The sequence below is a fragment of the Mustela erminea genome, chromosome 20, assembly GCF_009829155.1.
Source record: "Mustela erminea isolate mMusErm1 chromosome 20, mMusErm1.Pri, whole genome shotgun sequence".
Classification (NCBI taxonomy): Eukaryota; Metazoa; Chordata; class Mammalia; order Carnivora; family Mustelidae; genus Mustela; species Mustela erminea.
Window position 1 is genome coordinate 23,442,907 of NC_045633.1, and position 61,249 is coordinate 23,504,155.

The following is a 61,249-nucleotide window of genomic DNA, read 5'->3' on the forward strand; positions in this document are numbered from 1 at the left end:
AAATCCTATGACACAGTTTGTGTCTGACTCTCTTTAGCAACAGGAGTCAAAACGCAGGAAATCACGGAGACAGAACACCAGCAAGGGCGTGAGGCAGCCTCGCCTTCTTTTCAGGGCAGTCCGCGGGGTGTGGGGCCTGCAGGGAGGACACAACTGTCACCGGACTGCTAAGAACTGCCTGCCACGCGCATTCTCTGGAAGGGCCTTGCGGGCTCCCAGAGGCTCCCTGATGGCAACGCCGCTGGCGACTAGAGGCAGAAGCAGAGTGGGAAATGCAGCTCTTCCTTGAAAGGATCCCACAAATGGAAAAAACGCCTCTAAATTTGTTTGAGAAAAATAACACTGCTTTTCCTTAAAAGGGACTGCTTAAAAGCAGTTATTGTTCGTGAGCAATAAACTTTAATACTGTAGATTTTAAATAAAAGAAAAATACATACGCACCATATTCTTTGACTCCACTTCTAAGGTAATAAATATCTTCCCCGCGCGCGACCGCGCCGCCACCGCAGGGCAGGAATTCAAAGCCGGTTAGAGAGTGAAGGGGCCCTGAGCCCGGGGACGCGGGGGCGCTCACGCGCGCCTGTGGCTCCACCTAGTGGCGAGGACCGGGCAGTGGCGCACACAGGGGCAGGCCCAGACGCGGAGGACTGACGAAGAGCCCACCCAAGCCACCCACCACGCCGAGGCACAGGGTTTCCGTGCTCTGGGTTAAACGGGACCCGTGGAAAGATCCCGAGAAGTGCCTTTCTGGGGTGCTGATGAGGGCAGTGTACCCTGAGACTATCCTGACAAGGCCCGCTCCCAAGGTGCAGGTCGGCAGTCAGCCCGAGGCCTCCTTGGGGTCCTCCAGGTTCCGCAGGAGCGTCTGCCGCCGTGTCCTGGGGCTACCACAGCCGCACCCTGTACAGCGGGTCCCAGAACGCAAGACTCTCCCACCTGAGCGCACAGCCGGTTCGGCCTGGTGAGGAGGGAGAGCTCGGGAGCTGCAGAAGCAGCGGAGGCCAGAGCTCAGGGACTCAGCACCATAGGACAGTGGCGGCCCCCGGTGTCGGGCAGCTCTCTCGGCCTCCGCCTACGGACCCAGCAGCACAGACGCGACAGATAGTGGCGGGACCAGACTGGATTGGGGTCACCGGGGACACCAGGCTTCGCAGGTGCCAAAAATCACGGCTCCTTTCCCCACCCGGGCCCCATTCTGTCCCCAAGCCGCGCCTCTGCAATCTCCTGCACACCTGCCCTCCCGCCCTCCCTCATCGCGGTCCAGAGCCCCCGTCTGGCCGCTGGGGACAGCACCCGCTGTCCGCGGCAAGTCACGCTGGAACACGAGCTTTGCCTCCGTCCCGCGTCCGTCCAGCCTGTAACTCGCACACGCTTGAGCGGCCGCCGCCAGGCTCCGAGAGCGCAAAGACGCCTTTGCCACGGCAAGTCTGCGGCGTGCTCGGGTCCGTGCGACAGTCCCTCAGCGGGCGGCGTGCTCGGGTCCTCGGGGCAGTCCCTCGGCTGGAAGGCAGGGCTCCCGCTGCCTTCTCCACGGACAGCACAGCACGGAGGGCGCGACCTGAGCGGGCAGACCTGGGGGACGGCAGGGGGAGTCCCTGTGTGCGGGAGACCTGGGGAAGCTCAGAGGAGAGCACTCGGCGGGGGGGGGGGGGGGGGACACCTTGGAGGGAAACCTGGGGGAGGGAACCTGAGTGGAGAGTCGCTTAAGAACTGAAGGGGCTCCCCTCAGCATCTCCCCACCCAGATCTACCCCAGGTCTCTCCCGCTCAGCATCTCCCCACTCAGGCCCCCCCACTCAAGTCTCTTCCTCAGCATCCCCCCAGTCAGGTCCCCCTCAGGTCTCCCCATTCAGCATCTCCCTTCTCAGGTCCCCCCACACTGATGCTGAAGGTAGATGCTTAAGAGAGACCTGCTGGGGGAACTAAGTGGGGAGATGCTGATGGGGAGAAATCTGAAGAGAACTGAGGGGGGGGGGGCTTCAAGGGAGACTTGAGACGGAGGATGCTGAGGGGTAGACCTGGGCGGGGGGACTTGAGTGAGAGACGCTCAGGGGGAGAGACCTGGGGGGGACTGGGGGAGACGTTGAGGGGGAGAGACCTGGGGGGACTGGGGGGAACTTGGATGAGGAGATGGGGGAGGGGGGACCTGAGCGGAGTCCTCGCTCGCCGCTGTTGTGTCTCCTACAACGCTTGGGTTTACACGGGGTCGCACAGCCCGACTCGCTCACCCACGCCGCGGGTGGGAGTGTCCGGGCCCCCTCGAAGGTCATCTTCCAAAACCCAACACAGCCTGCAAAGCACCTCCGGCGGAGGAATCCCACGCCGGGAAGGGAGCTCCGAGAAAATAAACGGAAAGTCGGCGTGCGACACCCCTCCTCCCTCCGCCGCACGACTCCCGCCGCCGCGCCCACGCCGCGCCCACGCCGCCGTGTTCCAGAACACCAACGTCATGCGTGACGTAACGCGAGCCCCCCTCTCTCCGGCTGCCCCGCCCCTTCCGGCGCTTACCCGGAAGTGATCTTCCAAGGCGGAAGTAAGCGGGCGCTTGGAGAGCTGGCGGCGGCTGGCCTCGGCTCAGTGGGTCCGGAGTTTGCGGGGAAGTCGGGACCGCGATCCCGCGCGGCCCCCGGACTGCCTGAAAGCGCCCCCGCACGGCGGGGATGGGGGCCGGCCGGCCTTCCAGGGCAGCCCCGGAGGAGCGGGCCCTTCCCGCCCTCGTCCTCCGGCTTCTGCCCCCCTCTCAGCTCCCGCAGTCCGAGCCGGGGCCGCCCCGTCTTGTCCGGCCTTCGCGCTGAGAACGGTCTTTACACTTGCAGCGGCCTCCAGCCTGGGCAGGAATGTGCCCCCGGTGTGTGCTCCGGTTTGGGCCTGACGCCAGGAAGCCGGGGAGCTGGGGACGAGTCTCCGGTTTGGATAGGAACCCGCCCTGGCGGAGCCTCCCAGTACGTGGTGCAAGCCTTGGCCTTTTTTGTTTGGGCTCCTGCTGAGGGTTTTGCAGCGGATCGCCCGGACGGCGTTACCCCAGGGGCTCTGCCTGGGCCCCCAGCCGCGCTGGAGCGCTGGGTGGGCCCGAGCACGTTCATAAAACAGTGCTACACGTTCCCCGGGCAAGACAGGCCCGGATGCTGGTGTCAGGCAGCCACTGTCACGCCAAAGGCTGTGCCTCCGCCCGCCTTCCACCACGTCCCTGGGGCCGAGGGCTGTCTCGGTCGCGACACCGGTAAATAGCCAGCATCACATCCACCCCGGGTCTGAGGCCTCCTCCCCAGGCAGCTACGTGGGGCCTCGGCCATGGGACCTGCACAGGGGAGTCCTCAGAACAGGCAGCTTCCTGGGTGCCAGGGCTCCCTGCAGATGGGGGGCCGAACAGCATCCTGTGTGTCCCAGAACACCAGGTGCCTGTGCTGGCTCTTCCCCATCCTGGAGAGCCCGTGTCCACCCTGCCACTCTGCATCTGCTGGGAACTTGCCTGTGAGCTGCTACCACCCACGTGCTCCTGGACTCCCAGCCGTGCAGCCTCAGGTGCAGCTGCCCACCTGCCCTGGCCTGTGGACCACCCTTCCCCACACATGGCCCCAGGGCAGCAGACAGCCCATCTGGATTCCAGCCCCAACGCTGCGGGCCGGCTTATCTCTGAACGGCTCCCTGACACATGGCAGCCTGGACACGTGCGGTGTGCACAGCCAGAACATCTCGCAGGAATACAAGGGCAGCCCTCCCTGCCCCGACTCATCTCCCGGATGGGCAGTCTGTGTAGGGCTCCCCTCCCCTCCACACAGCCTCACTCATTCTGCCCCCTCTTACCTCTTCCCATCTGTTTGCCAGCTGGGCCTTGAGGCCCCTCTCCTCTGTGTGCAGGCTGCTGTCCACATGCTGCCCCGGCTGTTAGACATTTTCCTGGCCTTTGGGGGAAGACACAGAATGATATCCCCTGAGATGTCTCCTCTGTTTGCTCTGGTAGGGAGAACTTGTAGACCCTGAAGTTGTTTTTGAAAAGGCCTCCGGCATAAAACTGCCTTCAGCGATGGGCGTGACCTGGGGTACCAAAGGCGCTCCCTGCTGACTTGGCCATCAGACCACTGTCACCATGTGTGGCCACTCCCAGCCCCTGCTCCTGATGCAGTGACAGCGGTCCTGCACCGGCTTCCTCCGGGGAAGCAGCGGAGAATGAGCTGCTCCCCAAACCAGCGAACAAACAGCTCACCGAGCTCTACACTGGGCCTGCCTTGCTCCACCTGGTCAGGGGCCTGGTGTGCGTGTGGTCAGCTGCCAAGCACAGAAGGCAAGGGGCCTTCTGTCCACCCCCAGCCCCGGCTACGTTCCTCATCCACACCACAGCTGTGGGTCCCCCACCCCTGCTGAGTGCAGTGGGGGTCAGCTGGGCAGTCATTGCAGAGTGCTGAGCCGTCAGAGCAACCTGGGCCCCTACGAGCCAGAGGCCCAGACAGCATACATCCACCCTGCTTTGTGGTGTATGTGTCTTTGGGGGTGCAGATCGGTAGACTCACTAGTGATGTGCTGGGACCCCTGAGCTGCATGAGCCTCATCGGCCAGTGACCCACGTGCCTGTGGGTGCCGCCAGACCAGAACCAGCTGTGTGCTGAGCCTGCACAGGTGACAGACCTAGGCCTGCCTGGGTGCAAGCCGCTGCACCTGTCCCTGCACTTGGAGACCACACACACAGGCCGTTGGGAGCCTCCAGTCCCGTCTGGTAGCAGGACGGCTAGGGCACTAAGTGGTATCTGCCCCTGGTTCTGTCTCCCAGCAGAGATGAGACGATGTGAACCTTGTGTGAGGGTCTCAGCGCAGCAGGATCCCTTCGCAAGGACTGGTCCCCTGGGTCTGGCCTTGGCCGCTGGCCCTGGGGGAAGGGGGGCAGCACTGAGCTGTCTCTTCTTCACTCCACAGGTGATGGGGCAAAGTGGCTCATCTTCCTTATCTCAAAGTAAGCATCCCCCTGAAAAGAGGTAGCTCTGCCAGCCAGGCCTGCTGGGGCTGGTAGAAAAGGGGGGCGGTGAACCTGCAGACAGGAGTCTCCGTGAGCCAGTAACAGCGGGCCTCACCTGCGCCCTGCTGCGTATCATGGGACACCCCTCCAGACCTTCACAAGACAGGGACACCTATAACGTCGCACGTTCATGTCTGTTTCGGAAAGCACAGATCCCTTTGGTTGGTGTTCAGGAGCTGCCTGAGGGCACTCTCACCTGGGGGCGGAGAACTTGAGGCCCCAGGCCCGCTGCCCAGGGGACCCTGGCCTTGCTCCCTGGCCACAGGGCTGCTGGAAGCAACCAAGTCCGCCGAAGTGGCCTCTTGGACACCGACTCGAGCTGTCCTGCTGCCGCAGCCACCCGCCAGACCGGGCCTCCCCGGAGTCATGTCTTACGTTTCTTGGACGCGACACCAAAGGGAGCTCCAGTTACCCCTGACTGTCGTTCACAAGCTTTCCAAGATTACGTGAGAGCAATCTTCTTTTTTTCACGAGCTCTGTTTAACAAGGTAAATAAACGGCTTCTTTGCCGATTTTGCTGTCCTAGTATTTGGCTCTGCCAGTCATGGCAGGGGCAGAAACAAGTGGACACGTTCCCGTGGGGCTGTCAGGGCCACGGTCCCCGGGCCTGTCATAAGCCTGCCATGGCGAGCGGACACCCCTGCCCCGCCAGCCCGGGCCCTCAGCACTGACCGCATGTACTCAGGCTTCACCACCTCCAGACGAGGCGGTGGCCCAGGGAGGGTTAGGGGGTCTGACTCTCTTCCCCGGGCAGTCTGAAGCAGAGCCGGTGTCACCTCGGGCCTCACTGTGCCTGTGCGCGGGCTGGCCGTCTGCCCCAGGCTGTCTTGCTCTCTGAGAGTCTGGTCTCAGCAGCAGCCGAGTGGGCCCGTGTCCTCACATGGCGCCGACAGCAGCTGGGGTGGCCCTGGTTGCCAGCATGCCCCAAGGTTCATGAGCCAGTGACAGACACCCCAGCTCTAGCCTCTACCAGGGGAGAACCCACAGCTCAGAGTGGTGTCAGGGATGGCACTAGACTGCGGGTCCCTGTCTGGTGGGAACCTTTCCTCCCCCTCCTCCCTGAGCCCTCTTTGGCGCCCCACCCAGAAGGGATCAGGGCACCGCAACACACACCATTTCTTTACTCCTGCAGAGCAGAGGCCCAGCCCACAGTGCCCATCCACCCGTGAGTCGGAAGCCCGGCTGTTTCTAGGCCACAGGGAGCACGTTGGGTCTCACCAGCAGCCCAGTTAGCGGAGCTAATTTCAGCACAGAGTCTGGTCTCTCTGGAGCCGCTCTGGGTGTCTGCAAGGTGGCAGTCTGCTGGAGGACAAGCTGTCCCTGCTTCCCCTGTCCAGCATCCCAAGAAGCCGAGAATCCTGGCTCGTCGCAGAGAGCAGGCATGCACCAGCGGGCCCACCACACAGAGTGGGGGACTCAGCACGAGGACCACGTCTGAACCTGGAGCCTGGAGAGTCCACACAGTAGCAGACATGGCTGCCGCCCAGAGGCTGGAAAGAGCACAGAGCTGGAGATGTGCAGGACCCCATGCCCCACACCGCTCATGGATGCAGGCCTGGCTCCTGCCGTCCTGCCGACGCGCCCTGCTGCCCCGATGTGCTCAGGTGCCCCTGGGTGTAGAGTGTTCAGACAGCACCCACAAAGCAGGACCCGGAGCAGACCCCCGGCCTTCTCCCACGGGGCCCTCCAGACGCTGTCAAGCCGAAGCTTAGCCCTGGGTGTCCTGTTCTGTGCAGTCTGAAGAGAAGGCATGATGGGGTGGCAGGGTCGAGCCGGCCCAGGTCTCAGCCCAAACCTGTTCCAGTCTGGAGGACCATGATGCCCTCCCCTGGGCTGCCCGCCCACCCGTGTGAGCAGCCCCCCAGGCCACAGGGGTGTGCAGGGCGGAGTGAGACCAGCATGGCCAGCCATCTGCCCTGCAGAGGCTGTGACCCCGGCTCTAAGCCCCCCACGCCCCATAAATCCATAATAAAATTAATCCCTCATTTTTCTGACATGCCCCAGTTCCAGAAGGGCCTCCAGAGGCATCACCGTGTGGCTGCGTGAGGGGCCAGGGAGGCCCAGCTGACCCCCTCTCAAAGAATCACATCAGGGAGGACTCAGGAACCCAAAGAGGCAGGTGGCACCCCATCCTGCCTCCTAGATGAGGACACAGCGACCAGTCACAGGCCGCCAGCCCAGAGGGGGCTACCAGCACTCCTGCGGAAGGCCTAGTCCCGGCCTCTGCAGGGTGGAGGTTGGGAGCGGGGCCTTTCCGGCATTCTGCAGCTGCCGTTGTTGCTTGGGGGCCCCCCCACCCAGCAGGCAGCCCGGTGCCTGCGTCACACAGTGGCCCCAAGAGCAGCACTCCCCGGAGAGCCAGGCAGCAGGACCTGCCAGACACACCTGGGGCATAGGGCTGAGGAGACCAGGATGTGGTCCGTCCTGGAGCGATGGAAGGCAGAGTGAGCGTCTGCTTAGGTCCCAGCATGGGCCAGCTGAGGAGCAGGCAGAGAGGGGACGGGCCTGCAGGGAGGAAGGCCCCCTCCCTCCCCAGAGCCCCCAGTGCTGCTCAGCCTGGCCTCAGGCACCCCTGAGGCAGACACACCCTCCAGAGGCAGCACATTCCCAGCGTACCCCGGGGCCGGCACAGAGTAAGTCTGGCTATTCCCAGCCCAGGGTCAGCGGAAGCATGGACATACACCCAGCCCTCGAGGCAGCTACCCCATCAGCCCACCACCAGCCTGGAAATGGGGGACACAGGCTCCCACCTACGGGTGGCTCAGCTCCAGGGCAGGATCCTGTCAAGGGCCCCATGGCCCATCAGCACACACTGCTGAGGCCCCTGGGAGTACGGTGTCCTGGCCCCATCCCTGTTACACCCACCGGGACTGCAACTCTAGCTTCTCAGGGCACGGACGGCTACGGTACAGTCTAATGGCTCCAAGTCTTCCATGCCAGCCCTCCGTGGGAGACCACTGTCCACGGCCAGAGCTGACTCCTCACTGCCATCCCCGCCTCTCCCACACGCAGGGGCTGAGGAGCTTGCTGGGTAAGGCCAAGTCCCCAGGGTAGACCCAGCCCAGAGGAGGAGGGCAGAGGGGATGGGGGTGGTGCCGGGGCCTGGCCCCAGGTGGCAGTAGTGGGCGGGGCACCTGCCTGGGCTCTGGCTGCCTGTGAGCCCGCTCACTCATTCACTTGGCCCTCACTGTCACTCACCATCACTTGGTTCTTGTCATTTGGCCCTTGCCGGCACCGTCCAAGGTAGGTCCAATGAGCGGGTCCCCGTGCAGAGCAGGAAACCGAGGCGGGGTCTTGTGGGACTTGCCCGGGTCCCACCGGGCTGACCTGGACCATCCTAACCCCCAGATGCCCCTGCCTGTTGGTCTTGGAGCCGAGGGCAGCAGTCCTGCGCCGCCCAACAGGCCGGACCCCGCCGGCAGGGAAGACCCCCTCGGTTTTCCGGCGGGCGGGGCGGGGGCGGGGCGGCCGAAGGGGAGGGAAGCCGCGTCCTGCGCCGTGCGCGCCGCCCGCAGTGCCCGCCGAGCGCCGTGGCCGGGGGCGTCGCGGGGCGCGCGGGACGGGCGGCCGGCTCCGGCGGCGCGGCGCGCAGGTAGGGCAGGCAGGGCAGGCGGTGGGGGCTGCCGGCGAGGCGGCCGCGCCCGCCCCCGCCGCGGAGAGCCCACCACAACGTGACTGTCCCTGCCAGGGGTGGGGATGCTGGACTGGGGGCTTCTGGGAGGGGAGCAACCGCATGCCCCCCATGGGCTGTCTCCCCCCAAAAGGCAGGTTCTGCTCTCCTGTGGCTCTGACCCTTCCAGGACTCCTAGTGTGGCTGCTCTGTCCCCAACCTGCAGGACCCACCCCCCCCCACCCGCCAAGATGGAGATCTTCCAGCGTGGAGTCCCTTCCACAGGCTGGTGCAGACAGGGTCAAACTCCTGCCACCCCCTGCCCACCCTCCCAAGATCCAGAAACCTAGTTCCCTGGCTCTCAGCCTCCCGTGATGGGAGCAGGGCCTGGGGGCCGGTGGGGAACTCCCTGGGCCGCTGGAATGGGCTTTAGTGGGGGAGGCAGGAGGCAGCCCGCTCTGCCAGGCTGGTGCACAGGCAGAAACTGGGCCAGGCGGTTTGTTAGTGTGGGGGGCCAACATGGGGCAACAAAAGGCTGTAGGCACTCCAAGTCCCAGACCAGCTGTGCAGCCAGTGTCCCCATAACCCTGAGCACCTACTCCGCCCCCAATCCCCTTGGCTAGAGATGCAAATTGCAGCCAAATCCTCCAGGCCCCGAGATTAACTTCCCTTGGGTAGGCTTCCCCATGCAAAGCGGAGGGACAGCCCATGGTCCAGGGAGGCCAGGCGCGGCCCCACCCCTCACCTGATAGTCTGGGGTGCCCCTCTGCAACAGGGAGTGGGAAGTGGGCCTTGCAGTTGGAGGATGGGCTTCTGGGAACCCTGTGCTGTGTGCCTGGTCCTGCTCTTGGCGAAACACTGCACCTTCGCTCTCCAAGAAACCAGGCTGTGGACAGGCTGACAGGGGTGGGAGGGGAGGACGCAGCGCTGAGCAAAAACTTTCCTCTGCAGTTAATTAGCCCCATGGGGGAGGGGCGGGCACACGGGGCCTCATCAGTGGGGCCTCAGCTCCAGGCCCAGCACCCTGTGTACCGTGTGGGTGCCTCTGGGGCCCCCAGGATAGGGGTGGTACAGCCCCTGGGGGCCTCCCCAGCAGCAGACTGGGCATCGGTCTGGTGGGGAGGGAGCCGCTGGGGGGTGACTGCAGGCTGGCAGCCCCCTGGCTGTCTCTCCCTCCTGGGCTCTCCAGCCCCAGGCTGGCCACTTCCGAAGCCCCCGACGCCATGGAGGAGTGGGATGTGCCCCAGATGAAGAAAGAGGTGGAGAGTCTCAAGTACCAGCTGGCCTTCAAGAGGGAGATGTCATCCAAGACCATCCCTGAGTAAGTCCCCAGGACCCCCCAGCCCAGGCTGGCTCCAATCTGCATGTCATTTCCCTGCCCTGCGCTCCTTTGCATGAGCCAGAACCACGGCCCTGCACCGAGCCACTGGGCGCACTTCTAAGGAGCCCATCAACCACCTGCTCAGCCTCACCCTCCCCACCTTGCCCACCCACAGGCTCCTCAAGTGGATCGAGGACGGGATCCCCAAGGACCCGTTCCTGAACCCCGACCTCATGAAGAACAACCCATGGGTGGAAAAGGGCAAGTGTGCCATCCTGTGAGGCCCCCGCCCCGCCCCCAGGCTCTTGCTCGTGTAGGGAGGACAACTCAATAAAGGTGTGACTTTTATAAGGACTTTCTGAGAGTGTCCGTGCCTTTGTACATTTCCTAACGGAGAAAATGCAATCCAATAGCATCAAGCATGGTCCCTGGGGCGTCCAGCACGGGTGGAGGTACCCGGCCTGGGTTTCTGGCAGCGGGGGCAGCCCCTGCTACAGCAGGTCCCTGATGTGGACACTGCGCCGCACAGCATTAGAGACACCCTCCTTGAATCGAAACCAGACGTCACTCCTGCCCACCGCCGTGCCTATGTGCCGCTCAGCCGCATCCGTCTCTGGGGCCGCATCTCCTGTGAAGGCCACATGGTTGCTCCCCTGCCTCCCCCTCCTACCCCACCGCCCTCCGGCCCCTCCCACCCCTCCCGAACCCCAAGCACCTGCACTCGGGGTTGCTGCTCTCTTGATGACCACACGACCAAAGAAGTCCCTCTCGGGCTGAAAGGGGCAAGCTGGTCAGGCTCTCAGGAAAGACCTGTGGCGGTCACTCCCTGCCCTGGAGGAGGAGCCAGTGGCCCCAGGCTGTGGAAATAGAGGCCCACCTCCTCTCCCCAGGCCCCCTGAAGCAGACTCACCCAGCTTGTGTCACTCTGGTCCCTCATCACCCACCCAGCAGCTCCCTCCTACCACAACCAGCAGAGCCCCCTCTTGCCCACAGGGGAAGCTGAGGCCACAGGGAACCCTCCAGGCTAAGCAGCAGACAAGAAACAGGCCCCTCGGGGCCAAGAACCGCCCCTACCCCGTACCTTCTCCTCCAGGGCAGCTCTCTCCAGGATGCGCTCTAGCCGCCGCTGCAGCTGCTGCTCCTCACGGCCGCATCCCCCTTTGTCCCCAGCAGCCCCTGGCAGAGCCTTGGCCCCTAAGGGAACCCCGTCTACCTGCAGACCGAAGGTGTGGTGAGGGCTGACCGGGCAGGGCCACTCGGGGGACGCTGTCCCTTCCGACAGCCCCGCCCAGAGCCCAGGGCAGGCTTACCTGGGGGCTGTCCCCAACCCGGGCCAAGGCCTCCGCCCGCCGCATCTTCTCCATTTCGATCTCTCGAGCGATGAGCTGCTTGGCCTGATAGGTGAGAGGTTTGCGGGCAGGCAGCTCAGGAAAGCGACACACCTCCTCCACGTTCCTGCTCTCGGGGTGGGTCAAGAAATGTAGACCATCAGCAGGGACAGGCAGGTGCTTCCTACCACACCGGTCCCAAATGGCATGAAGCAGGAGCTGCAGCGTGGGATTCAGTCCTGGTAATACAATGCCCGTAACCCACAGCAGCAGGGGATTACCCACCCCAAGCCTGTTTCCCCAAGTGCTTGTGGGCATGAGAAGGGAACGGTCCCAGGGCTGCAGAATGAAGAACTGAGACCACAGGGCAGGGCCTAGGCTCAAGCCGGGGCTGAGCACTGAGAACTGTCACCATTACCAACTCCTTGCAAATGGACCAAAGAGGGATGGCAATGGTCCCCTTGTTGGGCAGTGGGGCCCTGGGGAACATCTCAGCCTGGGGCCCTCTGGAAGCAGTGCCTGAGGGACACTGAGGCAGGCAGACCCTCTGCAATCACCCCCCATAAGGGGGACCCCCCCCCACAATCACACCTGCGCAAGCCCCGAGCTGGGACTGAGCCTCTGCCACTGCCCCACTGATGGGAAAGTGTGATTCACACCAGCCAAGATTCCTGGCCTGCCTGCCATAGCACCCAGAGCCCAGCCTGCCCCCGGCAACCCCCCCAAGTGTTGCACTCACGGCTCTAGCCTGTAGACATAATGCCCGTCGGGCAGGCGCTCCTGGCGGTAGGTTAGGCTGTAGGCAAGCATGGTGCCCACGAGGCTGGCCAGCTGCTGCTTCTCACGAGTGCTGTACAACTGCGTGCTCACCTGTGGGCATGGACACTGAGCATGGCCAAGGCCCGCCCCCGGAAGCCGCCACAACCCCACTCTGCACTCCAAACAAGGCACTCACAGGGCGCAACTTGGGCGCAAGGATGTCCAGAATCAGACAGAGGGCATCCAGGATGAGAGCCTGAGGCGCAGCTCGGCTGCGGGTGGCCGGTGCAATGCCCGCCACCAGCGTCTGGATGAGGTTCTGTGTCCGGCTTGTCCGGTTCTGGGCCTGGGGTGGAGAATAAAGTGGGTCTAGGTGATCTAGGATCTCTGGGCCAGACCCTAGGCCCGGGCAGGGTGCGGGAGACACACCTCCTGCTGGCTGCTGGGGAAAGCGATCTTCGGCACATGGCTGGACGCAAAGAGCAGGTGGAAGGCCACCAGCAGGAAGGGCAGGTAGCGCAGCAGCTGGAAGCTCTGGCCGTGGTACGCAGCACAGCTCAGCAGGTCGTCGAAGGCCAGCCAGTCGAGGGCTGCACACACGGTGCCCAGGCTGGAATCCCGCAGCCGCAGGCGCAGGAAGTTCTCAAACAGGCCCTGGGGGTAAGCGGGCGGGTGGGCGGACCGCTGAGCACCCCCAGCTGTGGTCCCCAGCCCACATACAGGCACCCCCCTCCGCCGGGACCCTGCACCTCCCACCTGCCCTGCCAAGTCCAAGGACTCTGGGACAGCAACTAGCCCCAGCCAGTGGGAGGTGAAGGCTGAAGCCCCAAAGGAGGAACCAGGAAGGCCCAGCCTGCCGCCCCCGCTGTTCTGACTAGAGCCCGGAGAGCTGCAGAAGAAGAACCCCTGGCCTATGACTGCCTCAAGGAGCCCAGCCTCCAGGACCCACCCCTCCCTGAAGGAAGCTCTGCGGCCAGGACGGAGGGCACAGATCCCCCACTCTCGCTCCCCATGAGACCCCCATGCTCTCGGGGCGCAGATTCCGGATTTACTCAGATCCACAGCCGCTAATCCAAAGCTTACTCAAGCAGACAGCTTAGACCAGGCTTCACGGGGGCGGGGGTACCCCTGCCACCTGCTCCAGCCCCAACTTCACCCCGCCCGCCCTACCGCACATGTCCATTACCACAGCTCACATCCAGAGTGGGGACTCTCCCGCCCCACTCACGTGTCCCAACCAGCAACTGAAGTGACCCCAGCAGTCAGACGACTGCCCCACTGCGTACCCAGCCCACCTCCCCTCCCTGTCAGCCCATGCCTGCCACCACCCACCCCCCCGCCCCTGCCACCAACGAGTCCCTCCTCCCGGGCCTCTGTCCCTGCTCACCATCACCTCTGAGAGCTTCCCGAGGCCCTGTCTCTGCCACCCCTCGCTCCCATCCCATTTCTCCACGAGCATGACGCTGTCTGAAGCATCGCCTGTCGCAGGGACAGAGGAGCGGCCGGGTGCTAGCAAACTGGCAGAGCAAGATTACCTGGACCACCTTCTCGTGCTCGCCTGCGGAGGCAGCCAAGTGCAGGATGTGGTAGAACCGCTGGGAAGCCGTGGTCAAAGGCACCTCGGCAGCACGGGGCCCCAGACCCAGGTGCTCATCACTGAGCAGGAGCGTGTGTGGGGGCAGGGCCAGGTCCCGACCCCAACGTTGCCTGCAGGGGGGGTCAAGGCTAGAATGCGGCCCCCCACCTCGTCCCCCGCCGTGGTGCCGCGCTCCCTGAAGCGGCCCAGGCATCTGCAACCCGGGAGCACCCAGGGCCTGTGTGGCACCCAGGGTGGTGGTGGAGGCGGCCCTCCCGCTTACCTCTGCACCCTGGGCAGCTGGAACACCTCCTGCCACACGGAGAACAGCCCCTTGTGTTGGTCCTTAAGGCCGACCCGCGTGGTCCACACAGCGTGCACACTCAGCTCCCGCCGGCCCCGCCCATGGAGGAACTGGACACAGGCAGGCTGGTGAGAGGCTGCCCTCCTGGCCGCCCAGAGCAGCCGCCCCCACGCCCCCACCCACCTGCAGTGTGTTGACGCAGGCACGGATGTCGTTGTCTGTCTTCTCACACAGAGCGGCCAGCGCGCCCGGGTCGGCCCTCATGCCCTGCCGCAGGGAGATCTGCAGGGGGCAGGAGAGTGGGCGGCCGCGCCCCAGAAACCCACCCCGAGTCCCCCACTTCCCCAGAACACAGAACGACCACCACATATCCCTGCTTCAAACCATCTCCCCCAACACATCCTGAGGCCACCTGGGGCTTGGGGCCCTGGATACGAGAGAGAATGGCAAGGGAGAAGAAAACGGGGGTCTGAACAGGAGGCACATCCCCCCACTCCGTAGTCCGGCACACGGCCCCCTAGTCACGTGCCCCCACCCCAACCATCACCAACCTCCTGCAGCCGCTGCGCGAGCCTGGAGGACAGTATGGGCGGGAAGTGCAGCAGGAAGGCCTGCTGTCTCAGCTGCCGCAGCGCGGGCACGAACCTGCAGGGCACAGCCGCACGCAGCTCACTGCCTAGGCAGGGGCGTGGCGGGTGTGCCACAGCCCAGCGGGCAGAGGCAGCCAGGGGGGCTGGGTGTGCGCCCTCCCTGGGCTGCTACCCTCCTGCCAGGGGGCCCCCGACACCCCTCCCCCGCCCAAAGCCCCGCCCCACTGCACTCACTGGTCATTGCAGATGCAGATGATAGGCCTCATCAGGAGCCCCCCCTCAGCCCGGCGCCGCCGACCCCCACTCGGGGGAACCGGACCCCCAGACTCTGTGTCCTGTGGGCCCTTGCGGTCCAGAATGTTCAGGAGAACGTTGATGGCAGCCTAAGGGATGCGAAAAGGACGCAGTGAGCCCCAGCCCGTTGCCCACCCACCTCTCCCCCGAACTGGGGCTCCCAGGAAGCCCACCACAGGGGCCCCGTCGATCTCGTCGATGACCAGGCAGTTGGGCTTCCCGCCGGCACCCAGCACTGACTCCATCTGCGTGGCCGCTTCAATGCACATGCGGAAGGCCTCAGGGCTGCGGTCGTCACTGGAACCATGAGGCCGGGGCAAAGCCGTCAGGGCGGCACGGCCTCAGCCAAGACAGCAACCAAGATCCCTGACCAGACGACCTCCCAGGGCGGAACCACCACACCTACATCTCAAGGCAACCCCCCCCAACGAGCCCTGATGCAGCAAGAGCTCCTCTCTACCTCCAACCCACTGGGGCCTCAGGGCCATGTCACCATGGAGGCTGGCCTCCCTGCCACTCACCTGGCGTTCATTTCCACCACGCAATACCCAGCATGCCGTGCGATCACGTGGGCCAGGGTGGTCTTGCCAAGCCCCGGGGGCCCACAGAGCAGCGCCACCTGAGGCGAAGACAACACACATGCCCACCTGCTACAACCTGTCACCACTCGAGGGACCCCCCACACCCACCTCGAAAACCCTGAAAACCCTGAAACGGGAGACGTGCTACGAAGAGATGCACGCTCAGCCCCGCTGTGGTGACTGACCAAGAAAGGACCCCAGCATGCTGATGCCTCACACATGACGCAAAGAGCAAAAGTCGCACGTGAGAAGAGGAACGAGGACGTGCCGCGAGAGGCACAGCCACTGCTGGCATGTCTGACCCCGAGAAACCCCCATCACCATGAGCGTCCTGGGAAGGGCCAGGATCCTCCAGAGAGCACACGCTTTAACCGAGCCGTGAAAAGAGACTCAGAGTCCGACTCCCGGCACTAGTATTCCACGCCAACACACTGGTGTTCTCAACGCCCCAACCCTGGAAGCACTAAATGTGCCTCAGGACCCCACGAGGCTGTGAAGGCACCGGATGCCCGAAAGCACAGCCACGAGGTGCAGAGGAGGGCCTCACCTTCTGCCGGGGCCGCCGGCTTGGGTCCAGCTCAGCCTCTAGCATGTCCTCCAGCACCTGCTCATGGCTCTTCCATTTGCTGGAGCTCGCGGCCTCTTTGCCACCCCGGGCCAGCTCCACGCCGGGCCTCGGCCTCCTGGCAGGCCTCTCTCGTCCGAACACCACCAGGTCCCACAGCTTTAACCACTTGAGGAGGCAGCGATTAGTGAACTGCAGGAAGAGAGGCACGGCCTGGAGGAACGGCCAGCACGGAGGACCCCCTGTGCCTGCCCTTGAATCAACCTGCTGCCATGAGCCCTGGAAACACCCAAGGAGGCTGAAACTAAACGACAAGTGACCAGTGAGCAACAGAGGGAGGCTCATTCCAGACTCTGCATCCCTACGACCCTGGCCCGTTCAGGGCCCCACCACCACCACCACCTTCCCCAGGAGCATCCCCACATCAGCTTTTATGAGAGCAAGAAAGGAAACAGGAAACAAATTCCGGGTGGCGGGGGTAGGGGGCAGGTATAGATCCCAACGCAGATCACAAGTGACACAGAGTGTGCCAGCCCCATGAGAGCCTCAGTGTCCCCATCTACAACTTAAACATGCAAACCAAAACCACCTCTTCTGGGGCACCTGGGTGGCCCAGGCAGTGAAGCGTCTGCCTTTAGCTCAGGTCATGATCTCAGAGCTCTGGAATCCAGCCCCACATCAGGCTCCCTGCTCAGCGGGGCGTCTGCTTCTTCTCTCTCCCTCTGCCCCTCCCCCCTCTCATGCTCGCTCCCTCTCTCAAATAACCGGAATCTTTAAAAACCAAAAAGCATCTCTCCCATTGCAGACAACATGAGGTTTAGCTGAATCCTGCACCTTCTGTTTCTTGCAACAAAAAAACCAGTCACGCTTGAACAAGAATAGTGTCTCACGTCATCACTGAGCAGCTCCGTGTAGGACCGAGGGGCAAATTCGTCCACCCAGAGGCAGTGCCGGGACTCGTCTTGGTTGCTGGCCAGCTCTTCCTCAGGAGCCGCCAAATGCTGGACCTCCTCCGACCTGAGGCTGGAGAACATCATGCCTTTGGAGGGACTGCGCGGCACTGACTACAAGTGGGAGGTCAGAGCTGGAAGGGCCCACCGTGTCACCTGCGAAGCGTGTCTGAGAGTTGATGGGCCTCCTCGAGCAGCTGCTGCCTCCGCTGTGCGAACACCAGAGGTTGGGATCTGAATGGCTCCGACATGCAGTCCCCCCAGAACCGCCCTTCTCTTCCCAGCAAGCCCCACCTCATTGTCGACCTGCTCCTTCAGGGACGCAAAGGGCACGCCCAACAGATCCAGCCGGCCATGGCCTCGCCGCCAGATATCAAGGAAAGGGGTCTGCAGGAAAGCGAGGGCAGCCTTCATCCCCTTCCGGGACATAACCACCCCGGACCCACTACCAACAGTGCTAGGGACGCAGGTGGCGTTTTGCAGCACGAAGAGACCAACAACAGGACAAGAACCCTCTCTAACCAAGAACGCCAACGGAATAAGACGCCGGGATGGGCACGACTCTAGGGAAGACACACACACAAAAGGTGAAGGAGGTACGAGGGAGAGAGGGAAGGGAAACAGGCCTGCTGAACTTCCGGAGGTGTCCCCAGGGTCCCAGTGGGGGTGTGAGGTCTAGGACTCTCCTGGGCAGCACAGAGCCCCCCACCTCTCTCATGGCCACACAGCACCCACCTGCACCCCTGTGCCCACTGGATCAGCCCGCAGGACCAGAAAAGCCCGGCTACCCCCCGTGGAGGTCACACTGACATAGTCCTCCAGGACAGGGGGTCGCCTCAGGACAGGATTTCGGGCTGCTGGCGAGGCCTGTAGAAGACCCACATCGACACCGGCGTCCAAGGCCCTGGGAAGGGACAGGGGCTGTCTTGGGGCCTCTCAGCTCCTGCCACCATCAGAGGAACCCAGATCCGCACAACCACACATCCCTCCCACCCACCCTCCGCCGCAGGCCTCTGGAAACCAGCGCCCCAAGCCACACACCCCTTGCTCTGCGGTTCACTGGGGACCTCGGGACTCGGTGGGGGAGTGATGTCCCCCGCAGGGGAGTCAGGAAGGGGGGGCTCCTCCATTTCCTCGGGCCTGAAGTTCAGCTTCTTGACGACTTCCAGCCTAAGCCGTTTGACCCTGGGGGCTGGGGAGGCAGACGGGAGGAATGGAGGCTCTTCCCCAGCCTCACACCCCACCCCTGGGCCCGGGGCCCCGGAGGACATACTGGGGGGCAAGGCCCTGTCCCTCGCGACGAGGCCGGCCAGCTGTCGCTTCCTCGCACTGCCTCCGCGGTTCTCTGGCGGTCCCCCCGGAGAGCAGGGAGTGGCGGCGCCCCCTCCAGCGGCGGCCTCCTCGAATGGCAGGCGGGCCCGGCCCACCGTGGGCCAGGGGTCCCTGGAGGGCGACAGGGCCGCCGTCCCTGCAGGAGACAAGGTTGACAGCAGCTGCGCCAGATGGGCGCGTCCCCACTGCAGGCCAAGGCTCCCGCGGCGGCGCGTTCCAGCCTCGCGCCCCCCGCTCCCCTCCCCTCCTCCAGGCAGTCCTCGCGTTCTACGGGGGATGAGGCTGCGGCAGGGCCCGCGCCCACCTTCCAGCTCGGCCAGCACCTCCAGCTCGTCGGCGAACTGGCTGTGGAAGTCGTCCTGGGCACCGGCCAGCTCGAGCTCCGGGTCGCTCATAGCGCTCACTCCCGGCCGATCCGCCGCCCGCTCCGAACCTCCCGCGCCGCAGTCCCGCGCCGTGCCCGCCTGCGTCCCGGCGCCGCCAATCCCTGGCCGGCGTGCCCGGCGGCGCTCGCCATTGGCCAACGGGGAGAGCGGGGCGGAGGCGGGACTGCGCGCGCAGGCGGGGCGGGGCCGAGCCAGTGCGGCGGCCCCGGACGCTCGCCATTGGCCCACATGGCCGCCCGTCCGTGGTGTGGGCGCGGCGTGGGCGGGGCTGCGGGCCCCGGCAGGGTCCTGTGAGGCGCGGCTCCAGGGTCGCCGGGTCGCCCGCCAGGCGCGGGAACCGAGTGCTGGAGCCAGGGCCCGGCAGCGGCCTCGCGCGGCGCGGGAGGCGCGGCCAGCGTGTAGGTGGGTCTCGGAGTGGGAGGGGCCGCGGGAGGCCCTGGCAGGCGGCCTGTGGCCATCAAACGCGGGGGCGGGGATTCGGGGAGGGGGCGGGGGGTCCCCTCACTCGGCTGACCTGACCAGCCCGGGCCCTGGGAGCGCGGAAGGTCTTGCCCCTCCCCGCTGCGACGCAGGCTTCCGCGGCACGTTGGCGCGCTGTCCCCGGGGGTCCGCAGCGGGGGCGCGGACGCCGGACGGCTGGCCCGGCCTCTGCGTCTGGGGGGGGGGGGCAGCGCCACAGTCCCCGCTCGGAGGCGGCCGTGCAGCGGGGTCTGGCGGTGCACGCACAGCGGGGCCATGTGCCCGGCCGGCCGCGACCCTGGGACCCTGAGGAGTCGGTGCCGGGCTCCCCGCGCGCCCCCACTGCACACGCTGGCCCCGCGCCGCAGGCCACCGCCATGGATGCGGGCCGCACGGAGAGCCTGTCGGTGGTGTACCAGAGCCGGGACTTCCTAGTGGTGAACAAGCACTGGGACCTGCGCATCGACAGCCGGATGTGGCGCGAGACGCCCACCCTCCAGAAGCAGCTGCGCCACCGCTTCCCCGAGCTCGCGGATCCTGACACCTGCTACGGGTTCAGGTACGCGGGGGCGGGCCCCGACAGCCCCCAGCCGCTGCGGCAGGAGGAAGCGGCCGCCCCGAGTCTAGCCAGCCTGACCCCCTGCTCCATGTCAGATTCTGCCACCAGCTGGACTTCTCCACCAGCGGGGCGCTCTGCGTGGCACTGAACAAGGCGGCAGCCGGCCGCGCTTACAAGTGCTTCAAGGAGCGGCGCGTCACCAAGGCCTATCTGGCTCTGGTAAGGCCTGACCGGCCCCCCTGGGACGGGAGTTCTGACCCTCAGCCTCTCCGGCAGTCCGTCCATGCCAGGTGGGCTCCCCGGAGGTGGTGGGTAGCCCTGAGAGCAGCTCGAGAGTCTCTGCCCAGCAGGTGCGGGGACACGTGCAGGAGAACCAGATGACCATCAGCTACGCCATCGGCAGGAACAGCACCGAGGGTCGTGCTCACACCATGTGCATTGAGGGCACTCAGGGTACGCAGTGTGGGGCTTGTCACCCAGTGGGGGCCCTGAGTGAGCCGGGCTGGGGCGGGCTGGGCTCTGCGCAGGTCCAGCCCGCCCTCACAGCTCGTCTTGCTTTCCACAGGCTGTGAGAACCCGAAACCGAGCCTGACAGAGCTGGAGGTCCTAGAGCACGGGCTGTACGCCGGCGCCCCTGTTTCCAAAGTGCTGCTGCGGCCCCTCACAGGTGTGTCCGGGCCGAAGGAGGCAGGATGCTCTTAGGCTACTAATGGCAGGCCCCCCACCCCGCCACGTGCTCCAGCATCTCTTCCCCCAGGGGACTTCGGGGAAGCGGTGGTGCAGGGGCACAGCAGCCTGCCTGGGGCCACTCCACCATTTCCACTTCCCTCTACCCGCCCCCACCCCGTCCTGGGGCTTGCTGTCCTAGAAGGCTGCAGGGGGTCTGTAGCACACCTGGCTTTTCCCGGATGGGCAGCGATCTGGAGGCTGACTCCTCTTCTGAGCTCTGGACTTTCTTATCTGTAACGGGAATCAGGGTCTGGCATTTCTAGGAGTTTTATGGGGCTTGAAGAGGGCAATGGGGGATAGCATTAGGGGTGACGTGAGTGGGTGAGGGACAGGCCTGGCATGGCACCCCCACCCTACCAATCCCCTTGTCCCCCCCCACCAGGCCGGACGCACCAGCTTCGTGTACACTGCAGTGCCCTCAGCCATCCCGTCGTGGGGGACCTGACCTATGGGCAGGCATTGGACCAAGAAGACCAGCCCTTTCGCATGATGCTGCACGCCTTTTATCTGCGTATCCCCACGCACACGGAGTGCGTGGAGGCCTGCACACCGGACCCCTTCGTGCCGGCCCTCGACGCCTGCTGGAGCCCCCACACCCTGGTGCAGTCCCTGGACCAGCTCGTCCAGGTCCTGAGGACTGCTCCTGACCCTGGTCCCACAGAAGGGAGCCCTGCGCCCTGCAGCCCTCCCATGCCCCCCAGCAAGCCCCCCGAGACAGAGGCACAGCGGGCCTCCTGCCTTCAGTGGCTGTCAGAGTGGACTCTGGAGCTGGACAACTGAGAGCAGCTGGGAGTGGCAGGCCAGGCCCACCAGGGCGATTGGGGTTGCCGGGCCCATCCTGGGTAGGGGCTGTCCCTGTGTGCAGCTGCTGTGGATGGAGCCTGAGGCCCTGGCTGCAGCAACCAGACCTGGAGAGACGGGCAGGGCCAGCAGGGGGCGCCAGGCCGCCAGGAGTTCGGAGGTGGGCTCTTCCCAAGCACCTGCCCTCCCGGGGAGGGGAAACCAAGGCCTGCCTTCCCGGCTCCGAGCTTCGCTCTTCTTGTTTTATGGATCTGCCCAGGGTCGCTGTCTCAGAGACAGAGCCCACAGTCGGGCCTCGCCTCCTCCTGGCCCCGGGCCTCTGAGCACCCCGCTCTACTCCGCTGCGACCTCCTGTGTCGGTCGGCCGCTCCCGGCTTGGTCCTCCCCACCTGCAACCCTGACTCACCTGCCCAGCCACTGCTGCTGCCTCGTGCCTTTGCTCTTACCAGACTCTGCTTGTGGGCCCCTGCCTCCCCACCCACGCGGCACCTGGGGGAGGGTCTTAGCCACGCGCCTCGGTCCTCTCCCGGGCCCTCAGGCTTCAGCTGGGAGCAGGGGTGGCCAGCACCCATCTTTTCCATTCCGAATGTCATGTCCGTGTCGGCCTAGTTGTAGCTGAGCTGCGGAGCCTCAGAATAAATACTCAGTGACTGACCTCATGAGTGACTGTGAATCCATCCGATGGGGAGGTTTTGGGGGCCCCAGACCCCTGTCTTCTTTCCTGCACTGGACGGGTGTCTGCCCTAGGCCTCCCAGCAGGAGCCGGGATGGACCTCGTGGTCCTGGCTAGCGTGTCCGTCCCCTGCTGTGCAGTGAGCACGTGCAGCCTGTGTGGACACTGGGCTCTGGGTAGAGGACAGAAGCTGGTCAGCCCCATTCCCAGAAATCCCAGCTCTCTAAGCCAAAAGCAGCGGAGCACCCATCTTCTCACCAGGGTCCCTCCCTAGAGCTGTTGTCCCACATCCCCTTAGGCTCCTCCACCATGAGAACACCAGCTACCCTGCAGGGTGGGCACTCCTGGCTGGGGATGGCCCTGGGAGAGAGCAGAGGGAGGCGTGGCCAGCTGGGGACATGGGTCTGGACACCTTGGCCTGGTGGGGCCCACAGAGCAAACCCCAGGGAAGCTGGAGGACTGGACAGACGGGTGGCCTCCAAGGTAGGGAGGCAGGACAGGAAAGTGCATAGGGGTAGGTTCCGCTGGGGAATGTGCCCCTCCCCCAGCCCTGTTGCTCCCCACTGAAATGTCTGCTTAGACCCTTGAGCCCCCCCAGGACCCAGAGAGCCACCTGCAGGCCAGACCCAGCTCTTGCTTTCTACAATTGGCTGTCTCCCAGTGCCCTGGGGCCCTCTAGGCTGAGACCGTGGAGCCCAGACAGACATGGGGCGCACACGGGCCTGTCTGCCCCCAAACACACCCTAGCTGTGAGCGAGCAAGGTTTGGAAGGTGTGGGAACTGAGCAGGGTCTCCTGGACAAGGACAGCAAGGCAAGTTTCCTCAGGCAAGCGTGGCCAGACAGACGGACACTGCAGGTGGCAGTGTGGGGCTGACCGGTGACAGGCAAGCTCTGGGGGGCAGGTGTGCTCGTGGGGTACCACCCAGCTGGACTTCCGTGGGGGCGTCCAGGGCTGGGGAGCCGTCCTCAGCTGTTGGTCAGTATGTCTGCTGGGCTGTGGGCCACGTGCAGCCCTACTTGGGGTGCTGGCAGCTAAACCAGGGTCCCTGGGCTCAAGGCTCGGTGCCTCCAGTTGCGCGCCTCCCAGGAGATGAGGAGAGTCAGGACTCAGTGCCCTGCCCCTGGCCCCGCCCAGCCCCTGGCCCTGCCTGGCGTAGACGGCCACCTCCCACAAGACCTCAGAGGGCTCCCCAACCCCCGCTGGTGGAGCTGCCCCCATCCTGGGCCCCAGGGCATGTGCAGCACAGCTCTTTGCCACTGAGGCCACCTGCCTGGAGCCTGCACCCCTCTTAGTCCCTGGCAAACACGAGTAGGGACACGCATGCTCACAGGGCAGATACCGGGACGCGCGGCACGGAACCCAGGTAACACGCTGGAGCCGCGTGTGACTGGCATCCCGCAGGGAAACCATGCATCAGGCATGCACATAGTAGGTGCTCCCAGATGCACACGTGTGTGCACGAAACCACCAGCACTCATGACAGATGCAGACACACACGCGTACGAAGGCACATCTGATCCTTGGGGCACAGACCCATCCCCGCGGGAAGGGGCGTGCACTGGGCGGCTGCCAACCGTGAGCTCAGCCTCCCGCTCCCCCAGGGCTGGAGAGCAGGTGTCTGCTGGGCTCGGGGCCCCCAGGGGTGGGCACAACAGCCTCACCTGACACCTGGACCCTACCCTGCAGGAGTCGCTGCAGGAGCAGGCAGCCAGGCAGGCCGGGTGTCAGTGAGCCATGGAGGGGAGCGGGAAGGCCGGTGCCCCCACCCTGCACGGCCGCGGCGGCTGACATACTCAGCGGACTGGGGTCTTCAGGAGCACCTGGCACCTGGCCTAGGCCCCCACACCCCCTCCATCGGACAGCCACTGCGGGGCACAGGAGAAGCCTCCCTCCACAGCAGATGGTCTCCACACTCCGGTGAGAAGTGAGGGCTGGGGCGGGGCCACTGCCACCTGGACCCACGGGGCAATCTCGGTGTGAACCTGGGTGGGGGGCTTCCATTCTGTCCCCTGCAGAGGAAAGTAACTATCCTGGGCCATACAGAGTCTAGAGCCCCTCAGGCACCTGGACACCACCTCACAGTTCAGGCCTCCAGCTGGATGGAGACTGTGCAGGGCCGCCTGCGGGGCTGTGGTGTGGGCTGTGGCCGGAGGCCAGGTCTGCCTGGGCGTCTGAGGCCCTGAGAGGGGAAGAGGACTTTCCAGGCCACCCAGGAATGGTGGCAGGTTGGAGAGCCCCCAGGCCTCCACCAGCAGCTGCCTGCAGGGACTTCCTGGGACCACCACCCCTCCCCAGTAGCTGTCAAGAGATCTGTTTACTGGAGACACCGAAGCTACGGGTCCCAGGGGCCCCGACCTGTGATAAGAAAGGCCCCGGGGTTTGGCCCAGCCCCTCCTCTTGCCACTCCCTTTAGTTCCGAAGAGGCATTGTTTGTGGGGTTAGTGCCCCTCCCCAAAGACAAGAGACAGGGCTGCAGGGAGCCCTTCCTCTATATCCCTGGATGGCACCTCCCTCTCTGTGCCCTGGGCCACAGAGGATAGGGGATGGTGATGGGTGGGCCTCACCTCCTGTCTCCTCTCCAGCTTGTCCTGTACCCACCGCCTGTGACCCCACACCTTTCTGCCAGGACGAGCAGTGCACGCCGCACGGCCATGGGTCCCCGAGCAGGTGAGGCAGCCCTCACCAAGGGGCATCTTAGACCCTTGGGGGGTGGGTCCCACAGCCAGGCTCCCCGGAGGTATCAGGGCCATCTGTGATCCTAGGCCTCTCCTAGGACCCAGGGAGCCCCCGGCCGACCCTTGAAGGACGCCCCCAGCAGGCGGTGCCCAGCTGTGCTGGGGGGCCAGACGCTGCTCACGGCCCATTTTGTTCCAGGTGGTCAGGTGAACCCAGGCCTCGCCCTCCTCATGTGGCTCACAGCCCACTGCTCTTGTCCCCAGGCCCAGGGCTCCTCCCAGGGAGGGCTGGAGGCCAGCAGGGATGACTTGTGGGGCAGGTGAGTGCCAGGTCACGCTTCTGCAGCTGATCCTCTGGGGGGGGGGGGGTCCACACCCGACGGCCTGGGCACAGCTGAGGCAGGGCCCCCATCACTCACCGACCTCTCCCCGAGACGGCCGGGAGCTTCCAGAGTCCTGCATCAGACCTACCCACGTGGGCCAGGAGTGGCCAGGAGTGGCCAGGAGTGGGTCCCCAGGCATCGCGCTGGACGGGGCCCCCGAGCCCCTCACAGCTTGTGCTGCTCTCTGGCCCGGTGGGTGGTTACTTCTTGTGCCGAGTCCTCTCCAGTTTCTTCCTCTGCCCCAAGACTGGGCGGCTCTCCCAGGTCCCAGAGACTCTATCACTCCCAACCACTATGCTGGGGCCTCGCATGTGGGCTCAGCCACGCTTCACTTTCCTGGAGGGTTAGAGATCACTGATGAGGCATCGAGGGATGGATTGATCTGGATACTGATGAGGCAGAGTCAGAGGCCCAGGCTGACATCCCAGAGGACGCCCTCCCCACACACAGACTCTGTTAGATAGAGGCACACCGAGAGCGGCACTGACCCAGAGGCCAGGCCCGCTGCAGTGCCCCAGCTGGTGCTCAGGCCCCATCTCCTCCATGCCCTCAGCCATCACAGGGACAGTGGGGCCCACCTGAGCTCAGAGACTGCCAGGACCCCAAGTCCAGGCCAAGGCCACATCCAAGCCCTGCTCACAGCTGGGAGCCTGGTGCCTGCTGGGCGAGCGTGGAATGAAGCTGTGGTCCTGCACGTGCCCAGGGGCCACGGGCCACGCTTCCCGTGTCTCACTCCCTCAGAGCTGGCGGTGCTGACCTCGATGCCACCCCTCACCGCCTGTCCCCTTTCTGCCCAGCACCAATACCTCCCTCCTGCACGGCTTCTGGTGCCAGCCGGCCAGCCAGCTGTCCCGGGACCAGCTTTCCACTCTCATCCAGGGCATGGCGTCCCAGCAGGTCCCCCTCAGGGCCTGGCAGGTAAATAGCTGTGGCTGGTGGGAGCGGGCCAGGGTGCTGAGGGAGAGGGCACACTTGCCGGAGACAGGTGGGGAGGAAGGGCGTGCCCAGCAAAGGACACGGGGTCAGCGGGGGCCCACGGGACTGGGATGGGGCACCTGAGACACGGCTGCTGGATAGACCCTGACGAGTGTGGCCATCAGAGGTTGGTTTTGTCCTCCCTTGGGTGACTCTATGATGCTGCCCACTTGGGACCATTTCCAGGACTTCTCGGCCCATTACCTGCAGACCCTCTGACTTCTATTCTTGGCTCGGATGAGGACTTGTCCAGCAGGCCTGCGCTGGCTGCTTCCTGCCTTCAGTGGCACATGGTGCCCACACTGGGACAGGTCCTCTGGAGCCCTGTGGGGATCTTCCAGCCTCCTGGCCTCTCCCATGTGGTCTGAGCCCACCTCGACCTGCCCCTGAGTTTAAAGAAACAAAAGGAAGAAAAGCTACTATTTTGCCTCGTTCTAAAATTAGTATGAAATTAGCAATACATCTGAAAACCCCAAAGTAAGTCCAATGAGACAAAAAGTCTAGGCAAGAGGTAGCACTGGGGTAAATTACTGAGCCATGGAGAGCCGTGGGGGGTGGGGGGCTTTCAGGCTGGCCCTGATGCCTCCTGAGAAGGGCAGACCACAGGGCATCCAGGGACAGAGCCCAGGCAGACAGGGAGGGCCCCACGCCAAGGGCGAGGGTAAGACGGCAGAAAGATGGGGGCTGTGGGCCCCGGTCTGGCCAAGCCCGCGACATGCCACTGCCTTGCCCAGCTTAGCTGCCTGGCCAACCTGGCCACTCGGCACGGCCTCCAGGACGACTTCGAGCTCCACCCCCCCAACCTGCTGCTCTTCTACAAGTGAGTGCTGCCCAGCCCCCAGCATTCCAGCGTAACAGGCTAAGAGCGCCTCCTTCGGAGTCCCAGGGTCCCCAGCTCCCCAGGGACATCTGGGCCACCCCAGAGGACGACCCTTGGGTGGCCCCCACCGTCCCAACAGCCCCCCAACCCGCTCGCAGCCTGACACAGGTAAGGGAAGCCACCTGCCGGGCCTTCACCTGCCGCGCTGCCCAGGGGGACACGGAGCTGCTCACCAACCTGCCAGACCAGAGGTCCGCCCTACAGCACATGGCCTTGGCCTGTCTGGTAGGCACGACGGGCAGGCTGGGACAGGACGGGGGAGGGCGGACAGGCACAGGGCCGGCTCATGCTGACCCGCTGTGTGGCAGGGAGCACCCCACCGACGGCTCAATGCCTTGGACCTGCTGCTCCTTGGGGCCCTGGTGTGTGACATGCACGCGTCCCGCATTGAAACCGCAGACCCGCATGTGCTGGAGAACTTGCAGCGCTGCCACCAGCTGACGGCCCCCCAGCAAGCTGCCCTCAACTCGCTGCTGGCCGGTGGCAAGACCGTGCTGGGGTAGGCTGGGTCCGGTGCCTCCACCCAGGCCGCCCCTCCTCAAGACGACCTAGAGACCCCTAATGTCTACCATCCTGCTGACCTTGCACAGCCTCAGGGTCCCACCACCCTCTAGACCCCCCTGTTCCCCTGCCCCCACGCCTGGGGTGGGAGGTGTCCCCAGTAGGCAGGCCCTGAAAACTGGGTGCTCAGGGAGGGGTTGGCTGCCTCCGGGGGTCTGGGCTCTGCTCCTGACCCTAACCCGGTGCTCCCTTACCACACACCAGGCCTCCCGGTTCCTGGAACCTGGAGGGGCTGCAGGCCCTGGGAGCCCTGGCCAGCTACATCAGCTCCAGCCTGTGGGTGCAGGTGCAGGAGGTAGGACGCTCTGCAGTGGGGGTGGGGGAGGAGTGTCAGGTGGCTGTGCACAAGGACAGGGGCATCCAGCCGAACTTCCGCCAGCCTGTCCAGTGTCCCCAGTCCCTCCCTGCCCCAGGGTTTCCATCTGTGGGACGGGACGAGGAACCAGGCGGCGCCTGGCAGCCCCTCCCCGGGCATGGAGTCTCTATGCCCGCCTGGCCAGGCCGTGGGCCTGGCCTTCTTCAGCAGCATGGTGGCCACGTACCGAGCTGGGCAGCTCAGCCAGGGCAATGCCAGGCGCTTCGTCACGGGCTTTCTCAAGGCCAAGGCCATGTCAGTGTCCTCTCGACCCAAGCGGGGCACAGGTCAGTGTGGCCACCAGGGCCAGGGAATGCTGTCCCTCCCCTGCCCTGGACTCCTAACCCTGGGGGGTGGGCACTCAAAAGACTGTCCCACCTGCTGCTGGACCTCCTGGGCAGGCCGGGGGGTCTGCATCCAGCCTGGGGTGGGTCAAGGTCAGGGTCAAGGGCAGGCTTGACTCTCTGGTCTGAGCCAGGTTCTCAGCTAGAGGTCAAGCTCAGGAGGGAGTCAAGGGCAGGCTGAGGTTAGGAGTGAGGCCGGGCCCAAAGTCAGCAAAGATCAGCTCAAAACCCATACCCCTCCCCCAGATGCAAGGAGACCCTGCGTCCGTGGGGACATCACGGCGGCCACGCTCCTCGATGACCTCTTCCTGGTGCGCTACGACTGCATGCAGCTCGAGTCCTGCCTGGGGAGCCACGTGCTCCAGGCCAACCTGGACCCGCTCCTACAGCACCCGCTCCCGGCAGAGTGCCAGCGCGTCGTCAAGGCCAAGCTGGCTCGGGTGCGCTACAGACCGGCTGCGGGGGGTGGCAGGCAGGTGCCCAGCCCGGCCTGACCCTCCCGCCCACCCAGGTATACCCGCACGGTGTCCCCGAGGAGCAGCTACGACTCATCACCTCGCTGGTCTACCTCTACTCCCGCTCAGAGATCAGCCAGTGGAACATCACGTCCAGGGACACGGTCGTGGCCCTGCTGGCCTCAGACGTGGCCCTGGAGAACCAGACCGAGGTGAGGGCAGCACAGGGGGCAGTGGGGGTGCGCCGCCCCTGGCCCCGCTGACCTGGGCCCTGCCTGCAGGCTGTCCTACAGAAATACCTGGACCACAATGGCACCATCACCAGCGCCCTGCTCATGGCCATCGGGGGCTCCCGTCTCTGCTGGATGAGTGCCCGGCAGATCCAGGCCATCAGGCCAGTGGAGTTCCGGTGAGCCAGCCGGGGATGCGCCCATCGTCGGCTCAGCCGAGGAGGGAGGGGCTCGGCCTGAGGTGTGGTAGGTTCCCAGGGCTGCACAACCAGGTACCACAATCCGAGAGATTTAAAACAAGAGAAATTCTCCCGCGCTCTAGACACCAGGAACCTGAAATGGAGGGGTCCTAGGGCCGGCTCCCTCTGAAACCTGCAGGGGAGGTGCATCCTGCGTGGGGTGCTGCCGGAACTCCTCGGCCTTGCCCGGGGCCGGGGGACGCACGCCCCAGCCTCGGCCTCCACGGCCACACAGCCTTCCCCTCGGCGCCTGGGTGCAGAGTCCCTTCTCTGCTCCAGTTCCTGGACTTCGGGCCGCACTAATTCACTGCAATGTCGACTTCATCACAAAATCTACAAATAGGAGAGGCTCTGTGTTGAGGTTTCGGGCAGGTGTGAGTTTTGGGGTACCCTGTTCCGCATGGTACAGAGGGCAAGAGGAAAGTTGTGGTGGGGACAGGCCAGGAGCACGAGGGGCGCCCAGTCCGCCCACCAGCCTCCCCCTCCCCCAGGCGGGCTGGGGCCCTGGATATCTCCTCCTGCCCGCAGAGCCGGAAGGACGCACTCTACACCAAAGCCCGCGAGGCCTTTGGCAGCACCAGGAACACAGCTAGCTACTACCACTTCATGCGCCCCTACCTCGGTGAGACCCTCCCCTGTGTGCAGGCCCCCCTGTCCCAGAGGCCCCCTGCCCCGTCCTCTGACCGCTGCCTGCCCCCAGGAGGGGCCCCCGTGGAGGAGCTGCGGCACCTGGCCCAGGCCAACGTCTCCATGGATATCGACACCTTCACCAACCTGAACCCCCGAGTGCTGCAGGTGGGCCCCCAGGGTGGCCTATCTGGGGCATGGGGGCGGGGGGCTGCCAAACTAGGGGAGGCCGCTGTCACAATCTGCAGGCCCCAAGTATCCCAAAGTCAGAGGTGTGCAGTGAACCCCAGGTCGCTCTGCCAAGCCTCACCCCTGTGCTCGCTCCTCAGTTAAGTACTGCCCTGCCGGGTTCTGCCCCCAAGCCGGCTGCCGAGGGACCCTCCGGCCCTGCCCCCACAGCCCCCCCTCCCCCTGCAGAGCCTGAGTGTCGGCAATGTGACCACCCTGCTGGGCCAGAATGTGGGGGACCTGCAGAAGGCCCGCAGCCACCCCACCATCAGCTCCTGGCTCCGCAGCCTCAACACCTCGGCCCTAGGAGAGCTGGGCCTGGACACAGACACTGCCGGCCCCATCGGCCCGGCCCGCTCCACCACGGGAATCCCGGACACCACTCCCTGGGTGTCCCATCTAGCCCCCACCTCGGGCCAGCGGGGGAACAATGCCCCCACTTCCGGTATGCCCCAGACCCGGCCTCCCCATCATGGGCTCCCCTGTCTCTGCCTGGCCCCGTCTGCCCAGGGTCTCTGCAGACCCCCGACTGCCCCCAGTTCCGCATCTCGCACCCAACCTCCTACTCTGTTGGCCAGCTCTCCTCCCTTTGCCTCCTTGGGTGACATCTGGGTGACCCTCGCTTTAGCCCTCACTGGCTGCTGAGTTACTGAAGGACCAAGTCCCCTCCTCCAACACCTGCTGAGCACCAGAAAGTGGGGGAGGGACAAGCTTTGAGATGCCTTTCAGGTCCTGCAGCAGCAGCCTCGGAGCAGTCCCCACTGGCCTTCCTGCCCGTGGAAGCACACGGGGAGGGCAGCCCGGGCCGGGGGGGCTCCCAGCTGGGCCTGATGGTGCTCATCCACGTCCCACCTACAGGCAGCGCACCAGCCCACCTGCAATACTGGCTACTCGCTGCAGCCCTGCCCTCAGGCCTCCTGTGGCTGCTATACTGGGGCATCCCGGGGCCCAGCCAGGACTGCTCCCAGGGCACCTGCACCAAGGCCTCCAAAGACAGCGCTGGCCCAGCGCCACAGGCAGAGAAACTGGGGCTGGAAGGTGGAGCTAGACACCTGCTCAGGCCCCCACCCAGGCTCCAGGGCCAGAGGACCTGGCCATGTCCCACTTCCTAGGGGCCAACAGGGCTGGTCCCCACTCATACCCAGCTTCCAGGACATGGAGCTGGAATGACCACCTGGGCCCACGCTGTGGCCAGCCCCATACAGGTGGCAGAGATGCTGCCCCAATCCTCTGGCCTCCCCCAGGATGAAGAACTGGTACGGGGGAGGGGGCCTTGATGACTGATTTGAATAAAAGACAAGGTGACAATCCTGCCTGCATCCCTTTGCCCTGAGCCCCAGGAGGGGCAGAGACGCTCCTAGCAGGGAATAGGACTTCCACCTGCACCTCCTGGCCTCTGTCCCCAGAAGCCACCCTCAGTGTTGGCCTGGCCTTGGAAGGAAGGCCCTGGGAATGGAAACAGTGGTAGGAGGGCCCTGAGGGCCACTCCCCTCCCCATTCCCAAGTGCAAACAGGAGGAACTCCAACTCCGGGACCCCAGCTACCACATCCCGGGGCTGGGCCTCCCCTCCCGGTCCTCAGAACAACACAGGCCAGCTCTGCAGGGAAGGACAGGGGCCTTTTATTGAACTCCAGTCCCCTTGGGGTGGACCAGGCAGGGTGGACCAGGCAGGCCGTCACGGTGTGGGGGATGTTCCGCATCCAGGACGGTGGCCTCACTTGGGGATCAGAGCCAGGAGCAGAGTGGGGATCGCAGTGAGCACTGTTCTGGGTCCCACAAGGCGGGCGCCCCCTGAGAGGGCCTCTGCAGAGAGAGTGACTCAGGTGCCCTGCATGGCTCTGCCCCAGCCCCACCCAGCGGAGCACCCCAGCTCACCTCGGAGCCTGAGGTCCATGACCAGGTAGCCATTGGGGAGGCCACCGTGCAGCCCCAAGCCCAGACTGTCCAGGTCATCCTGCTGCTGCCGGACTATCCAGTCCCGCACGGGGCTCCTCTCTTGCTCCGCCTTCAGGCCCACCAGGTTTGGACCCAGAAGGTTTTGCACCTCGGCAATGGTCAGCGGCTGCAAAAGTCCCCAGAGGGCCATCAGAGTCGCCCGGCCTCTTCCCCAGAAGGCTGCCAACCTCTGCTGTGTCCAGACCTCCCGGTACTTCCCCGGGCTTGAACACCCGGCCTGGCCCCTACAGACTTCGAGTTGAGCCCCTGCGCTCTGGCAGCAGTGGCCCTGCCCCACCCCCACCTTGGCCCCACCTCCAGTCCCCGGCCCGGCCCCCCGCTGTACCAGCACAGCTTCTGTCTGCAGCTTCTGGAATGTGGCCACGTCCATGTTCACCTTCTGACTACTGAGAGCCCTCAGGTCCTCTGTGGAGGCCCCACCTGCTCGCAGGGAGTGGGGCCCCAAGCGTGAGACCTCACAACAGCCCCCAGTCTTATCCTCCAACCCTAAGGAATTCCTAGGCCCCAGGTTCCCTGGGGTGGGTGCAGAGGCTGGAGGGGACTCGGACTCACAGGGCCTCAACCGACACATGCGTGTAAGGGCAGGGGCCATGCTGACCACCAGTCACACCAACAGCAGCAGCCTCGTGAGGCAAGACCCCGGCAGTACCTGTGTGGGCAGCTTGGGCCCTCTCGCCCCCCAGGGGCTCTCCCTGGCTCACCCAGGAAGGGCTTGATCCTCGAGAAGTACTCAGGCCCACTCACAGTCTGGAAGGCGGTGCGGGCCCGGGGATAGAGGACGGCCATCTGCAGAGGGCGGCACGCATCCAGGTCCTGGGGCCCAGCTGCCCTGGGGAGGCAGTGTGGGGCCGGGCGGTGAGCCGGGAGCGCATGCCCACCCCTCCCGGCAGGCCCCGGGGTCTCACCAAAGGACGCTGTGCTGCACGGAGCGCAGCTGCTCCAGACTGAGGAAACACAGGTATGCGGGCCTGAAGGTGGCCAGCATGTCCAGGGTGGCCTGGTCCAGCTCGCCCCCTCCCGCCACATAGCGGGCGATCAGGGCAGCCACCTGCGGAAGGAGGCCACGGAGGAGTCTCGGGGCTGGGAGAAAGGCGTCCCCCAGGGGCCTGCACACCATCCCCCCACCTGCTCCCTCCCGGGCAGCTGTCAGCTACCTGAGCGTCCCTCTTCTGCCCTTTGCTGACTTGAAGAAGAGATTTCACGGTTTCCAACGATGTCACGTTCCACTTGCGGATGTCCGCGGGGCTGAGCTCGAGGAAGAAGTAGCTCAGGTTCTGGGTCAGGGACTCGGGGTAGCCCTGTGGGTAGAACTATCCAGGGCGGCGGCTGTGAGGGCCACGGCTGCGCCCTGACTGCCCGAGAAAGTGCAGTACGGCGGGCAGGCCTGAGCTACCTCGTCCAGCTTGCGCTTAAAAACGTCCAGCTGCTGGTAGGTGAAGGGCACCATGTTCACGCGGTCCATCTGAGCGGCCACCAGGGCCCCATCCACACAGGCCTCCAGCTCCCACTCCTCGTAGAAGACAAGGTTTTCATCTATCACGTGGGCCTTCCTCGAGGGCGGGCAGACCTTGCCTGCAGGAGCAGACCAGGGGTCAGGGGCTGAACTTCTCTAGTCAACCTCCTCCTCCCAAACCTCGCCGAGACCCTGGGGAACGCAGGACCCCCTCCAGGCCTCAGTTTACACATCGGCAAAATGGGGTCATTCTGTCCACTCTCCAAGCAAGCCGTGCAGTCAGGAAGGGCCCCAGATGTGTGGGCAAGTGTGACCCCACTACACTACCCACAGGCCCACGTCTCCCAACAGCCAGCAGGGCAGGGTGTCCTGCTTACTGTCTGTGTCCCTCCGGTCCCGCGAGAGGACGACAGATAGCTCAGGTCGCCACCAGGACAAGACCTGGGAGGTACCCTGCAGCCATGAGGTCATGACACCCTGAGGACAGAGCAGGGTTGCGGCTGAGTCGTGCTGGCTCAGGGTTCGAGGACCCCTCCCCCACCCGGGGCCAGACACCGCCCTCCCTTTTCCTGGAGGGACCTTACCAGTCTCAAGTCTGCAGCCTGGGCCCTGGAAGGAAATGCCCACCCTGCAGGGGAGGGGGCACAAGGTTTGACGGGGTGACGGGGGACTCCTGGGTGTGCCCCACCCTGGGTAGGAAGGAGGCAAAGCTGGCCCTCCCAGACTCGGCACTCCATGATGTCACAGCCTTCCCCACCCCAGGGAGCTCAGGCCTCCTACATCCTCTTCACATCCTCCTCCTAAGACCTCGCTGCTCAGGGCAATCAGACACCCAGGTCACGGACACTGTCCCTTTGGCCTGAGCCCTCCTCACCCCCCCCCCTCCAGCTTCCAGTGCTGTGCGGTAGGGAGGAACGCAGCCACCTCTGGGAGCAGAGACACGGCTGACAGCCTAGCTGGGACTCGGAGCACCTGCCCAGATTTGGAACAATAGCCTTCTGGGAGTGGGGTGGGCACGTGGGCACTGCCGGCCTCCAGGGAGGAGGCGTGGGGCAGGCAGAGCCTTAAAGCCCCTTGGGTGCCGTCTGATGCTCTCTGGCCCCCAACACTTTACCACAGCCCACCTGTGTTACTCACCGAGGCTGAGAAGCAGGAGCAGGAGGCTGCCGCCGGCGGAGGTGCCCCAGGACCCCCAGGCGGGCTGGGCGGTTCGCATGGCCATAGTCTGTGGAGAAGAGCCAGTCTGATATCCTTACCTCTTGGACGGAGCACCCACCCCACCCCCTGCCCCCACTTGCCCTGGGCCAGTGCAGGGCCTTATGGGGCTAGAGGGTGTCAGATTCCCCAATGGAACCTTCTCAGGCCCCTGTGGGCGGCGTCTACAGGGCCTCCAGCCCTGCTCTCAAGACCAACCAATCTACCTGGCCCGCCCTGCCGCCTCCGGGAAACCGGCCCCTCCTGCCCGGGTGTTGAGTCTGAGTCAGCCAGGCCCCCAGCTGTGAGAGCCCAGGAGGGCCGCTGGTGGCTGGTGTCTGTCCCCTCTGCCCAGAGGGCAGGGCGAGGAGGGAGAGTTTAGCGCAAGAAGGCAGGGCCACTTCTGGTTTAGGCTGGCCTCAGTCTCCCCATTTACACCAGGGCTGGGTAGAGCGCTGAGTGACTCCTCCTCACTCCATGGGGCACAGCCACTGTCTCCTTCCCATCCTGCCCCTCCCATGGCCCAGGTGGACAAGGCTGGCGGGGCCCCCTGCATTCCTGGTTTCCCTTCTGAAGTCCCTCCCAAAACAGAGGCCTCAGTGAGTGGGACGCCCCTTCCTACGGGTCAGTCCCTTGAGCCGGGCAGTGGGTGGAAAGGCATTCCGGGAAGACCCTCCCACCATGCGTTTCTGGAGTGGAGTTTAGGAGACCTCGCTGGCTGCTGGGGGGGGTGGTCAGAGGGGGCCGCTCTCCAGGGAGTATGGTCCCAGGGCAGGGCGGGGAAGGGCAGGGGCCTGCAGGAGACCTCAGCAGCCCTGCACTCCCCCCTACCAGGGAGGCCCAGACTGGGAGGCTGCCCCTGGCTGGGTAGAGCGGAGACATCCCCTCCCTGCATGCCTCCTCCCAAGCCTGTATCAGCTCCGCCCAGCTCAGAAAGCGGGGAGGCAGCTCCTTTCAGTTGGGCAGAGAGCCTAGCCCTCAGGGAGTGTCCAGGGGAGTGGCCCCAGAGGAGCCCTCTCCCCTCCCCCACCAGGCTCCCAAGGAGGTGGGAGGAAGCCAGACCCCCAGACCAGAGAAGGGGCAGCGGGGTGAGGTCCCCAGCCCCTGGATGGAGGAGGCCAGGCAAGAACTGTGCCTCCCCCTGCGGTCCCCCACAGCCCTCTCCCCAGCCGCATGTCACCAGGGAACCCCCAGCACCACGGGTGGGGGCGTCCTGGGAGCGTCTGCAGGCCACTGTGGGCCGTGGAATCTGCATCCTTCGCCTCCCCACCCCCGGGAGGGCCAGCAGGCGCCACAGAGGCAGGTCAGCAGTCCTGCAGCTCCAGCTTCCCAAGTGGCCTGCAGCTGACCTGCCGTTTCAAGTCTGTTTCTACCAGCCTGGAGAGCCCGCGCTTGCATGTGACCTGGAAACAGCCACCAACCCACGCTGTGTCTCATTGGTCACGGCTGCCGGGAGGTGTCCTTCTCTGTCCTGTGTCGGTTCTTAAAAAGGCCAGCTTAGGGGCGCCTGGAGGGCTCTGTGGGTTGGGCTTCTGCCTTCGACCCAGGTCGTGATCTCGGGGTTCTGGGATCGAGTCCCCTCGATCGGCTCCCTGCTCGGGGGGCAGCTTGCCTCTCCCCCTGCCTCTAACCCCTTCCCCAGCTTCTGGTCTCTCAGTCTGTCAAATAAGTAAGTAAAAAAAAAAAAGGCCAGGTTCGTGGGTCACAGCAGGGGCGGTATAGAGAAGGCATCAGGGACGGTCCCATCTCTCACCCCAAGTCCTCCGTGGCTGGCACGCACCTGGTCTCCTGAGGGCCCGCGGCATGCTGGCATCACTCAGACCTCGGGGGGTGCGCTGGAGCTGGAAGGGTTCAGGCCCTGCCCCCGCCTGCCTGCGCCTACCTTGCATGCAGCGTGCAGTGGAGGTGGTTGTGTCTGTGGTAGTCATGCCGGCTCCTTCCCCAGCCAGGAGTCCTGAGCTCCTAAGGCTGGCAGGCCTCCCCCTGCAGAATCGCCCAGCCCAGCCTGACCCCCTGAGGTCTGGCCCTCAAGGGACGGAAGTCAGGCCACGCTCCCAAGCTCAGGACCCTCTGGCAAGAGTGGGTAGGGAGCAGATGACTGGCTTAGGGTGCTGGCCTCCTGGTCATGTGGTCAGCCCTAAGCACAGAGAGGCTCTGCAGCCAGCCCAGGGTCACGCAGCACGGCCAAGCGTTCGGGACTGGGGCAGAGGCGACCTGAGGGCACTGCTGTGGGAGCAGAGCTGGCAGGGGGTGGTGGGGGCTGTCTTCGGCATTCCCCAAGGTCCATGAGGACCAAGGGAGGGGCATCTAAGGTGGCACGGGGCACAGTTGCCCCCTGGCCCGCTTCTGGGGGGGTGACCCAGTCCCTCCCATGTAGGTCCCTGGATGAGCCTTGGCTAATCCCTGCTCCCACTCAGACCTTCTTGGTTGGAGGTGCCAGGAGTGCTGATGGACACGACCCCCTCACCTCCCCAGGCATGCCAGACCCGAATGAGCCGTTGTCCCTGCCCCACATGGAGGCGGCCGTGGTAAGCTCCTCGTGATGCTGAACACTGGGGTGGGTCCCCGGAGGCCCCTGGGACAATCCCCCAGTGCCCCCAGGTCAGTGACTATTTCACTGATGGTCGGTGATGGGCCGACCCTGAGCCTCCCTGCCTTGGCCTCAGCTTGGAAGTGAGGTGGTCAAAAGCTGGCAGCCCCCCAGGTCTGTATGGGAGACCAATGAGGCCTTGCCAGGCTGCAGGAACGTGCCGGTGGAGGCCCTGTGAGGAGCCCCTGGGGGTGGGGTGCCCAGGGCTGAGTGCTGCCCCAGCCCAGCCTTTCTACAGTGGGTTAGGGTGGCAGCTCCCGCCGGGCCTGGACCAGGCACACGTTGCGAGCTGAGGCCTCCCTTCACCAGCTTGCATACTCCCATTTCTCCCCCCAAGAGAAGAGACTCAGTGGAGCAGAGTGGCCGGGACCAGGAGGCAGAGCAAGGGTGTGGCGTCCCAGCTGGGGCTGGGGCAGGGTGTCTACAGGCCACCCCACCAGCCCGAGGTCAGCAGATTGGGCGGTGGCTGCCCAGCCAGGGCGTGACTCCCCAGAGCATTGGCCAGAGTGGGAGCTCTTGGAGCGAGTTCTAGGCTCACAGCAACGTGACCCAGACATCGCTGGTAATGGGAGGGGCTTGGATGTGAGCCCAGGGGTCACAGAAGGCAAATCAGCATCAGAGTGAGCTCCAGCAGGCACCCAGCACTGCTCTCCATGGTGGTGGGGCCAGTGGGAACCTGCCAGCCCCCAACACTGGTATTGATGGGAGGTAGAAGCCACCTTCTTGTGAGGACAGAAAACATGAGCCCCTGATCTGGCCCGATGCCGGCATCTGCACACTGGGTGCCAGCGGTGGACCACAGTCTCGTAGTACACCCTTGAAGCCAATGACCCCCGTGGCTCCCTGCTCTCCCTCCAGCTCCTACAATAATTTTGTCACCAGAATTCCCTGTGGAGAGCCTGTCTCTGCATTACATATCTATAAAGGCTTCTGTTTGCTAAGTGGTTCGGAGACAGATGCCTGGGTCTCAACTTCTTCTGTGGGCTGGGCTTCCTATTATATGCAGCCCAGCCAAATGGCAATTCAAACAGAATTCAAAAGCTGACTGGTACGATAAATCAATTTATCAATCAATTTATCAATCAAATCTCCCCTGAAAAGTCAGCAGGGGAGTATATGCCTTAAAAAAAAGTCTCACCCGGGACGCCTGGGTGGCTCAGTTGGTTAAGCAGCTGCCTTCGGCTCAGGTCATGATCCCAGCATCCTGGGATCGAGTCCCACATCGGGCTCCTTGCTCGGCAGGGAGCCTGCTTCTCCCTCTGCCTCTGCCTGCCATTCTGTCTGCCTGTGCTCGCTCTCTCCCCCCCCCCCCCGATAAATAAATAAAATCTAAAAAAAAAGAAAAGTCCCACCCTTAGATAACGACTAAAACATTCTGGACAAAACGTAAAAATAAACAAATCCCCGAAGGTTCAGGGAAATGAACAAAAGTCAGTAGATTCTGAAAGGGAATTGACACCTGGAGGAGGAGATTTCCATGTGTGTAGCTTTACCCTGAAAACAGCCAGAGGCGAGGTGGCACTGGCCCCAGCTCTCAGGCTCCTGGAGAATCCCCCACCCCCCATTTTTCCGGGCGAAGGAGGAAAGAACCCAGGATAAGCAGACACCAGAGAATGAGTGGAGAACTCTGGAAGGGAAAGTGCCAGAGAAGGGGACCCAGATTCTGTGTTTGAACTCTACCAAAGACTCCTGCTGCCCCCTGAGTCATGCATATGCAGGGGATACTGAGATGGAACTCTAACCCCTCAGGGTGTGCAGACCTCATAGCGCAAGCCTGAGTATGTTCATTGCCGCAAAACAAAAGCATCCAGTGTCTTCACAGGAAGATAACAGAATGCAGTGTCTCCACAACCTGATGGTCACAGCGTTCATGATAAAATCCAACACTGTGTCCACTACACATCCCTTAAGAAAAAAATCCAAACTACTTATCAGAGGAAGAGCCAGGAAACTGTGACTCATTCTCAGAGGGAAGGAAACCACTGAGGCCAATGCCACGATGAGTCAGTTACTAGAATTATCAAAGTTTTTTCTTAAGATTTTATTTTTTTTAAGTCCTGTCCACACCCAACATGGGGCTCGAACTCATGACCCCAAGATCAAGAGTCACATGGCCTGCCAGCAGTGACTGAGGCTTCCAGGCTTCCATCAGACAGACCGATACAAAGCGCGTTAGAGACTTCCACACGGCAGAGCATGTGGATAGGAGCTGACCCAGGAACAAGGCCCAGACCCAAACTGAAACGACGTGGCATTGGTGGGTAACCTTGGCTTCATCAGAATTCAGGATTCCCGTTCAACAGACACTTGGTGGCTGACAGGGAGATGTGAAACACGACACGTCATGGCGCCCCCGGCTCGGTGGGCACCCAGAACCCGCAGACATCAGGAGCCCGGCAGCCGCAGAAATCCCGGTGCAAACAGGGGGTTCACGAAATCAGAAGGGTGGGTGGTAGCGGGTGCTGATGACCCTCGGAGAGACAGAGCAGCAGCAGAGGCGCGGACACATGGAGCGGAGCCCTCGCCTGGCTCCCACGGGCCTCCCAGGCAACTTTGCAACATGGAGGCGCGTTCCCTCCCAGGGTCTGTCCTCAGCACCACCTTGGCTGTTACGGGTGGCACGCAGGTGCACACCAGCTTCTCCTTCCTGGTGCACGACCTCTGTTTGCCCTTGCTTGCCAGTCAGGCGTGGGCTGGGAGTATCTGCCTCCAGGCTGTTGCTGGCCCTGTCACTCTCCGGGTGAACAAAACGAATTTGGGACTGTTTATTCTGCACAAGAAGAAAAAGCCTTTTTTCTTTCATGTTGACATGGCTAAACCTGTTCCTCGTCAGGGGAGGTGTCCAGTCACGCCTGGTTTGAGTGCTGGTGTGGACATAGTTCACTGTGATCTCATCATCCCGACTCCAGGGATGACCAGCCAGCAGACCCAGCAGGACCCAGGTTCTCGGGGGTGGGGGCTAGCGTCCATTGCCTGAATTCCGTAGGCTGTCTCCTGCCTGATTTCCTAAAACATCTGTCCCCAAGTGGAAAAAAGAGAAAAAGGGACCAGAGTCGAGTCTGCTGGCCTGGGGCAGACCTGTCATGGGTCTTTGCACCCTTTGCCACCCATGGGTCTTTCCTCTTCCTGGAAGCCTTCCTTGGCTGGCCCGGCCTTCCTGACTCTGGGAGGTCAGCTCCTCTCCTGTGAGCCATGGTTTCCTCCATGATGCCAGACCAGAGCACGACATTCATTCTGCAAATGAAGAACCACTAGGGATGGCTTTTTATCCCCATTTTACAGAGAAGAAAAAGGAGGCCCAGAGAGATCCAGTGACTGACCAGAGCCCACCCAAGAATCTGGGCCCCTGGTTTTGGTGGAGGAGCATGGGGACAGCTCTGGTGTCAGGTGCCCCTGGGGCCATGTTCTTGCTCAGCTGCTGCCCTGCGAGCGGGTTCTAGAGCCTGGGTTTCCAGCTCTGCAAAATGGGCACCAGCGTGCAGGGTGGGGTGTCTGTTGTCGGTGGGCTCTGGATGCTGGACAGCTTCGCTTCTTCAGAGCTTTGCCGACTTCAGCAAATGCCTGCAACCGAACCCCAGCTTCAAGGGTGTCAGACGGGCCCCCTCCTGGCCCCCAGAAGTGGCTAGGTGCTGTTGGTGGGCAGGACAGCTTTCCTTGCTGCTCTGTTCCCAGGCTGCGGGACCGCAGCCATCAGTGAAATAGGCTGGCCAGAGGCTGACCTGCGGGCAGAGCCCATCCGAGGGCTGGTGTGGCTGCAGCTAATCACCAGGTGCAGGACATATCCCCTGCCCTGCTGAGCCTGACTTCTGCCCACAGTGACAGACATGCTGGCCTTCTTGGAAATTCTGGGAATGTCTGCAGAGGCCATGGCTGAGGCTGCCAGCCCCGTGGGCTTCTTGTACGCCGTGGACCCCCAGGGCTGCAGGGGCTGGAGTGACCTCACCAGAGGGTCTGTCGCGGTCGGGCCCTGCCCAGCCTTTCTACCACCACCTCCCAGGGGTCTATGCCATCATCTTGGAGGCTACATTCCACTGGGGCCAGAGCTCTCACCATGGCCATCACTGACCTCAAGGGCTGCTTCTGAGGGCCACTGACTCTCCTCCTGGCCTCAGGGACTCCTGTCCCCGCTCAGTCCCTGCACCCAGCTAGAGGCCTCTGTGCGTCCCCAACCCACACCCTCAACAGGGACAGGATGGTTTCTTCTGGGGTGAGGAACCCATGCCAGGGCCCAGCGGTGTGGGGGGTGTGGGCCAGGGCCCAGGGTTGGGGGGAGGAGTGTGGGCCAGGACCCAGGGTAGGAGGTGCATGTGGGCCAGGTTCTAGGGTTGGGTGGGGCTTGGGCCAGGATCAGGGTTGACCTGGGCGCCCTTCGGCCCGCTGCCGCTGCCTTTCAAGGCCTGGGCTATGTCTCGGAGCCTATGTGTGTCCCTACTGGCCCCCTGGTACTGGGCAGCCTGCTGGGTTCTCAGGCCCTCCCGTGGCCATCATTCCTCCCCCAGCGTGACTATGCCAGATGCAGCCTTCACACCCTCTCAGAGCAGCAGAGCAGGCTCACACTCAGCTAGACGGGGGGAAGGGGGCAGCACACCCAGGTGTGCACAGTGATATTGGGGAGAAGAGGCAATCCCGGAGCAGACCCCAGGTTTCTACTTGGGCCCGCTGACCCTGCCGCAGCTGGCTGCACTGGCCGAGTTGAGGGCGGGCCAGACCCGGTGCACCGGCGTCTATGAGGAGCTGTCCTGAGGGGACATGGAACGGCCCTTTGCCCAGCTGAACCTGCTCCTCGGGCCTGATGGCATGAACCTGGCCATGGGGTTTTCAGTCTGCTGAGCGGCTCCTAGCCCTGTCTGCACCCAGGCAGCTGGCTCCCTCCTCCCAGTACCCCAGCGTAAGAGAGACCTCATCTTCTACGGAGTGTGGGAAACCCCCCCGGGCCTGCCTACTCCCAACGGCCACAGCCCAAGTAGGTGAGCTGGAGAGTGTCCTCCAAGGAGACGTTCAGGGCAGGAGGGAAGGGAGCCTGGGTGGGGGTCTTCTGAGGAGGACCCATGACCTCCTGAGCGGGGATCTTTCCAGGCTCGGCTCTGGGGCCCAGTGCATAGGGTGACCCTCCCCCCCGCAGGGAACAGGCCAGCCTTGACCTTCGCCAACCAATGAAAGCACCATGCAGAGAACCCCAAGTGGGCCCCGATGGCCGTCCAGTCACTGTGCTAGTCAGGCCCCCCGAGCTCTCCCGGGGGTGATGACCCAGCCCCACCCAAGCTCCATGGAGCAGAGGCATGGGGGCTGGGGGTGAGGCGGCAGGTGGCAGGCAGGACCACATTGGAGGGGCTGCCCAGGGCCAATGGGGGGGTCCACAGAGGTGGGTAACCACAGGGATGGGGAGTCAGGAGGCGGCTCAGACATGGCAGCGGAGCAAGGGTAATGCCCATGTCCCCAAAAAGCAGGTGCTCCAGAGGCCCACCTGGTGCTGCTGGCTGCCAAGGGGCCAGACGTGAACGTGGACATGTGTGTGACCCTCCCTCAGCCCCACGGAGGTCTGCATGGGCGGCCCTTCCAGTCTCTGAGTCTGTCATCTGCCAGGGGAGCCGCACTGGGGCCCCCCCATGCCCCCACCAGGGATTCCCAGCCCCAGCTGGCCCTGAACCCGGGGTGGGGGGCAAGGATGGCGGAGGGGGACTGTTCCTCCGGAAGCCGAGACCCCGCCACGCTGGGTGAGCGCCCTGCACCAGTGCATGCAAACAGTAGGCATCCACGGCCCGCCCGAGCCTGGGATCTCCCAACAGGTCCCCGCCCCAGCCAGCAGCCCCAGGGTCCCACCACCCGCACTTGCCTTCCCAGATGCCCCAGAGGGTCCCCCTGAACGACCCGGGGGCTGAATCCAAAGTGTGGGCACCACGGGGTTGCCGGCCTGGCCTTGGCATGCCTCACGGCAGGACCACGGGGCTCACGCAGGCCTAAAGAGCCCCCTGCCCTGTGCCGTGGAGTGGGGGGCTGACCAGCCTTGTGGGGCGCCCTTCTTGTGAGCGCTCCGTGTGCTCCCGATGCTCCCCAGGCCACGGCCTGCAGACCCCGCGACAGACCGGTGCTGCCAGGCACCCGGGCCCTCCCGGCTCTCTCCTTCGGCACTGAGTCAGGCAAACGAGTCGGGGGCTGCCTCCCTTCCTCCTGGCCTACCTGCTGGCATGCCCCCGCAGACGCAGCCCCGGGCCCTGCTCGGCTTCCGTGCCTGCGAACGTGTGTGCAGCGCGGTGAGGGCCTCCTGGCCACCGGCTCCTTCTGCTGCTTCTTGCACTACTAGGGGCGGAAGAAGCCCCCAGAAGCCCCCGTGCCCTGGCCCTAGCTCGGACCCCACCGCCCTCCCTCAGTCGGGGCCCACGCTGCTCTCTCCCTGGGCGGGGCAGGTCACCGCAGGCCTCCTCATTAGCGGCTAATTGCTGCCTGCGCCAGGCCTCCCAGAGCTGTGGCCAGATTACACCTGTTGACAAGCTGTGGTGGCACCCCGCGGGAAGGCACCCCGTGCTGATTAGACTGCTAATGATGTGCTCATTGCCCGCAGTGACTTCCTGCAACTAATCAAACGCTGTGTATGTTGAGCCCAGGGACGAGTCTGGCTTCACGAGGAGCCCAGGTGCACCTGGGGTTTGGGAGGCCCGGGGGGCTCAGACGGGGACACCTCTGGCCACGACCAGCAGCCACCCGCGCCTGTGTGTCCTCCTAAGAGTGGCTGCTTTCTCTCTTGGCTCTGAGAATGGGCATGCCAGGAGCACCCTGACATAGACCCACCCCGTGTGGGCCTCCCCTCACCCTCCACCCCCCACCCCCAGCCCAGGGCCTGCAGAGCTTCCCAGGGACGTGGAAGAGTCTGCAGAGAGTGGCCTAGAAGGCTGTGGCCCCATACCCATGTAGATAGGGAAGGACACCCAGCACCCACGGGGATCTGGGCTGATTCCCCCAGAAACCCCTGAGCCTGAAGACCCTCACATGGTGAGGAGACCCCTAACTGGTCACCCTCATGAACAGGACAGTCCCCGGTCTACAGAAAGCATGGGGACACATTCATACGGCGACAAGTCCTTGTTTGGGTGTGAGGCCAGCCTTGTTCTAAGTGACTGACCCTGACTGACCTACCAACAGGGGCTTGTGATGCAGCAAGAAGCCCCCACTTGTGGATCCTGGTTGTCCCCCCGACCCCGACCCCGTGTCCAACGTGGGGCCCAGGGCCTCCACACGGGCTCCAAGTGTCTGGGCAGGTCCACAGGGCAGATGGACACCACAAGCACATGGGCCACACCCGAGCACTTGTCCTTCCCCCTACACCAATGCGGAAGGGGGGGTGGGGAGCAAAGCCCATTTCTACTTTTCTAGCATCTCATGATACAATAACATGGGAAAATGTAACAAATGTTTTGAAATCACACGTGTAAGAAAAACTTAAAAACATTTTTAAAGTGTTTTACTTAACAATTTCCACGCCCAGCATGGGACTTGAATTCACTGCCCCAAGATCAAGAGTTGCTGCACGCTCTTCCTTCTGACTAATCCAGGCAGGAGACCCTAAACATTTCTTGGAAAAGACAAAACACCTTTTACTTTTCCTGACCCTGGACTGTAGTATTCCTACTGCACACGGGCTCTCTGCCCGCCCAGACACACCTGTGGCTCAAGCCCGGCTGTGGGGACAGCCAAGCACAGGTGGTCTGTCCCAGCCCACCCCTCAGGGCAGTCCGTTTGGGAGGGGGGCTCTGATCTGGGGAGACACATCCCATTATGCAATTGTCGTCTGACCCCTGAGAGTCCCACAAGAACTTCGACATGAGGGCTATGGTGGGTTGAACGGTGCCCCTCAAATAACATGTCCCCCAAACCTGTGAATGGGACCTCACTTGGAAATAGGGTCGTTGCAGATGTAATTAAGTTGAGGGTTTTGAGAAGAGATCATGCTGGGTAGTGGGCTGGGCCCTGAGTCCAATGACGGGTGTCCTTAGAACAGCAGGGGAGACACACAGGAGCTCTGCGACGGAGCCGTGGGGGCTGGAGAAACACAGCCATGTGCCCAGGGCTGCCCGGGCCCACCAGGAGCGGTGCCAGGCAGGAGGGAACCTTTGGAAGGTCCTGCCAACATCTTGGCCTTAGACTTGTGGCCTCAAGAACCGAGAAAAAAAACTTTTGTTATTATAAACCCCCCATCGTGTGACCCCTGTTGCAGGAGCACTGGACACTAACACAGGCCCAGTCCCTGCGACCAGTCCCCCAGACTGCAGGAGGGGTCGGCAGCTCCATGCACCTCGGTGGAAACCGTGCCTGCTCCCACCCAAAGATCTGCTGGCTGGCTTTGGGCAAAGGGGGTCCTGCAGGCACACCTGGAGCAGAAGCCAAGCTCTGCATCTATCCCAGCTCAGGGAATGGGGTGCCCACACCCCGTGGCCCGGGCTGGCTGCAGGGCCCTCCGTTTCCCCCACGTGTGTAAACCCTGGCATTGCACATGGGAAGTGTGCGGCCAGTACTCAGTAATGATGATGAAACAATCTGCAGGTGTGAGAGCAGAGGCACAGAGGAGGCAGGCATGGTGTTGGCTCAGGGGCCTCAGGGTCTCCAGGGGCCCTCATCACGTGTGCCTGCGTGTGCATGCGCATGTGGTATCAGAGACCCCCAGGTGGAGTTTCCGAACCAGAAGCTGTTTTGGCCAGCTTCTGGTTCGGGGCTGGGGGCTGGAAGCCAGGAGGACTCAGGTTCACTCACTGTCCCACTCTTGGAGGCACCTTGATGCCCTGCTTTCAACGAGATACAGACTCACATATCATACAACCCGCCCACTTAAACTGTGCAATTCAACGGGGTTTTTGATACGTGACATTATTTTTAAGTTGTAGCAACAGGTACGCGACAGAATTTGCCCCAGGGACCCCGTGCACGCGCCGCAGTCCAGGCGTCAGCTGCGTTCACAGGGAGGTGTAACCACACCTCCTCCTCCAACGCTTCTCATCACCGCACACAAAACCTCCTCCCCAGGCCCCAGGGCCCCAGGCCCAAGCTACTTGCTGTCTCCGTGGCGTGTCCTGGAAATGGAGTCCAGCGATGTGGGGCGTTCTGTGGGGCTCCTCTCCCCGAGCCTCGTGTCCTGGGGGGGGGGGGTCAATCACACGGCAGTGGGCGTCCCTGGCTTGCCCTGCCTTACATCTGAGTACTCCTCCGCGGCAGAGAGGGACCACAGTTCCTTTCACCACTCTTCTGCTGAAGGGCAGTTGGGCTGTTCCCGCCTTTTATCCCCCCACCCTTTGCTCCACTTGGTTTGCGCCTGCAGACCTGGGTTCCAGGGGGGCAGGGAGGTGGAGGCCGGCCCTGCACCCACGTGGGCTCTGGCATCCCCGTGGTGCGCTCCCCACTCCTGCGCTGGGAGAACCCTCCCTGCACCCCAGCCTCAGTCGGAGCCTCTCCCATGGAAGCCCTCTCCTTCTGACTGATCCCAATCCTGCCCCAGCCCACCGCCGCCTGTTACGCTCCGGTATTTTCTGTGAACCTCCTCTGGGGGATTTCAGGGAAGCCAAGGTTGTCTGGGGCTCCCTACTCCTAAGAACCACTTGGGACTGTGGAGTTTCAGGCATCCTATCGCAGACCCGGTCAGGACAGGGATGGGTGGGGCCTGGAAGTCCACCTGGGTTAGCTACTGGGGAACATCTCCCCATCTCCCCCCAGCCCCAGGCCCAGCCGCTGGATCGGAAATTCCTGTCCTCGCAGCCAAGAGGAGCCGCTACACCCCCGCCCCCACGGGAAGGCTGCCCCAGCCGCGGGGGGGGGGGGGGGGGGGCTGGGCTCTCTGCACCGCCAAGAAACTCCACAGGCAGGTGTGGGAGTTTCCAGGACAAGCCCACACTGGGGCAGGAACTCCCTAGAGCGGGAGCCCAGGCCAAGCTGGGCCCTGAGGCCTGAGGTTCCCCCGGACGTCCTGGGCTGAGCCCAGCCCTGCTCGCGTCGCACGCCTGACCCAGCTCCGGGAGTCCTCCGGAGAGCTCTAATAAAAGGGGGTCACTGACGTGGAGCTGGACTCGACGCGATTCACGGCGGCTGGAGACGGGCGTCTGGCCGGCAGCAGCCCTGCTACACGCTGCGAAATCTCATGGGGGAGCGTAGTCTTCTCCATGGGGTCCCCCAAGTAACAGAGGGCGGCGTCGGAGGCCGGGCCAGCAGCGCGCGAGCGCCCTCCGGAGCCCCGCGGCTCCGCGCCCCGTCGCGGCCTGGTCAGCAGCCGCCCATGTCCCCGTCACCCGCACGTTCCTCACCCCGCCGCCCAGACTGGGGGCCCACGAGGGCCGGGCGCCCCTCTGGGGTCTCGAGCGTCTGTGGGACCCAGTACAGCGAAGCCGCTGCCGCTGCAAATTCCCAGGTCAAGGGCTGTGGGGCCGCACACTGGCCAGCAGGGGAGCCCTGGGGGAGGGAGACGTCATTCTGGTGCTCTCGGCTCCCTCCGTCGCGGCCCAAGAGGCAGGGAAGGCGACAGGTTCCTCGGCGGAACTGGGCCAGCCAGCAGGGGGCGCGCGCCTTCCAGGCGCCCGGCGGGGGGGGACAGATGCGCATGCGCCGCGCGGGGCGCTTTCCGGCAGCGTGGCGGAAAGCGCTTGCCGTTTCGCGCCTTTTGGCGACTTCTGCGCCGGGAGCCCCGCGACAGTACGGCAGCCATGGCGTCGCCCTTCAGCGGGGCGCTGCAGCTGACGGACCTGGATGACTTCATCGGGCCCTCTCAGGTGGGCCGGCCCGCGGGGGCGGAGGCCGTGTGTGGGGTGGGGCCCCGCTACCCGCTCAGTTTCTTCCCCTGAGAAACGGGATCCGCCCGCGCCCGCCGGGCCTCCGGCGCCCTGGCCAGCTTCCACCCGATGGGAAGCCGCGGCCGGGGATGCCAATGGCCTGAGCAGGGCTACGGCACCGCGAGGCTTCGAGGAGTGCAGCTTGGCCAAGGCCGCGGGTGGGGGGCGTGCCGAGTGGCCTGTCACCGTGCGCACCCGGAAGCCGGGGGGAAGCCGGGCAGGGCCGCCGGCGTCACCCCCCGGGCAATGTTGGGCTTGGGGCCTGGGCGACCCTATCCACTCCCTCTGGTAGAGGCGGGACTGTCCCGGAGGTCCGAGGAGCTGGTCCCATGGCGTTACCTGCTGTGACTACCTGGTGTCCGTCGGGGTGTGTGGTCGTCGCTGGCGGAGCTTGCCCCTAAGGGAGGCAGGACAGCTACGCTGGCAAGGGAGTGTCGTCCTCATCAGGTGTCCCTCCCTATCAAGCGCACCGGCTGTGCGGGACAGGCCCGGGGGGGGGGGGGGCGCGGGGCTGGCCACAGCACCTTGGGCAGGGCTTTCTGGGGCACACCATCCCTGGGAAAGCAACCGCCAGAGAGGTTCTTTTGACAGGGAAACTTCCAGGAACTTGGGGAGTTGGGGAGAAGAAGAAACTCCTTTCATTGGGGCCTGGGCAGGGCGGTGACCTCCGAGCAAAGCATTCCTGCCGAGGTGCAGAAATGGTGGCTCCTGGGTGTCGTCTCAGTGGCCAGTTCGCGTACTGAGAACAAGAGTCAAGTTCAGAGCGGGCAGGCTTGCAGGGCGTGAGCGTGCAGCTGGCAGCACGGGCCTTCATCTGGCTGTGAGCCGCAGGGTGACCGCTGGTGCTGGTGGGCTGTTCGAACGTGTACCCCTTGTGCAAGCCGCCTTTCTGCTAAGACTGCTTCCGTGGCTGGACGAAAGTCAGGTGTGATGGCGTGACCACCAGGTCGCTCCTCTTCTTGGGGAACCTGCGTGCACTCAGGCCCCCATTTGGGGTCTCTTCCTTGTATAGGACTGCGTCAAGCCCATGAAAGTGGATAAGAGCACAGGAAGTGGCATGGCCAAGATCCACATTGAAGAAGATGGGAGTTACTTCCAGGTCAGGCAGGTGAGTTCCAGCCCAGATGACCAGAAGCATATGCATGCTGCTCTTCCCAGTCACAAATACGGTGACCAGGAGACCTCTCACTGTGGTCAGATTCACTGTCAAGGCCACGAGAGCGGGGATAGGGCGGGGGCTGGGGTGGAGGGGCACAGAGGCTGAGCCTGGAGCTTCACTTGGTCTGCAGAGGGGCTCCTCTTGTGGAGCTGGTGGTCTCTGTCTTCCCTTTCCCTCTCTCCGTGGTTTCTCACTGTGTGGGATTTTCCAGTTCAGACAGCTTGTTGTCAGCGAACCTGTGCTTCCTGTATAATCGCGCAATAACGAGATGGTGGTTTAAGGACCATCTGCCGTTTGGACCCTCAAGAGTGTCTGTGCCGTCCCGTGGGCCACAGGCATGGGCGTACCTGGCCCAGGAACTTCTCCCGGGCAGGGGAGGAGCCTCAGAGGGCACAGGGCAGGGCTGGACCGGGGATCAAGCGCTCACAGGGAGAGAACTGGACATTTGCTCAGGCCAGGAGTGTGACCCGGCAGCACACCACAGCTCCTGCCCAAGCCTAGCCAAGCACAAGGAAACACCACCTCAGGGTTGGGGGCGGGGGGTGATCCCACAAGTGAAGAGATCCAGGAGAGGTGGGGGCATCAGTGGGCCCTGCCTTACCAAGCAACAGTGACTGATGTGGAGGGAGGTTGGGAATAGGTCTCTTGGCACAAAATCAAAGCCTGGGCCTTTAGGCCCATCCAACTCTAAAAATACACACTAAGCTCAAATCGCAGCTTCGCTGTGAAGCGCCGTCCTGATGAGCTGGGCTGGAAGGGGGTCCCCGTCTCCTCAACCCGCTGGTCACAGGCCCCGACCCTTCCTTAGTTTACAGAGGGAGTAAAGGTGCTCAGCTGGAGTCTCTTCCATCTCGGGAAAGTTGCAGAACGTCAGCCTGGAGGCCCACGTCCCACACTAAGCTCTGCACCCATTTGGCGGTCCAGCTGTTGCTGCCCGTGTGTCGAGCTCGCTCAGCAGACCACCGCCTCACTCTGCCCTCTCCCTCTTCGTCTCAGCCTTGCCTTTCTCATCCTCCTGTTGGAGCCTGGCCATTGACATTTTCCCCTCTGCACAGCCCCACGAGTGTAGACTAGGAGCCTCTGGCAAGTCACCTGCAGCTCTGCAGACCGCACACCCATGCTCCACCCATGATAGGCTGCAGGCCTCGTTAATGCGCCTGTGATGCGCCAGCTGAGCTGGTGCCCAGATTAGAATTCGGTGAAGCTAGACTATATATAGAATGTATGTACTTCTCCAGCAAATATTTAATTTTTAGACGTTTAGTGGCATTCAGAGCCAGCCAGCTACCACGCTGGTAGTCAGTGTCGCCAGAGAATCAAGGTTTCATGGGTCCCGTTATCCCAAGGGCTCCTGTCCTTGTGCAGGGGGCCCTGTTGAACACCGTGTGCTGTGCTTCCAGGACGGAGGGACTCAGAAGCTAGAGAAGGCCAAGATCTCACTGGGTGACTGCCTGGCGTGCAGTGGCTGTGTCACCTCCGCGGAGACCGTCCTCATCACGCAGCAAAGCCATGAGGAACTGCGGAAAATTCTAGATGCCAATAAGGTAAGTGGTGGGCGGTCTTGGAGATTTTTTTAGCCTGACATCGACTGCAGCATCCTTTGCTCTTGCTGTCAAGGGCCGATCTCCAGGTGACTCCCTCATTTTCAAAGTGGCGTCAGTGGGATGTCAGTGACCTGTCCTACTCCAACACTGAAGTGTTGGGCCCCACCTACACATAGAAATGACATGCCCCGGAGACAGGGCGTGCTCGCACCAGCACCGGACCCCTGGGGATGAGTACGGAAACATGCCGAGTGAGCACGTGTCCCTTGCTTTGCAGACGGCGGCCCCCAGTCAGCAGAGGCTAGTTGTGGTTTCTGTGTCGCCCCAATCCAGAGCGTCACTGGCCGCAAGATTTCAGCTGACTCCTACAGACACTGCCAAGAAGCTGACTGCATTCTTCAAGAAAATCGGTAGGCACCAAACATCGTGCGAGCGCTCCAGCTCAGCATGGGGTAGGTCCCACAACAGGGCGCCTCAGGCTTCTGAGTCACTGAACTCAAAACACACCAGAACCTTCCAAGTTGACTTCAGGCCAGAGTTTTGGTTTGACACACGAGAGCTGTGCCTTTTAAGAGAGACCTTCTGAATCATCTCCGTGCTCTCCCGGCCTGGAGCTTACCTGCTTCTCGTGTTGTGTTTAAGTGAGCGTCATCAAGGCCCGTTTCCCAGGTTCTGGCTCAGATCAACTTTGGTCAGCCTCTGTGAGCCAGGAGCTGGGCTGGGAGGCTGTGGGCTGGGTGCCACCAGGACGTGGCCGGTCCTGGACAAGCCAGGTGGCAACAGCTTCCTGGGGCATGGCCAGCAGGGCCTCGTGTTTCAGCCGCCCTTTGTGGCAGTGAAATGGGTGCTTGCTTTTCAGGGGTGCACTACGTGTTCGACACCGCCTTCTCGAGGAACTTCAGTCTCCTCGAGAGTCAGCGAGAATTTGTGCAGCGGTTCCGAGGACAGGCCAGCTCCACACAGACCTTGCCTGTGCTCACGTCAGCCTGTCCAGGTGTGTCCACACTGCTGGACACAGGGAACAGGAACGCTGGGGTGGGGGGAGCAGCACAGGCTCTGGCAGGATGGCCTCCTTGGTGGAAGAAGGCGCCCTGAGAGTCACTCAGTTCCCCGAGACCGTGACCATGACCTCACTGATGCTAGCAGCACTCGACAGTGACAGCAGAGCGAGGGATGTTCCATAATGGGATTGTAACTCCTTGCACGAGTCGGTCCCCTGCAGAATGTCCTGTCACTTGCTGCCCAGCCGGTGAGATGCTCCTTTTCTTCCCGGTGTCGGCCTCAGGCTGGATCTGCTATGCGGAGAAGACGCATGGGAGCTTCCTTGTCCCTCACCTTAGCACAGCGCGGTCCCCGCAGCAGGTCATGGGCTCCCTGGTCAAGGACTTCTTTGCCCAGCAGCAGGTAACAGGAACATTCCAGCTATGAACCAGTCACTGCCATCATCCTGAAAGATAAGCCAAGACCCACACAAAGAACCACGGTCACATCCTGGCTGTTGGCTGGTGTCACCCCCACCTTACCTGATGGGCCCCTTTCCTGTTGGGTCAGGCCACGACTCCACATTTCCACATTTCTCGGCAGCATTTGACCCCTGACAGGATCTACCATGTGACGGTGATGCCTTGCTATGACAAAAAGTTGGAAGCTTCCAGACCAGACTTCTTCAGCCAGGAGCACCAGACTCGTGATGTGGATTGCGTGGTCACCACAGGTCGGTTCCCGCTGCCCTGACCGCAGGGCATGGATGGCATTGCCTGAGTCCCGCCCGTCGGCTATGGCTGGAGCCGCCGTCCCCTGTGGACGAGGCAGCCCCAGTCCTCCCCGGGAGCCAGGCCATACTTCACCCTTTTCTGCTGTCTCGGAGAACTGTGGCCAACGGGCCACCCTGTCCTACTGGGCTGTGTGGAGAGGTGGGCGGAGATTCCCGTCAGCTGCTCTGACTCTTCGTGGCTCACCCCATTTCTGAGTTGAACAGCCTCTCAGAGTCTCCCGAGGGCTTCAAACACAGAAGGGTGAACGCTTGGGAGCCCAGCCAGTGCGGGGAAGGTCCCCCTGCACGAGCACACGCCCTGGTCTGCCTGGTGGGAAGCTGGGAGCACACCGCGGCAGGCGTGCCCCAGGAATGGGCGTGCCCCCCCCTCCCAGCTGTGTCGGCACAAGGGCGGGCTGCAGGTCCCGGGCGCGGGCTGGCTCTTCTGAAGGGCTTCAGAAGTGGGTCCTCCTTCTGCCCTGTGACTGGGTTCTCGTCCACCCACAAGCCGGGAGGTGGGCGTCGGGGTGTCCATTCGCCAGGGGCACGGGTGCCATGGGCTTCCTCACCGTTTTTACTGCGATCTCAGCTGAAGAGCATCTGTGCTGGCGTCTTCTTGTAGGAGAAGTCTTCAAGTTGCTAGAGGAAGAAGGGGTCTCCCTCTCGGAGCTGGAGCCAGCCCCCTTGGACAGTCTGTAAGTCGCCTCCTAGTGTGGAGAGGGGTCAGGGTGCCATGCTGTGGGTCTGGGGGCTGCCGATGTCTTGACAAGCAGGAGTGAGCGCGTGGAGGTGGTTTGCGTCCCCTCCCTTACTCCTCCCCACGCGGCTTCCTTCTGGTCGGCCCCATGTCTGCCCTGTGGTCTGTCTTGGGGTGCACAGAGGTGGTCAGGTTCACGAGACAGCCAATGGACAGCCGACCCCAACCCGACCCAGGCCTGAGCTCCCGAAACAGGTTACTCACAGACAGATAATCTTTCTCCCACCTGAGCTACCACCTGACACACAGAGCCCCCAGGTTTCAGACTCCTTTCCTGTTTAGAGAGCAACTCCTCCAAACTCAAGAGACAGAAGCTATCGAAAGCCCTGTGGGCAACAGCTGCTGCTGCCCCCTGAGGCCATGCTCTGCTCCCTAGGTGCAACGGCGCATCTGCCCAAGAGCCCACCAGCCATCGAGGCGGAGGCTCGGGGGGCTACCTGGAGCATGTGTTCCGGCATGCAGCCCAGGAGCTCTTTGGGATCCATGTGGATGAGGTCACCTACAGACCCCTGAGGTCAGTAAGGAGAGCTGGAGCTTGGGAACAGGTTAGCCCAGTTGGGGCAGCCTCGGCCTGGGTCTCCTGGCTGAGGTGGGCTTGGAGGACAGCAGGGTGGGTTTGGCAAAGACCCAGGGCACCAGGCAGGAGGCGAGACCTCCTCTCCGGCCAGTGCTCTCCAGGGCTCTGCCTCCCTGTCACAGTGGTCGAGAACCCCCAGAGACCATGGTTGGCAGGGTCTGTCCCGACATAATGCCCTCTTTCATAGCTGGGGGCTGGGGGCTGTCTGACCTCGCCAGGTTGGTGGCCATCATCAGGAGGGAGGGGGTTCCCATCCTGAGGTTTGGGACACCAAGCGAAGTGAGCTTCCCACCCTTTCCTTCCGTCACCGTCCTTCACGGAGGAGCCGGTCGGGGTGGTCCATGTGCCCGCAGGGGTGGGAGGCAGGAGGGAGCCCAGCCTGTGCTCCCCTTAGGAACAAAGACTTCCAGGAGGTGACCCTGGAGAAAGAGGGCCGCGTCCTGCTGCACTTTGCTGCCGCCTATGGCTTCCGCAACATCCAGAACCTGGTGCAGAAGCTGAAGCGAGGGCGCTGCCCGTACCATTACGTGGAGGTCATGGCCTGCCCCGCAGGTAGCTGGAGGGGTGGCAGGGGAGCTCCGTCTCTTCCCCGGCCTGGGCGGCCCCGAGGCTCAGGAGAGCCAGTGTGGGAAGGGGCTAGGCTGTACACCCCGTGTGCAGGCATCCTCCCGTGACCGTGTTCTCGCCTGCCTGGCTCTGCAACAGGCTGCTTGAACGGCGGAGGCCAGCTCAAGGCTCCCAGCACAACTAGCAAGGAGCTGCTCCAGCACGTGCAGATGCTGTACGACGCGGTGACGGTGCAGGTGCCAGAGGATGCGCCTGGTGTCCAGGAACTGTACGAGCACTGGCTGCAGGGCGAGGGCTCAGAGCGGGCTGGCCGCCTGCTGCACACCAGCTACCGTGCGGTGGAGATGGCCAGCTCTGGCCTCAGCATCAGATGGTAGGCTGCCTCGTCACGGGGTTGCCGGTCCCGCCCAGCCGGTACTGGGACTCCCACGAAGCTCGTGTCCTGACACCCCAGCCCAAAACCCTGTCTGAGCTGCAGGGATGGGCTGGAACCCACACAAAAATGGGACTCCGAGCCAGTCAAGGGGACCTCCAGCCCGCCCTCACCCACACTCCCCATCGCAGGAGGCCAGAGGTTCCACAAGGTCCCAGAACCTCCCCATGGGCCCAGGTCTGCGATCAGTGTTCTCTCTGCTGCCTGGAGACCCAGGTAAGGCCCAGGCCTGTGGGCAGCTTAAGGCAGAGCGAAAGTGGGATTCCTCCCCATTCCTGGAGTCATCCATGCCAGACTGGCGGAGAGCCCTCTGGCCCTGGACGGCAGGGAACGCTGGCCAGAGAGGAGTGCGCAGCCCACAGCACCCCACGCTGGGGGTGGCGTACCTGCCCCACCTGGAACTGGGCGTTGAAGACGCCATGGTCTCTGGGACCTGACAGCTTGCATTTCTGCGCAGTTCCGGGCAGGAAGCAGGCTCTGTTAGAGAGACCCCGTGAGATCAGGCGCTGAGTCCCATCTGCACAGCTGGGTCTCCACTTACAGGGGTGGGGGAGAGGGTAGAGTGGGGTGAGACCGCCCAGCGTGTTGTCACAGGGCTCCCCATCTAATAAAGGGATCTCTCTGAAAACGCTTCCAAGTCCAAGAGCATCCACCAGCGTCAAAAATGAACCCTTCCACAGCTTTATTCAAAGTTCAGAAGCCCTGTGCACCCCAGCACGCATCCCAAACACCCAGGCCTCGGGGTTCACATGCACCCCAGAGAGGAGCCTCACATGTCCAGTGCCAGGGTGCCCACTCTCCAAGTCTGGACAGCCAGCTGGGCAGGGCCATGGAAGTTGCCAGAGGCAATCCTCCCATGGGCTCAGTTGGCCAAGGGGTGAAGGAGGAGAGATGTGCTGCCTGGCCGCACAGCCGGTCCTCCTGGGGCTCACTTCTGTCGAGGTGTGCCCAAGAGCCCCCACTGCAGGGCCAGGAGAGCCCGGGCCTGTGGCTGCAGTGGCTCAGCCGCCCGCTGGAAGCTTGCCCGCTCCTTGCAGAGTGCCTCCAGGACCTCGGCTGGGGCCGCCTTCCCCGTGAACTTGCGCACAGGCTCCTCTCTGTAGGGAGAGGGGACGCCATGGAGAGACTGTTGGGTAACTGCCAGGGGGTGTTGGCAGGAAACACTTAAAGAACAGCTGCTCCCTGCTGCCAGTCAGCCCAATAACCATTCCCCTGGCATCTCCTGCAGTACCCAGATGAAGCTAAGGGGGACCAGAGGACAGCAGACCAGCCATGGGATACCCTGCTCTGGGGTACAGCCCCTGGGGTGGGCACAGGGCCCCACAAGAAGGCTGGGGACACCAACCAGTACTCACGCCACTCTTAGGAAGGGGTTGTAGAGGAGCTCCTCGCTCAGGGTGGATGGCACTGTGGGAAGGTCGTCCTCGTCCCTCTTCTGGAATGACCACAGGCCCCTGTCACAGCCCTATCTTGAGAGCCCCAAACAACTTGGCTTCACTCAGCCCTTCCCCTCTCTGGGGGCGGGAGCAGAAGAAGGGCTTCCTCGCCTCATCTGGTCCTCGAGGACGGCCACCCCACAACCTGCACAGGTCCCCTTCCAAAGCCATCCACCCCTCCCCTACCCAGTAGGAGCCTCAGTCAATGGTGGATCCCGGGCTAAGCCAGGTCTGGTCATGTCTGACTCTTCTGTAGGCCCCCTCCTCTGCCCCAACCTCCGTCCACCCTCCAAACCTCTAGGAGGAGAGAGGCTGGGGTGGCCGCACCTTGGCCCATGACAGCTTTGCTCTGACGTGGTCATTGCCAGGCTCCACTTTCTGTGCAAACTCAAGGTTGCCAAGTGTGTGTTCATGGCCACAGAACACCTTCTGAAGAAAGGAGGCACTCAGGGGGTGCACAGCGCTGCCACAGGCAGAGATGGAGGGAGGTGCTCACCTGGGCTTGCCTGGCCCCTCCCCGCACTCTCTCACCCCACGCCTGGTCTGCCCAGGCGTGGTCTCTCCTTGGCTGGAGTGCTCATTCTGCACTCCCACAGCACCAGTCAGGGTCAGAGTGTGGAGGTTGTGCAGGGTGGCAGGACCCTGCAGGAGGGGAAGGGATGGCCACTCACCGTCTCGGGGGGCAGGCTACCCAAGGTGACCGTCAGGCTCTCATACATCTGCTGAGCTGTGCTCTCCAGGCGCAAGCCGCAACCCGCCACCGACAGGGCATCCCCTGGGGAGGACAGCAGGTCAGAGAAGGTGGGGGAGGGTCACGGGCAGGCGGGGGTGGTGGGGCGGGGCAGCCAGTACCCGAGAACACCGCGGGTGGGTCCGGACACTCTTCTTCCCACAGAAAGTAGCTCATGTGGCCGGAGGTGTGGCCTGGCGTCAGGAGACAGCGCACGTGGATGGCCCCAAACTGCAGCAGAGGGGCGGGCTGCTGGTGAGGCGGGAGGGCCCAAGGCGATTCCCCGCCCTCCCGGGCGCGCGCTCACCCGCAGCTCCTCGCCGTGCACTAGCTTGCGGGTCAGCGAGCAAATGCGCTCATCCGCACCCAGCACGGCCAGTCCCGGCCGCAGCCGCGCCAGCTCCGCGTTGCCCCGCGCGTGGTCCCTGCGGACGGGTGAGAGCAGGATCACGCCTGGGTCGGGGTGGGGCAGGGGCGACGCCCTCGCGCCTCGGCCCGCCCCGACCGCGCTCACCAGTGGTAGTGGGTGGTCAGCACGGTGGTCAGTGATACCCCCTCCCGGCCCACGATCTCCAGCAGCTGAAAGGGACGGGAGTTAGGGAGGCTTGGAAGAGCCCGGCCCCACCCCTCTGCCCCCCAATTAGGGAGGCAAGTGTGATGTACACAAGAGTCCCGGGGGACCGGGGGGCGTGGAGGTACAGGAGACCCAGCAGACAATGAATGACTGAACGTCCAGGGCTTAGGACTACGGTGAGGCACCAGGGAGGGTTAAAACGGGGGTCGGAGACGGTCCTAACTTAAGGGCAGCCCCGAGATAATCTGGGAACCGTAATCGCCCTGTGCCCAGAGATCAGAGAGCAGGGGAAGGGCCTGCTCCAGCCACGGTGGTCGGGGGACCCCAGCGGCGCTCCCCGCCGCCCACAGGATGCCCTCACCCTCTTGGGCACGGCCACGTCCACGGCCACAGCCTCCCGCGTGTGCTCCTCAATGACCAGGTACATGTAGTTATCCTCGAGCACCGGGATGACCTTGACCTTCATGGTCGCAGAGCACTGGCACCCCGCGTCTTCTCGTCGAGGGGCCCCCAGGCTTCCGAAACCCTTCCTCAGGGCGGGGGTTCCCCTCTCCAGACCAAGGCAGGGCTGCGCGAGGGAGGGGTCAGCTCCTCACACACATCGGCGGCCGGAGCTCCGGTGCGGAAGCCCACGCCCCAGGCTCAGGCCGGGCCGGCCAGTACGCACGCCAGCCCGCCAGCGGCAGCGACCACAACAACGACGGCGCCGCCACCTCAGCCACCACTGCCGCCACTGCCGCCCGGCGAAGGCCCCGCCCCTCGCGACGGCGCAACCGCCCGGCGCGCCCCCTCCAACCACGCCCCCTCCGCCGAGCCGCGCGTAGCGCCTAAGCCCCGCCCCCGAGCCCGCCCCGCCCGCCTCCCGCAGCGGCGCTGCATCGGCTGACTGCGCCGACCGCCTCAAAGACTTCTGGTCAGAGACGGGCCTCGGGGTCTGACCGCGGCGCCTTAACGGAGCGCGGCGCTCGGCCCGGTCACCGCCATGGCCCGTGCCCCGGCGTAGGGAGAGCGCGTGCGCGTGCGCGCCCGATGGGGGCCGCACACACGTCAGAGGCCGCAGCGCCCGGCGCTCGGGCGCCGCCTTCAGGGAGCCCTCCGGGCGCCGGGGCTGAGCCCGTCCTCCTGAGTCCCCCAGTCCCTCGACTGAAACGTCTGCGGCCCCTTCCCTCAGGCTGGGGGCCGGGGAATCTGTCGTTTGTTCACCTGCCCATCCCAGCGCCCAGCCAGCAGCAGTGGGCACACAGAAGGCGCCTACTGTGCGAACGCCCACTGCAAGGCAGGGCACCTTGCGCGAGGACAGCAGTGACGGCGGTGGTCGTTCCATTCTGTGCTGGGCCTTCTCATGAACTCCTGCTTCCGTCAGGACCCAGGGTCAACGCTGCGGCGCAGGTCTGCCTTTCCCAGGTGAAGGATGGGTAGCCATATACGGAAGGAGCCGAGAGTGCCCCTCCCTGGCTCCCCTGGTGGGTGGGGCCCCAGACATCCCCGGGACCAGCAGGGGGCCAGCAGAGGCCTTGGCAACACAAGCCACTGTGTTGCTGCAACAGGCGGGTTGGCAAGGCGGCACTGCCCTTGGGGAGGCCAGAGTCCTTTCTGCCTATGGAGCACACAGCAGCCACAGCCCCCAGGCCGAGACCCCCACCTGGGACCACTGAGAATGTGAGTCTCTCCAGGACACGTCTGTTTCTGCCATGTGCCGGGGTTCCTCCCTAACCCCTCAGAGGCCAGGAGAAACTGCCCTCAGTCTGTGTGTGGAGCGGGTACTGGGGAGAGGGCAATGCATGGCTGGAGCTCTCCTTGGGAGCGGAGGCCACTGCTCAAGCTTAAGACACAAGTGGACGATGGGGGGGTGATGCCTCCCTAGGTTCTGCCCCAAGCAGAGGACTGGGCAGCCTGCCTCAAGACAGAGCTTCCCTCGGATCCGGAGCTGAGCGAGCAGCGGCGCCTGCAGGTGCGCGTGAGGCCCCAGGGGGCCAGCTAGCAGGAGGGAGGTCCCCCGGGCACCGTCTCTTACCCTGACCACCCACAGATCTCCAAGGAGTTGGTCGACCTGCAGATCTCAGCTCACCACGTGCAGGAGCAGCATGAGGCTGAACTCTTTGAGCTGAAGAGTGAGGTGGGTGCCGGCAGGGGCCCATGCGTGCCGGCCCGGGGAACACGGTGGGAGGGTGCATACCTGGGACCTGTGTTGTGAGGGGTCCAGGTATGCTCATGGGATCGTACACGCTCATGCAGTGTCTGTGATACCCACATCTCCCGTGTGTGCTGTGTGTGCCTGTATGTTCCCTGGTGATGTTGACTTACCCTAGGTGGCCTGACAGGAAAGTGCACCTGCTCACCCGTCACCCTACAGGTCCTACAGCTGGAGAGCCGGGTGCTGGAGCTGGAGCTGCATGGAGATTGCATAGCCCCCCGAGAGGCTGCCTTGGGGCACCGCCACGAGCTGGCACGGGAGCTCCAACACAAGGCCTGGGAGCAGGGACACTCCATCCACCACAGACCCCAGGTCGCCGTGAGTGCCTGGCTGGGTGGGAGCCAAGCAGGGGTGCAGCAGAGACAGTGAGGTTGGGACCAGCTCTCTCCTACAGGCACAGCCTGAGGACTTCCTGAGCCCTAAGGATGAAGAGCAGAAGCTGGGAAACAGTGTGAGTGTGCTGCCCCCTAGCCTGGGGACCTGTCCGGATCTGTCCTAGCCCAGGGTGGTGTTGGGCCTTGCCAGGAACCCAGAGCTCGTGCACCTGCAGGGAGAATGGACGCGCACGCTGGAGGAGCAGAAGGCCCAGAGGCAGGCACTGGAGACCCGTGTGTGAGTGGCTGCCTCACGAGAGACAGGGAGGACGCAGTACCGCACCAGGCTCCCGCACCTGGGTCCCGCTAAGCTTCACACGCATGTCCGCAGGGCAGACCTGGGCCGGCGGCTGCAGGAAGCCCGAGATGAGGCCCGGACGGCGGGGCAGCAACTAGCGGTACAAGCCATGGTGAGGCCCGGCCCTCCGCACGTTGATGTCTAGCAGGTGGCGTCCTACAGTCAGCAAAGGCCTACCTCGTGCAGTGTGGGTTCAAGGCCGCCTTCACCCCCAGGTGTTGTCTGCCTGCCAAGGCCAGCTGCGCCAGGCGGAGGCAGAGAACGCCCAGCTGCAGCTGCAGCTCAAGAAGCTGAATGAAGAGTACTCCCTCCACTTGCAGCGATGTGCCCGGGCCGTGGCCGTGAGCACCGGGTGGGGTGGCCCTGTGGTGAGGGAGGCCTCGCGTCCTGGGGAGACCAAGCCTCGCCTGGGCGCGCCAGACTGCTTCCGGGAGACCCCGGGGTCCCTGCCTGCTGCACTGCCTCGGCCGCTCCCGAGAGGGGGCTATGGGAAGCGGGGTGCGCCCAGCAAGCCCCGCCCTCCCCAGGCCTGGCCCCACCCCCGCCCTGCCGCCTCCCCTCCAGGAGTACGCGAACCGCACCAGCCAAGAGCCGGCAGCCGCAGCCCTCCGCACGTTCCTGGAGACCACGCTGGAGCATATCCGGACAGCGCACCGCAGCCGTGAGCAGCAGCTGGCCCGGGCTGCTCGTGCCTACCGCAAGCGCCTGTCAGATCTGAGCCGTAGACACGAGGAGCTGCTGGCGACCCGCAGGTGGGCCTCTCCCTGAGCCGGGCACCGGGGTGGGGTCGCCCTAGGTGACTTGGCATGTGGCTTAGTGTGCAGCAGGTGCTGGCAGACTCCAGTGAGGCATCTGGGACCCCCAAAGCTACTTTTGATGCAGCCACCTTACACCTGGAGCCCCGGTCTCTGCACCTGGTCACTGAACTCAGCCACCCAGAAGACCAGGCCAGGCAGGAGACAAAGCTCCGGAAGCTCGAGGCCCAGGTGAGTGTTCCCTGCTGCCCTACACTGGCCTTGGAGCAAGCACCCCAGAGCACACCCCAGGCCCATCACAGGCTTAGCAAAGACCCCAATTCC

General features: G+C 63.8%; 9 protein-coding genes and 1 long non-coding RNA gene across 29 annotated transcripts in view; 6 read left to right on the top strand and 4 right to left on the bottom strand.

Annotated features, from left to right (window-relative positions):
* Positions 1 to 2,102: 2,102 nt before the first annotated feature.
* On the top strand, positions 2,103 to 6,514 carry LOC116580456 (collagen alpha-1(I) chain-like). The gene is given in 4 exon segments (XM_032326696.1): positions 2,103 to 2,413; positions 2,415 to 2,470; positions 2,473 to 3,219; positions 4,908 to 6,514. Coding segments are annotated over 4 exon segments (1,128 nt in total). The 5' UTR covers positions 2,103 to 2,129; the 3' UTR covers positions 4,949 to 6,514.
* Positions 6,515 to 6,576: 62 nt separating this feature from the next.
* LOC116580459 lies at positions 6,577 to 8,499 on the bottom strand. Its single transcript, XR_004281664.1, has 3 exons — positions 8,206 to 8,499; positions 7,393 to 7,484; positions 6,577 to 6,744 (listed from the first exon to the last, which is right to left on the bottom strand). It is a non-coding gene; the product is annotated as an uncharacterized LOC116580459 (long non-coding RNA).
* Positions 8,122 to 10,292, top strand: GNG13 (G protein subunit gamma 13). 4 transcript variants are annotated; one of them, XM_032326702.1, is made up of 3 exons: positions 8,122 to 8,250; positions 9,773 to 9,938; positions 10,114 to 10,292. In XM_032326702.1, the coding sequence occupies exons 2-3, from the start codon at positions 9,841 to 9,843 to the stop codon at positions 10,217 to 10,219; spliced, it is 204 nt and encodes a 67-aa protein (XP_032182593.1). In that variant the 5' UTR covers positions 8,122 to 8,250; positions 9,773 to 9,840; the 3' UTR covers positions 10,220 to 10,292. The 4 variants fall into 4 exon arrangements, with proteins under 4 accessions (XP_032182593.1, XP_032182591.1, XP_032182594.1 ...); XM_032326700.1 differs by having other exon boundaries at positions 9,807 to 9,938; XM_032326703.1 differs by lacking the exon at positions 8,122 to 8,250 and adding an exon at positions 8,556 to 8,599 and having other exon boundaries at positions 9,807 to 9,938.
* CHTF18 (chromosome transmission fidelity factor 18) lies at positions 10,270 to 18,688 on the bottom strand. 3 transcript variants are annotated; one of them, XM_032326679.1, is made up of 22 exons: positions 18,522 to 18,688; positions 18,159 to 18,353; positions 17,927 to 18,077; positions 17,621 to 17,789; positions 17,180 to 17,272; positions 17,042 to 17,094; positions 16,826 to 16,958; positions 15,918 to 16,127; positions 15,311 to 15,408; positions 14,963 to 15,086; positions 14,730 to 14,878; positions 14,457 to 14,550; positions 14,089 to 14,187; positions 13,885 to 14,015; positions 13,561 to 13,732; positions 12,455 to 12,679; positions 12,222 to 12,371; positions 12,006 to 12,136; positions 11,249 to 11,393; positions 11,020 to 11,151; positions 10,654 to 10,711; positions 10,270 to 10,566 (listed from the first exon to the last, which is right to left on the bottom strand). In XM_032326679.1, exons 1-22 carry the CDS (start codon positions 18,610 to 18,612, stop codon positions 10,430 to 10,432), a joined length of 2,940 nt encoding a protein of 979 aa, XP_032182570.1. In that variant the 5' UTR covers positions 18,613 to 18,688; the 3' UTR covers positions 10,270 to 10,429. The 3 variants fall into 3 exon arrangements, with proteins under 3 accessions (XP_032182570.1, XP_032182571.1, XP_032182572.1); XM_032326680.1 differs by lacking the exons at positions 10,270 to 10,566; positions 10,654 to 10,711; positions 11,020 to 11,151 and having other exon boundaries at positions 11,300 to 11,485; XM_032326681.1 differs by lacking the exons at positions 10,270 to 10,566; positions 10,654 to 10,711; positions 11,020 to 11,151 and having other exon boundaries at positions 11,300 to 11,505.
* Positions 18,689 to 18,887: 199 nt separating this feature from the next.
* RPUSD1 (RNA pseudouridine synthase domain containing 1) lies at positions 18,888 to 21,810 on the top strand. 3 transcript variants are annotated; one of them, XM_032326697.1, is made up of 6 exons: positions 18,888 to 19,005; positions 19,431 to 19,621; positions 19,717 to 19,840; positions 19,969 to 20,074; positions 20,187 to 20,288; positions 20,733 to 21,810. In XM_032326697.1, the coding sequence occupies exons 2-6, from the start codon at positions 19,440 to 19,442 to the stop codon at positions 21,128 to 21,130; spliced, it is 912 nt and encodes a 303-aa protein (XP_032182588.1). In that variant the 5' UTR covers positions 18,888 to 19,005; positions 19,431 to 19,439; the 3' UTR covers positions 21,131 to 21,810. The 3 variants fall into 3 exon arrangements, with proteins under 3 accessions (XP_032182588.1, XP_032182590.1, XP_032182589.1); XM_032326699.1 differs by having other exon boundaries at positions 19,972 to 20,074; XM_032326698.1 differs by having other exon boundaries at positions 18,890 to 19,001.
* A 1,452-nt stretch (positions 21,811 to 23,262) lies between these two features.
* On the top strand, positions 23,263 to 31,080 carry LOC116580452 (mesothelin-like protein). 4 transcript variants are annotated; one of them, XM_032326684.1, is made up of 16 exons: positions 23,263 to 23,401; positions 23,513 to 23,743; positions 24,409 to 24,493; positions 24,701 to 24,821; positions 25,682 to 25,802; positions 26,594 to 26,679; positions 26,838 to 26,964; positions 27,048 to 27,238; positions 27,505 to 27,595; positions 27,801 to 27,942; positions 28,246 to 28,439; positions 28,511 to 28,666; positions 28,736 to 28,863; positions 29,415 to 29,718; positions 29,968 to 30,223; positions 30,637 to 31,080. In XM_032326684.1, exons 3-16 carry the CDS (start codon positions 24,478 to 24,480, stop codon positions 30,888 to 30,890), a joined length of 2,187 nt encoding a protein of 728 aa, XP_032182575.1. In that variant the 5' UTR covers positions 23,263 to 23,401; positions 23,513 to 23,743; positions 24,409 to 24,477; the 3' UTR covers positions 30,891 to 31,080. The 4 variants fall into 4 exon arrangements, with proteins under 4 accessions (XP_032182575.1, XP_032182577.1, XP_032182576.1 ...); XM_032326686.1 differs by having other exon boundaries at positions 23,264 to 23,743; positions 29,415 to 29,545; positions 29,624 to 29,718; positions 30,066 to 30,223; XM_032326685.1 differs by having other exon boundaries at positions 23,265 to 23,743; positions 29,415 to 29,545; positions 29,624 to 29,718.
* A 295-nt stretch (positions 31,081 to 31,375) lies between these two features.
* LOC116580454 (mesothelin-like) lies at positions 31,376 to 36,210 on the bottom strand. 3 transcript variants are annotated; one of them, XM_032326691.1, is made up of 11 exons: positions 36,163 to 36,210; positions 34,326 to 34,413; positions 33,773 to 33,816; positions 33,566 to 33,665; positions 33,129 to 33,307; positions 32,890 to 33,045; positions 32,641 to 32,783; positions 32,437 to 32,564; positions 32,061 to 32,155; positions 31,655 to 31,841; positions 31,376 to 31,582 (listed from the first exon to the last, which is right to left on the bottom strand). In XM_032326691.1, the coding sequence occupies exons 1-11, from the start codon at positions 36,193 to 36,195 to the stop codon at positions 31,494 to 31,496; spliced, it is 1,242 nt and encodes a 413-aa protein (XP_032182582.1). In that variant the 5' UTR covers positions 36,196 to 36,210; the 3' UTR covers positions 31,376 to 31,493. The 3 variants fall into 3 exon arrangements, with proteins under 3 accessions (XP_032182582.1, XP_032182585.1, XP_032182584.1); XM_032326694.1 differs by lacking the exon at positions 36,163 to 36,210 and adding an exon at positions 34,610 to 34,828; XM_032326693.1 differs by lacking the exon at positions 36,163 to 36,210 and adding an exon at positions 34,487 to 34,571.
* Positions 36,211 to 47,581: 11,371 nt separating this feature from the next.
* CIAO3 (cytosolic iron-sulfur assembly component 3) lies at positions 47,582 to 55,193 on the top strand. 3 transcript variants are annotated; one of them, XM_032327137.1, is made up of 12 exons: positions 47,582 to 47,714; positions 48,787 to 48,882; positions 50,334 to 50,477; positions 50,755 to 50,887; positions 51,337 to 51,471; positions 51,763 to 51,881; positions 52,062 to 52,191; positions 52,853 to 52,925; positions 53,364 to 53,501; positions 53,959 to 54,116; positions 54,270 to 54,504; positions 54,696 to 55,193. In XM_032327137.1, exons 1-12 carry the CDS (start codon positions 47,649 to 47,651, stop codon positions 55,072 to 55,074), a joined length of 1,806 nt encoding a protein of 601 aa, XP_032183028.1. In that variant the 5' UTR covers positions 47,582 to 47,648; the 3' UTR covers positions 55,075 to 55,193. The 3 variants fall into 3 exon arrangements, with proteins under 3 accessions (XP_032183028.1, XP_032183030.1, XP_032183029.1); XM_032327138.1 differs by lacking the exon at positions 47,582 to 47,714 and adding an exon at positions 48,587 to 48,699; XM_032327139.1 differs by having other exon boundaries at positions 47,585 to 47,714; positions 54,270 to 54,814.
* A 36-nt stretch (positions 55,194 to 55,229) lies between these two features.
* HAGHL (hydroxyacylglutathione hydrolase like) lies at positions 55,230 to 58,669 on the bottom strand. 4 transcript variants are annotated; one of them, XM_032327144.1, is made up of 9 exons: positions 58,560 to 58,669; positions 57,666 to 57,872; positions 57,245 to 57,309; positions 57,038 to 57,155; positions 56,853 to 56,961; positions 56,672 to 56,775; positions 56,328 to 56,426; positions 55,920 to 55,999; positions 55,230 to 55,661 (listed from the first exon to the last, which is right to left on the bottom strand). In XM_032327144.1, the coding sequence occupies exons 1-9, from the start codon at positions 58,626 to 58,628 to the stop codon at positions 55,493 to 55,495; spliced, it is 1,020 nt and encodes a 339-aa protein (XP_032183035.1). In that variant the 5' UTR covers positions 58,629 to 58,669; the 3' UTR covers positions 55,230 to 55,492. The 4 variants fall into 4 exon arrangements, with proteins under 4 accessions (XP_032183035.1, XP_032183034.1, XP_032183036.1 ...); XM_032327143.1 differs by having other exon boundaries at positions 56,328 to 56,429; XM_032327145.1 differs by having other exon boundaries at positions 55,920 to 56,018; positions 56,328 to 56,429.
* Positions 58,579 to 61,249, top strand: part of CCDC78 (coiled-coil domain containing 78) — a 4,037-nt gene continuing 1,366 nt past the window's right edge. Inside the window, exons 1-11 of one of the 3 annotated variants that reach the window (XM_032327141.1) lie at positions 58,579 to 58,693; positions 58,852 to 58,963; positions 59,169 to 59,255; positions 59,334 to 59,420; positions 59,658 to 59,816; positions 59,893 to 59,949; positions 60,049 to 60,110; positions 60,204 to 60,282; positions 60,386 to 60,511; positions 60,735 to 60,922; positions 60,988 to 61,156. In XM_032327141.1, the coding sequence (XP_032183032.1) occupies positions 58,647 to 58,693; positions 58,852 to 58,963; positions 59,169 to 59,255; positions 59,334 to 59,420; positions 59,658 to 59,816; positions 59,893 to 59,949; positions 60,049 to 60,110; positions 60,204 to 60,282; positions 60,386 to 60,511; positions 60,735 to 60,922; positions 60,988 to 61,156 (1,173 nt within the window). In that variant the 5' untranslated portion in view covers positions 58,579 to 58,646. Of the gene's footprint in view, positions 58,709 to 58,851; positions 58,964 to 59,168; positions 59,256 to 59,333; positions 59,421 to 59,657; positions 59,817 to 59,892; positions 59,950 to 60,048; positions 60,111 to 60,203; positions 60,283 to 60,385; positions 60,512 to 60,734; positions 60,923 to 60,987; positions 61,157 to 61,249 lie in introns of all 3 variants that reach the window. The other 2 variants (XM_032327140.1, XM_032327142.1) reach the window with 2 other exon arrangements.

Excerpts from the sequence above, each read along its gene's own strand:
- GNG13 (XM_032326702.1), top strand. The coding sequence starts at position 9,841 with ATGGAGGAGTGGGATGTGCCCCAGATGAAGAAAGAGGTGGAGAGTCTC. Across the intron at positions 9,939-10,113 it reads TCATCCAAGACCATCCCTGA|GCTCCTCAAGTGGATCGAGG; the intron begins GTAAGTCCCCAG and ends GCCCACCCACAG.
- CHTF18 (XM_032326679.1), bottom strand. The coding sequence starts at position 18,612 with ATGAGCGACCCGGAGCTCGAGCTGGCCGGTGCCCAGGACGACTTCCAC. Across the intron at positions 14,551-14,729 it reads ATCTGCATCTGCAATGACCA|GTTCGTGCCCGCGCTGCGGC; the intron begins GTGAGTGCAGTG and ends TGTGCCCTGCAG. Across the intron at positions 12,680-13,560 it reads AGCACGAGAAGGTGGTCCAG|GGCCTGTTTGAGAACTTCCT; the intron begins GTAATCTTGCTC and ends GCTTACCCCCAG.
- RPUSD1 (XM_032326697.1), top strand. The coding sequence starts at position 19,440 with ATGGATGCGGGCCGCACGGAGAGCCTGTCGGTGGTGTACCAGAGCCGG. Across the intron at positions 20,075-20,186 it reads GTGCATTGAGGGCACTCAGG|GCTGTGAGAACCCGAAACCG; the intron begins GTACGCAGTGTG and ends TGCTTTCCACAG. Across the intron at positions 20,289-20,732 it reads GCTGCTGCGGCCCCTCACAG|GCCGGACGCACCAGCTTCGT; the intron begins GTGTGTCCGGGC and ends CCCCCCCACCAG.
- LOC116580452 (XM_032326683.1), top strand. The coding sequence starts at position 24,370 with ATGGTGATGGGTGGGCCTCACCTCCTGTCTCCTCTCCAGCTTGTCCTG. Across the intron at positions 26,680-26,837 it reads AACCTGCTGCTCTTCTACAA|CCTGACACAGGTAAGGGAAG; the intron begins GTGAGTGCTGCC and ends ACCCGCTCGCAG. Across the intron at positions 28,864-29,414 it reads ATCAGGCCAGTGGAGTTCCG|GCGGGCTGGGGCCCTGGATA; the intron begins GTGAGCCAGCCG and ends CCCCTCCCCCAG.
- LOC116580454 (XM_032326691.1), bottom strand. The coding sequence starts at position 36,195 with ATGCCAGCATGCCGCGGGCCCTCAGGAGACCAG. Across the intron at positions 33,308-33,565 it reads GGACCGGAGGGACACAGACA|GCAAGGTCTGCCCGCCCTCG; the intron begins GTAAGCAGGACA and ends CTGCTCCTGCAG. Across the intron at positions 31,842-32,060 it reads TGCAGACAGAAGCTGTGCTG|CCGCTGACCATTGCCGAGGT; the intron begins GTACAGCGGGGG and ends GGACTTTTGCAG.
- CIAO3 (XM_032327137.1), top strand. The coding sequence starts at position 47,649 with ATGGCGTCGCCCTTCAGCGGGGCGCTGCAGCTGACGGACCTGGATGAC. Across the intron at positions 50,478-50,754 it reads AAATTCTAGATGCCAATAAG|ACGGCGGCCCCCAGTCAGCA; the intron begins GTAAGTGGTGGG and ends CTTGCTTTGCAG. Across the intron at positions 52,926-53,363 it reads CCAGCCCCCTTGGACAGTCT|GTGCAACGGCGCATCTGCCC; the intron begins GTAAGTCGCCTC and ends TCTGCTCCCTAG.
- HAGHL (XM_032327143.1), bottom strand. The coding sequence starts at position 58,628 with ATGGAACGACCACCGCCGTCACTGCTGTCCTCGCGCAAGGTGCCCTGC. Across the intron at positions 56,962-57,037 it reads TGCACGGCGAGGAGCTGCGG|TTTGGGGCCATCCACGTGCG; the intron begins GTGAGCGCGCGC and ends CCTCTGCTGCAG. Across the intron at positions 56,430-56,671 it reads GTAGCCTGCCCCCCGAGACG|AAGGTGTTCTGTGGCCATGA; the intron begins GTGAGTGGCCAT and ends TCCTTTCTTCAG.